Here is a 72,089-nt window from a genome sequence, read left to right on the forward strand (position 1 = left end):
AAGGGCATATATGCAAAACCAATGGCCAACATCATTCTGAATGGCAAGAGGCTGAAAACATTGCCCTTGAGAACAGGAACAAGACAAGGATGCCTTTTATCACCACTCCTATTTAACATTGTGTTGGAAGTCTTAGCTAGAGCAATAAGGCAAGAAACAGAAATAAAGGACATCCAAACTGGTAATGAAGAAGTTAAACTCCCCCTATTTGCGGAGGATATGATATTATACTTAGAAAACCCAAAAGACTCCACAAGAAAACTACCAGAACTAACAGAAAGATTCAGCAGAGCAGCGGGATACAAGAAAAACATATAAAAATCAGTTGGATTCCTATGCACCAATAAAGAGAATGATGAAAAGGAAATCAGGAAAACAATACCATTTATAATAGCCCCTCAAAAAATAAAATACTTTGGAATAAATCTAACCAGGGATGTTAAAAAAAAATAGAATACTTTGGAATAAATCTAACCAGGGATGTAAAAGACATATACAAAGAAAACTACAAAACATTACTGCAAGAAAGCAAAAGAGATCTACATAAATGGAGAAACACACCATGCTAATGGATAGGTAGACTCATTGTGAAAATGACAATTCTACCCAAAGCAATTTACAAATACAATACAATCCTGATCCAAATACCAACAACATTCTTTAAAGAGATGGAAAAAAACTTATCATTAACTTTATATGGAAAGGAAAGAGGCCCCAGATAAGTAAAGCAATACTGAAGAAGAATAAAGTAGGAAGACTCGCACTACATGATCTCATAACCTACTACACAGCTAAGGTAGTCAAAATAGCCTGGTACTGGTACAACAGATGCGCTGACCAATTGAACAGAATTGAGAGCCCAGATGTAAATCCAACCACCTATGGTCACCTGATCTTTGACAAGGCCCCAAAGTCTATCAAATGGGGAAAAGACAATCTTTTTAACAAACAGTCCTGGCAAAGCTGGATGTCCATTCTGCAAAAAAAAAAAAATGAAGCAGGACCCATACTTCACACCATATACAAAAACTAACTCAAAATGGATCAAAGCTCTAAATACCCAGTGCCATTGAGTTGATTCCAACTCATAGAGACCCTATATATAAACCCCAAAACTATAAAGTTCATAAAAGAAAAAATAGGATCAATGCTAGAGGCCCTAATATATGGCATTAACAGGATACAAATCACAACCAACAACACACAAGCTCCACAGGATAAGCTGGATAACGGGATCTTCTAAAAATTAAACACTTATGCTCATCAAAAGACTTCCCCAAAAGAGTAAAAAGAGAACCTAAGACTGGGGAAAAAAAATTTGGTTCTGATCTATCTAACCTCTAAAATCTACAGGAAAATCTAACACCTCCACAACAACAACAACAACAAAAAAACAAATAATCCAATTAAGATATGGGCAAAAGGTATGAATAAACACATCACCAAAGAAGACATTCAGGTGGTTAACAGACATGAGAGGAAATGCTTACGATCGCTAGCCATTAGAGTAATGCAAATCAAAATTACAATGAGACACCATCTCACCCTGACATTACTGGCACAAATCAAAGAAACAGAAAATAAAAATACTGGAGAGACTGTGGGGAGATTGGAACTCTTACGGACTGCTGGTGGAAATGCAAACTGGCATAACTATTTTGAAAAATGATATGCTGATTCCTTGAAAAGCTAGAAATAGAAGTACCATATGATCCAGCTATCTCTCTCCTAAGAATAAAAAATATATATATATATATATATAGCCTAGGGAAATAAGAGCTGTCACACAAATAGACATGTACACCCATGTTCACTGCAGCACTGTTCACAACAGCAAAAAGATGAAGACAACCTAAATGCCCATCAACAGATGAATGAATAAACTATAATGAATAAACTATATAAATTCAAGGTCATATTTTGGCTCTCGTGGACTTGCTCTGATTTTCTTCAGTTTCAGCTTGAACTTGCATATGAGCAACTGACGGTCTGTTCCACAGTCGGCCCCTGGCCTTGTTCTGACTGATGATATTGAGGTTTTCCATCGTCTCTTTCCACAGATGTAGTCAATTTGATTTCTGTGTGTTCCATCTGGCAAGGCTCATCTGTATAGTCGCTGTTTATGGTGGTGAAAGAAGGTATTTGCAACGAAGAAGTCGTTGGTCTTGCAAAATTCTATCATTCGATATCTGGCATTGTTTCTATCACCAAGGCCATATTTTCCAACTACTGATCCTTCTTCTTTGTTTCCAGCTTTCCCATTCCAATCTCCAGTAATTATCAATGAATCTTAATTGCATGTTCGATCAATTTCAGACTGTAGCAGCTGATAAAAATCTTCTATTTCTTCATCTTTGGCCCTAGTGGTTGGTGCATAAGTTTGAATACTAGTCATATTAACTGGTCTTCCTTGCAGGCGTATGGATATTATCCTATCACTGACAGCGTTGTACTTCAGGATAGATCCTGAGACATTCTTTTTGATGATGAATGCAATACCGTTCCTCTTCAAGTTGTCATTCCCAGCATAGTAGACTATATGATTGTCTGATTCAAAATGGCCAATACCAGTCCATTTCAGTTCACTAATGCCTAGGATATCAATGTTTATGCATTCCATTTCATTTTTGATGATTTCCAGTTTTCCTAGATTCATACTTTGTACATTCCAGGTTCTGATTATTAATGGATGCTTGCAGCTGTTTCTTCTCATTTTGAGTCATGCCACATCAGCAGATGAAGGTTCTGAAAGCTTTACTCCAACCATGTCATTAAGGTCGACTCTACTTTGAGGAGGCAGCTCTTCCCCAGTCATCTTTTGAGTGCCTTCCAATCTGGGGGGCTCATCTTCCAGCACTATATCAGACAGTGTTCCACTGCTATTCATAATGTTTTCACTGGCTAATGCTTTTCAGAAGTAGACCGCCGGGTCCATCTTCCTAGTCTGTCTTAGTCTGGAAGCTCAGCTGAAACCTGTCCTCCATGGATGACCCTGCTGGTATCTGAATACTGGTGGCATAGCTTCCAGCATCACAGCAACACTCAAGCCCCCACAGTATGACAAACTGACAGACATGTGAGCCGACTGTGGAACAGACCATCAATTGCTCATATGCAAGTTCAAGCTGAAACTGAAGAAAATCAGAGCAAGTCCATGAGAGCCAAAATATGACCTTGAGTATATCCCACCTGAATTTAGAGACCATCTGAAAAATAGATTTGACACATTGAACACTAGTGATTGAATACCAGACGAGTTGTGGAATGACTTCAAGAACATCATCCATGAAGAAAGTAAACGGTCACTGAAAAGACCGGAAAGAAAGAAAAGACCAAGATGGATGTCAGAGGAGACTCTGAAACTTGCTCTCGAACATCAAGCAGCTAAAGCAAAAGGAAGAATTAATGAAGTAAAAGCACTGAACAGATGATTTCAAAGGGCAGCTCAAGAAGACAAAGTATTATAACGACATGTGCAAAGAGTTGGAGATGGAAAACCAAAAGGGAAGAACATGCTTAGCATTTCTCAAGCCGAAAGAACTGAAGAAAAAATTCAAGCCTCGAGTTGCAATAGTGAACGATTCCATGGGGAAAATATTAAACGAAGCAGGAAGCATCAAAAGATGAAAGGAATATACAGAGTCATTATACCTAAAACAATTAGTCGATGTTCAACCATTTCAAGAGGTGGCATATGATCAGGAACCGATTGTACTGAAGGAAGAAGTCCAAGCTGCTCTGAAGGCATTGGCGAAAAACAAGTCTCCAGGAATTGATGGAATATCAATTGAGATGTTTCAATAGATGCAGTGCTGAGGTGCTCGCTCGTCTATGCCAAGAAATATGGAAGACAGCTTCGTGGCCAACTGACTGGAAGAGATCCGTATTTATGCCTATTCCCAAGAAAGGTGATCCAACTGAATGTGGAAATTATAGAATAATATCATTAATATCACAAGCAAAATTTTGCTGAAGATCATTCAAAAATGGCTGCAGCAGTATGTCAACAGAGAACTGCCAGAAATTCAGGCCGGTTTCAGAAGCGGATGTGGAACCAGGGATATCATTGCTGATGTCAGGTGGATCCTGGCTGAAAGCAGAGAATACCAGAAGGATGTTTACCTGTGTTTTATTGACTATGTAAAGGCATTCGACTGTGTGGATCATAACAAATTATGGATAACGTTTCAAAGAATGAGAATTCCAGAACACTTAATTGTGCTCATGAGAAACCTTTACACAGATCAAGAGGCAGTTGTTTGGACTGAACAAGGGGATATTGATTGGTTTCAAGTCAGGAAAGGCATGCATCAGGGTTGTATTCTTTCACCATACCTATTCAATCTGTGTACTGAGCAAATAATACTAGAAGCTGGACTATATGAAGAAGAACGGGGCATCAGGATTGGAGGAAGACTCATTAACAACTTGCGTTATGCAGATGACACAACCTTGCTTGCTGAAAGTGAAGAAGACTTGAAGCACTTAGTAATGAAGATCAAAGACCACAGCCTTCACTATGGATTATACCTCAACATAAAGAAAACAAAAATCCTCACAAGTGGACCAATGAGCAATATCATGATAAACAGAGAAAAGATTGAAGGTGTCACGGATTTCATTTTACTTGGATCTACAATCAACAGCCATGGAAGCAGCAGTCAAGAAATCAAATGACGCATTGCATTGGGTAAATCTGCTGCAAAGGACCTCTTTAAAGTGTTGAAGAGCAAAGATGTCACCTTGAAGACTAAGGTGCACCTGACCCAAGCCATGGTATTTCCAATCGCATTATATGCATGTGAAACCTGGACAATGAATAAGGAAGACCGAAGAAGAATTGATGCTTTTGAATTGTGGTGTTGGCAAAGAATACTGAATATACCATGGGCTGCCAAGAGAATGAACAAATCTGTCTTAGAAGAAGTATGGCCAGAATGTTCCTTAGAGGCAGGGATGGCGAGGCTGCATCTTACACACTTTGGACAGGTTGTCAGGAGGGATCAGTCCCTGGAGAAGGACATCATGCTTGGTAGAGTACAGGGTCAGAGGAAAAGATGAAGACCCTCAACAAGGTGGACTGACAAAGTGGCTGCAACAATGAGTTCAAGCATAACAATGATTGTAAGGATGGCTCAGGACCGGGCAGTGTTTCATTCTGTTGTGCATAGGGTCACTATGAGTCGGAACAGACTCAACAGCACCTAATAACAACAAGAACAACACACACACAATGGAATACTATGAAACGATAAAGAACAATGACGAATCTGGGAAACATCTCACAACACTGATGCAACTGGAGTGCATTATGCTGAGTGAATTAAGTTAATCACAAAATGACAAAAATTTTATGAGACCACTATTATAAAAACTCTTGAAAAGGTTTACACACAAAGAAACAATCTTTGATGCTTACAAGGGATGGGAGCTGTGGGGAGGGAAAAACACTAACTAGACAATAGATAAGTGGTAATTTTGGTGAAGGGTAAGATAGTAAACAATACTAGGTAAGTCAGCACAACTTGACCAAGGCACGGTCACGGAGGCTTCAGAGACACATCCAAACTCACTGAGAGACCTAATTACTGGGCTGAGGGTTGGAGATCATGGTCTCGGTGAACATCTAGCACAATTAGCATAATAGAGTTTATGAAGAAATTGTTCTACATCCTTCTCTCGTCTAGGGCCTTAAAAGCTTGTGAGTGGCCCTCTAAGATAACTCCACTGGTCTCACCCAATGTGGAGCATGGAAAAATGAAGAAAACGAAAGACACAAAGGAAGATTTGTCCAAAGGACTAATGGACCACAAGTACTACAGCCTCCAGCAGACTGAGTCCAACATAACTAGATGGTGCCTAGCTACCACCACAAACTGCCCTGACAGGGGTCACAATAGAGGGTCCTGGACAGAGCTGGAGAAAAATGTAGAACAAAAAATCCTAATTCACAAGTAAAGACCAGACTTACTTTTGTGACAGAGACTGAGAAACCCCATGAATATGGCCCCAGGACACCCTTTTAACTCAGTACTGAAGTCTCTCCTGGGCGTCATCCTTCATCCAAAGTTTAGACAGGGCCATAAAACAAAATGAGACCAAATGAGCACACTGGCCCAGGGGTAAGGATGAGAAAGCAGGAAGGGATGGGAAAGCTGGTAATGGGGAACTCAAGGTCAAGAAGGGGTGAGTATTGACACATCGTGGGGTTGGCAACTAATGTGACAAAACCATATGTGTACTAATTGTTTAATGAGAAACTAACTTGCTCTGTAAACCTTCATCTAAAGCACAATTACAAAAAAAGTCTCCTCTTCTCATGCCTAATCTCTAAAGTGAAAAGAAAAAGGAGGAAAAAAAATTCTGCAGGCCGCCCAGAAATTTTCAATAAATTTCTTCCCTAAAACAGAACTCAGGATGTGTATTTGACCTAAATATGATAGTAATTTAGTGCCAATTTCTTACATGCTAACCCTAGGGTAAGAGTGAGTCTGACTAAAACAAATTATCTGTCTTGTCATGCTGTTTCAATCTGTGACTTAAATAAAAATTGCATTATTACCATGATTACAGTGGCGTTGTCTCTTTGGAGGGAGTCAGGGTTTAGTCACCTCTTCTATTATCAATCCTGCTGTGCAAGGATCTAATGATCTAATAATATCAAGTTTGCATTTGCATGTAAGTTTGTATTTGTCAATGGGATTTGATTTTTCTCATTCCCTTGTTTCCCCTGGGTGATTGCCATATTTTGCATAGTTTTAGATTATCAACCAAAAGCTCAGAAACAGTGAATTTTGAGCTGTCCCTTGAGCCTCAGACTCATACACAGGTATGTATCCTAAAAGTCTGTTGGGACAATGTCAGACCACATATATCTCTGTGGTCCTATAAGGTGTTTTTTTATTGTTGTTTTAAGGAAAACTGTTCTTCTTTTATTATTTCCCACTAATGGTTTTAAAGACTCCAAGCCCCCAGAGTGAACAAGGTGTGGGGCTCCAGGGTGCATCCCAATTCCCACAGACCCTCCTCCTCCACCTCTTCCTTCCCCGCCTCCTGGCTTCGTTCACCCATCCAGCAGCTGTGTAGACTTTGTTCCCAGTGCAGGGCAGAGCCTGCCTCAGCTCCTCTGCTTCTGCCTGAGTGCTTGCGGGCTCCAGGCAGTAGCAGCAACTGTTGCATGTGATCAGGAAGCAGCTACAGTGAACAGGGAAGCAGCAGTTAGGGCCACCTCTGCCAGCTGCACTCCTGACACCCGCACACCTGGGCCCCCCAGCCACCTCTCTGCGTCCCCCCCCATTCACCCTGCCCCGACCCTGGATGCATATGCAACGTCCTGATCTGGCTGCCAGCGTAGCCTCCGTCCTGTGTAGCTGCACACTCGGCAAGGCCAGCCTCCAGTGTTCAGTGGATACAGCTCTTGGGCTTTGTCCCGCAGGCTCCCGTAAGGTTTTAATATAATCGGCTTTACAGAGATTTAACTATGGAATGTATGAGAACTGCCTATATATAATAATATTGTCTTAGTCATCCAGTGGTGCTATAACAGATATACCACAAGTGGACTGCCTTAACAAAGAGTTTATTTCCTTACAGCAAAGTAGGCTAAAAGTCCAAATTCAGGGTGTCAGCTCCAGAGCAAGGCTTTCTCTCTCTGTCAGCCTTCTCAACAATCTTTCCCTGGACTAAGAAATTCTCCCTGCCCTGCTTTCTTGGATGTATGAAGTCCCCTACTCTCTGTTTGCTTCTCTTTCCTTTTTTATCTCTTGAGAGATAAAAGGTGGTGCAGGTCACACCCCAGGGAAACTCCCTTTACACTGGATCAGGGCTGTGACTTGGATAAGGGTGTTATGATCCCACCCTAATCCTCTTTAATATAAAATTACAATCTCAAATGAAGAACACCAAAGACACAAGGTAATTACGAGCCCAAGAGACAGAAAGGGCCACATAAATCAGAGACGACATCAGCCTGAGACCAGAAGAACTAGATGGTGCCCAGCTACAATCGATGACTGCTCTGACAGGGAACACAACAGAGAACCCCTGAGGGAGCAGGAGAACAGTGGGATGTAGACCTCAAATGCTCATAAAAAGACCAGACTTAATGGTCTGACTGAGACTAGAAGGACCCCAGAGGTCATGGTCCCCAGACCTTCTGTTAGCCCAAGTCTGCAACCATTCCCAAAGCCAACTCTTCAGACAGGGATTGGACTGGACTATAAGATATAAAATGATACTAGGGAGGAGTGAGCTTCTTGGCTCAAGTAGACACATGAGACTATGTGGGCAGCTCCTGTCTGGAAGGGAGAAGAGAAGGCAGAGGGGGCAGAAGCTGGCTGAATGGACACAGGGAATATAGGTTGGAGAGAAGGAGTGTGCTGTCTCAATAGGGGGTGAGCAACTAGGAGTACATAGCAAAATGTATATAAATTTTTGTATGGGAGACTGACTTGATTTCTAAAGTTTCACTTAAAGCACAATTAAAAAAAAAAAAAATTACAATCACAAAATGGAGGACAAACACACAATACTGAGAATCATGGCCTAACCAAGTTGACACATATTTTTGGGGAACACAATTCAATCCATTACAAATATGGTATTTGTACAATGTCCAAATCACATAATGTCCTATTTCACAGAACGTATCCTGGATGTTAAGTGACGAATACCCGTATTTAATTTTTAATAAATGACACACTCACACACACAAAAAAAACCACATTGCTTTCAAGTTGATTCCAACTCATAGCGAGCCTATAGGACAGAGTAGAACTGCCCCCATAGGGTTTCCAAGGCTGTAACCTTTAAAGAAGCAGATTACTGCATTGTTCACCAGTGCATCAGCTAGTGGGTTCAAACTGCTGACCTTTCAGTTAGTAGTCAAGTGCTTAATTGCTGAGACACCAGGGCTCCTTCATGAATGAACAAGGCTCCTCAAAGTCCAATACAGTGTTTTTCCTCTTTTTTCTTTCCCTTCAAAATTATTATTTGTCCTGTGTTTAGGTTTCTGTTTAGTTGCACAGCTATCCCTCTGTATATCTTATTTTGTGGTGCCACCATTCCCGCAGTTACTCAAGCCAGATCTTCCACATCTCCTTAAATTTCCTCAACTCCTCTCCTCTCCATCTTTTCCACAATCGTTTAAGTTCAGGCCCTCAAAATTTTTATATAGACTGTGGCAACATAGGCTCCCAACTCTTCTTACTAGTTCTTGCCTTACCCCCACCTACAACCTATACTCCCCACTGCCAAGACAGTGATCCATATATTCTCCTATGTGGGACACTGTATGTGGGTCTCAATGGCTGTAGACAGTACATGTACCTCTTCACATTCTGCATACTTCTGTAGGACCTAACTCTTCAAATCCCCGTAGGCTCACGTCCTGTGCCACTTTGACCTTCATTCTTTGAATTTACTCCAACACCAAACTTCATATAGCATTCACTGCTCACTGAGCTATTTCATTCCTTCATGTTTTGTAATCCTGATTCTTTCTTCCTATCAAACATGAAGTCCCTGTTAGTTGCTAAACCCATATCCATTTTTCAAAATGTTATGCTGTCGAAGTCTCACTAGACCATTTCCCAGTGCACTGTCTCACATGCCCTCTTCAAACCACTCTGTTCTGTATCTGTATTTATACATAATAATAGCATATATAACATAAATTTATAATATTTTTACAAGTTTTCTTTAACCCAATAGACAGTATGGTCCTTCTAGGCTGAGACCTTGTATTATTCAAACTGATGAGTTTCCAGCAAGTGGTGGTGTAATATCTAGGATATTGTAATGACTTGTGTATTTGAGTTAAGCATATTCTATCTTATGAGATTTTGTAAGATAGGTTAGCAGAAATTACACTTATATTACAGATGAGGGCTAGTTACTAAGACCTGTTCCATATCACACGCGTAAAAAAGTAAAGGCATTAGGAAATAAGCTTAAGGCTGAAATTATAAAACAATATCCCTGACATTTACCCAGGTTAAATTATATTACTTTTGAGATCTTCTAGAGCTTTTGGATGATGACTCAAAGCTAAAATTAAAACACTTATATTGAAGTTATTTTCCATTTTGATTGCTGTGGCAGATAATTCTGCGAAGCAGTATGGTTTAGTGGTTAAGAACATGTACTCAGGTGTAAGGCAGCCTAGTTTAAATTCTGACTTGGGTATTCGCTATTTCTGTGGCCTTATGCAAGCAATTCAGCAACTCTATGCCTCTATTAACTCACTTCTAAGAACTGCTTAATGGGATGTGAGGGTTAAATAAATTAATATTTAATTAATTTATACCTAGCATATATTAAATAATCTATAATATTGTGATTATTAGAACCTAAGATTAAGAATTATCAAGGAATTTTAATGAACACACACACACATATATACACACACGTGTGTGTGTATCTGGTGGCGGGGGGAGACATTACAGAGCTTCTATGACCAATGTTTTGAATCTGTGGAATTAGCTTGTCTTTGTTTTTCAGTTAGTAATGAAGCCATGCTAGTGCAGGGTTTGACTCTGGATACTTGCTTGGGTTTAATGGAGCTCTTTGTTCAGTTACGAAAGATTCATAAAATCTTCAAAGAACTGTGGTTTTATGGTGTTGCTTTCAGCACATTTACCAAAGGAAACACTGCATTTGTAAAGAGGATAAATTATGAAAAGGTATTTTTGGAAGAATTCATTTGATAGCAAATAGTTGTTACCATATGATTGAACATTTCCAGTGTTTAGAAACACATTGCCTTCTGAGCTGACTCATTTTACCTATGGACTTATCTGGAAGTTAGAAAAATGTTCCATGTTAAGAGAAAAATTAATTAGAATTATCAAAAAATTGGACATGGTCAAATGTCGATGTGGAAACTAAATCCAGCATTCATTCTTTGTGTAATATAAGCAAAGTTAACAACGATTTTGAGGTTCAATCTCCACTATAGTAGGCATTCTATAAATATCACAATTTTACTTTATAGAAAATTAAAAATTGGTCTCTTTGTAGCTTTTAGCCATTAAAGCCTTTTGGGATTATTCAATATTAGCACCTTATTCACATAAATCTCTTCATTTAAGAGAAAGACCCAGAGTTTTCCAACTATTTTTTTCTAACATTTTTTAAAAGCCTTATAATTTTATTATTTGAGCAAAATTGTCTGAATGGATTTCCTTAAATATTCTTAAAAAGACAGTTCCTAAAATAAAAGATAATAACCTAGGTGGAGTTTGATGAGAATACACTATAAGAAAATTATCAAGTTATAGATATTTATTTTTAACCAGTGCAGAAAATGATAAAATTTGTTTTATATCTACCTCATAACACTGTCAACCAATACTGAGGAAATATCAGCTGAAACTCTTGAGTAGCTTCATAATTGTCTTCCATACTTTTTGCTGCTAGGCTATATTTTTTTCCAATCGTTTTGTGCAATTTGATTTTTGGACATAAGCTATCCCTTGGGTAACCTTATAATTATTTTGATTAAACCTGTCTTGTTAGATTTGGCCCATCATTTGAGCCTGTCAAGATCTTGGAACATGATTCTGTCATCATGTCTCCCAAATTCATATAACTCACACATTTTCTGAACTTGCCTTAAGCATTTTAATGAAAGTCATTAATGAAATGTAAGATGATAAAGCTTTGAGACTTTCCACCATCATCAAAATTGGTAATGAATCCATAACAACACTGTGTACAGTCAGTTAAGCAGTCATCAATTTACCTAACTGCACAGATATCAACTGAATTTAGAAATGTAGAGGCTAAAACAAAATTCTTTGTGATTATTTAATATTGGGATTTTCAAAAAGGTGAAATACTTTGTATTCAAAATTTCCTCCATTTGTATAAATTCAGACAAAGGCCATACTAATATTGAGCTTAAGTAGTAGATATGTTTTAGCTTCGGTGCACTAATATTGTGTCCTGGTCTGCATAATACAGGCACCAAAAACTACTGCTTTAGAACTCAAAAGGACAATATGGAAGATCAAGTATTTGAACCAATAGTATTTAGACTTCTAGCTTCTGATATTGTGCTTAGAAGGAAACAAGCAAATCCACACCCACCTCCATACTCCACACCCTTCTCTTCCTCTCATTCCAACTTACACACCACACACACACACACACACACACACACACACAAACACCACTAAAGTAATACCCTTACTGAAGAGGGACCAGTAAGTAATCAGTTCTGATTTGACAGAGAGAATTTTGGAGTCACTATAAACTTCTGAGTCCTGGCAAACTTTAAACTGCTGATGTTTACCTTAAAGTCATCCTCAGTAGACTCTGGCACTGGTCATACAGCTGGTCATCAAGGAAGCTCTCAAGACACTGATGTACCTACCAAGTGGCTAATTTGCAATGAGAAATATAAATGGTCCAAATACTTGGAAAAATTGATCCAAATCGTTCTCTCAGCAATTCATCGTCGGCAACTCAAGTTATAATCTGATACTTGTTAAATACACTATATTTTTCTAATATCTGACAAGTAACATTGTTGAAGATCATTCAAAAGCTATTGCAGCAGTACATCCACAGGGAAGCCAAATTCAGAAGACGACGTAGAACAGGGGACATCATTGCTGATGTCAGATGGATCATGGCTGAAAGCAGAGAATACCAGAAAGATGTTTACCTGGTGTTTTATTAACTATGCAAAGGCATTTGACTATGTGGACGATAACAAACAATGGATAGCATAGTGAAGAATGAGAATTCCAGATCTCTTAATTGAGCTCACAAGTAACTTGTACTCAGAGCAAGAGGCAGTCATTCAAACAGAACGAGGGGACACTGCACGGTTTAAAGTCAGGCAAGGTGTGTGTCAGGACTGTAAACTTTCACCACACTTATTCAATCTGTATGCTGAGTAAATAATTCAAGAAGCTGGACTATATGAAGAAGAACGGGCATCAGGATTGGAGGAAGACTCATTAACAACCTGTATCATGCAGATGACACAACCTTGCTTGCTGAAAACTGAAGAGGACTTCAAGCACTTATTGATGAAGATCAAAGACCACAGCCTTCAGTATGGATTACACCTCAAAGAAAATGAAAAATCCTCACACTGAACCAATAAGCAACATCATGATACACAGAGAAAAAACTGAAGTTGTAAAGGATTTCATTTTACTTGGTCCCACAAGCAACATCCATGGAAGCAGCAGTCAAGAAATCAATGTACTGCATCAGCAAATCTGCTGTAAAAGACCTTTTTCAAGTGTTAAAAAGCCAAGATGTCACTATAAGAAATAAGGTGCACCTGACCCAAGCCATGGTGTTTTCAATCATCTCATAGGCATCCAAAAGCTGGACAATGGAGCAAGGAATACCAAAGAAGAATTGATGCATTTAAATTATGCTGTTGGCAAAGAATATTGAGTATACCATTGACTGCCAAAAGAACAAAACATTCTGTCTTGGAAGAAATACAGCTAGAATGCTCCTTAGAAGCAAGGATAGAAAGACTTGGTCTCACATATTTTGGACATGTTATCAGGAGGGATCAGTCTCTGGAAAAGGACATTATACTTGGTAAAGTAGAGGGTCAACAAAAAAGAGGAAGACCCTCAACGAGAAAAAATGAGACAGTGGCTGCAACATGGATTCAAGCAAAACAACAATTGTGAGGATGGTGCATGAGGACACAGTGTTTCCTTCTGTTGTACATAGGGTCACTATGTGTTGGATACAACTCAAAGGCACCTAAAAACAAGCAACGGTGAACAAAAAGAAAACATAGTTTATGAGTTGTTTTCAGAAATCTTATTCTAGCTTTTGATATTCACTACTTTTTATGTTCACAAACTCCCCCTTTAATAAGTTTTCCCCATCTTATTTTCATGCTAAACAGAATGCATTTCTTATCATCCATACCTCCCACCATTTTCATTAAAGTTTCATTTACATTTCTTGCTTCTTTACATGTTTTCCATGATTTTTTTTCAAAGACTACTAGCAGCATTTCAGAGATCTTATTTGAGAGTTGTCTCAGTACCCTGAGCATAATTCATTGTCTCTAAAAATTGAACTCATTTATAACAACTTAGGCACTCTTCCATTTGTTTTTTTCTTTTATAATTTTTATTGTGCTTTAAGTGAAAGTTTACAAGTCGACTTATAAAAAAAAAGAAAAAAAAATTTTTTTCTTTTTTTTTTTTTTACAAGTCGAGTTAGTTTCTCACACAAAAACTTATATACACCCTGCCACATACCCCCAATTACTCTTCCCCCAATGAGACAGCCTGCTCTCTACCTCCACTCTCTCTTTTTGTGTCCATTTCGCCAGCCTTTAATCCTCTCTACCCTCTCACCTGCCTCCAGGCTGGAGATGCCAACATAGTCTCAAGTGTCCACCTGATCCAAGAAGCTCACTCCTCACCAGCATCCCTCTCCAACCGATTGTCCAATCCAATCCATGTCTGAAGAGTTGGCTTCGGGAATGGTTCCTGCCCTGGACCAACAGAAGGTCTGGGGGCCATGACAACTGGGGTCCTTCTAGACTTACTCAGACCATTAAGTCTGGTCTTTTTATGAGAATTTGGGGTCTGCATCCCACTGCTCTCCTGCTTCCTCAGGGGTTCTGTTGTGCTCCCTGTCAGGGCAGTCATTGGTTATAGCCAGGCACCATCTAATTCTTCTGGTCTCAGGATGATATAGTCTCTGGTTCATGTGGCCCTTTCTGTCTCTTGGGCTCAGAATTGCCTTGTGTCCCCTTGGTGTTCTTCATTCTCCTTTGATCCAGGTGGGTTGAGACCAATTGATGCATCTTAGATGGCCACTTGCTAGCATTTAAGACCCCAGATGCCACTCTTCAAAGTGGGATGCAGAATGTTTTCTTAATAGATTTTATTATGCCAATTGACTTAGATATCCCTTGAAACCATGGTCCCCGAACCCCTGCCCCTGCTATACTGGCCTTCGAAGCATTCAGTTTATTCAGGAAACTTCTTTGCTTTTGGTTTAGCCCAGTTGTGCTGACCTCCCCTGTATTGTGTGTTCTTTCCCTTCACCTAAAGTGCTTCTTATCTACTATTTAATTAGTGAATACCCCTCTCCCACCCCCCCCATCTCGTAACCACAAAAGAATGTGTTCTTCTCAGTTTAAACTATTTCTCAAGTTCTTATAATAGTGGTCTTATACAATATTGGTCCTTTTGCAACTGACTAATTTCACTCAGCATAATGCCTTCCAGGTTCCTCCATGTTATGAAATGTTTCACAGATTCATCACTGTTCTTTATCAATGGGTAGTATTCCATTGTGTGAAATTACCATAATTTATTTATCCATTCATCCCTTGATGGACACCTTGGTTGCTTCCAGCTTTTTGCTATTGTAAACAGTGCTGCAGTAAACATGGGTGTAGCTATATCTGTTCGTGTAAAGGCTCTTATTTCTCTAGGATATATTCCAAGAAGTGGGATTGCTGGATCGTATGGTAGTTCTATTTCTAACTTTTTAAGGAAGCTCCAAATCCATTTCCAAAGTGGTTGTACCATTTGACATTGCCACCAGCAGTGTAGAAGTGTTCCAATCTCTTCACAGCCTCTCCAACATTTATTCTTTTGTGTTTTTTGGATTAATGCCAGCTTTGTTGGAGTGAGATGAAATCTCATTGTAGTTTTGATCTGCATTTCTCTAATGGTTAATGATTGTGAACATTTCCCCATGTATCTGTTGGCTGCCTTAATGTCTTCTTTAGTGAAGAGTCTAGTCATACCTTTGCCCATTTTTTAATTTGGTTATTTATCTTTTTGCAGTTGAGTTTCTGCAGTACCATGTAGATTTTAGAGATCAGGCACTGATTGGAAATGTCATAGCTAAAAACTGTTTCCTAGTCTGTAGGTGGTCTTTTTACTCATTTTGTGAAGTCTTTGGATGAGCATAGGTGTTTGATTTTTAGGAGCTTCCAGTTATCTAGTTTCTCTTCTGGTGTTTCTGCATTGTTAGTAATGTTTTGTATACTGTTTATGCCATGTATTAGGGTTCCTAACGTTGTCCCTGTTTTTTCTTCCATGATCTTTGTCGTTTTAGATTTTATATTTAGGTCTTTGATCCATTTTGAGCTCTTTTTTTGCATGGAGTGAGGTATGGGTCTTGTTTCATTTTTTTGCAGATAGATATCCAGTTATGTCAGCACCATTTGTTAAAAAGACTGTCTTTTCCCCATTTAACTGTTTTGGGGCCTTTGTCAAATATCGGCTGCTCATATGTGGATGGATTTATGTCTGGATTCTCAATTCTGTCCCAGTGGTCTATGTATCTGTTGTTGTACCAGTACCAGGCTGTTTTGACTACCGTGGCGGTATAATAGGTTCTAAAATCAGATAAAGTAAGGCCTCCCACTTTGTTCTTCTTTTTCAGTAATGCCTTATTTATCTAGGGCCTCCTTCCCTTCCATATGAAGATGGTGATTTGTTTCCCCATCTCATTAAAGAATGTCATTGGGATTTGGATCGGAATCGCATTAAATGTATAGATTGCTTTTGGTAGAATAGACATTTTTATAACGCTAAGTCTTCCTATCCATGAGCAAGGTATGTTTTTCCACTTATGTAAGTCTCTTTTGGTTTCTTGCAGAAGTGTACTGTAGTTTTCTTTGTATAAGTCTTTTACATCTCTGGTAAGATTTATTCTTAAGTGTTTCATCCTTTTGGGGGTTACTGTAAATGGCATTTATTTGGTGATTTCCTCTTCGATGTTCTTTTTATTAGTGTAGAGAAATCCAACTGATTTTTGTAGGTTTATCCTGTATCCTGATACTCTGCTGAACTCTTCTATTAGTTTCAGTAGTTGTCTGGAGAATTCCTTACGGTTTTCTGTGTATAAGATCACATCATCTGCAAATAGAGATAATTTTACTTCGTCCTTGCCAATCTGGATGTCCTTTATTTCTTTATCCAGCCTAATTGCTCTGGCTAGGACCTCCAACACAATGTTAAATAAGAGCGGTGATAAAGGGCATCCTTGTCTGGTTCCTGATCTCAGTGGGAATGCTTTCAGGCTCTCTCCATTTAGGGTGATGTTGGCTGTTGGCTTTGTATAAATGCTCTTTGTTATGTTGAAGAATTTTCCTTCTATTCCTATTTTGCTGAGAGTTTTTATCATGAATTGGTGTTGAACTTTGCAAATGCCTTTTCTGCATCAATTGATAAAATCATGTGATTCTTGTCTTTTGTTTTATTTATGTGGTGGATTACGTTAATTGTTTTTCTAATGTTGAGCCATCCCTGCATACCTGGTATGAATCCCACTTGGTTACGGTGAATTATTTTTTTGATGTGTTGTTGAATTCTATTGGCTAGAATTTTGTTGAGGATTTTTGCATCTACATTCATGAGGGATGTAAGTCTGTAATTTTCTTTTCTTGTGGTATCTTTACTTGGTTTTGGTATTAGGGATATGGTCACTTCATAAAATGAGTTTGGTAGTATCCTGTCCTTTTCTATGCTCTGAAATACCTTTAGTACTAGTGGTGTTAACTCTTCTCTGAAAGTTTGGTAGAACTCTGCATTGAAGCCATCTGGACCAAGGCTTTTCTTTGTTGGGAGTTTTTTGATTACTTTTTCAATCTCTTCTTTTGTTATGGGTCCATTTAGTTGTTCTACCTCTGTGTTAGTTTAGGTAGGTGGTGTATTTCTAGGAATTCATCCATTTCTTGTAGGTTTTCAAATTTGTTTGAGTACAATTTTTCATACTAGGCTGATATGATTCTTTTAATTTCAGTTGGGTCTGTTGTAATATCGCCCATCTCATTTCTTATTCGGGTTATTTGCTTCCTCTTTTGTTTTTCTTTTGTCAGTTTGGCCAGTGGTTTATCAATTTTGTTGGTTTTTTCAAAAAGCCAGTTCTTGGTCTTAATTCTTTCAACTGTTTTTCTGTTTCATTTAGTTCAGCTCTTATTTTTATTATTTGTTTTCTTCTGGTGCCTGTGGGTATCTTTTGTTGTTTTTTTTTTTCTATTTGTTCAAGTTGTAGGGATAATTCTTTGATTTTGGCCCTTTCTCCTTTTTGTATGTGTGTATTTATTGATATAAATTGGCCTCTATGCACTGCTTTTGCTGTGTCCCACAGGTTCTTATAGGAAGTGTTTTCATTCTCATTGGATTCTCTGAATTTCTTTATTCCATCCTTAATGTCTTCTATAATCCAGTCTTTTTTGAGCAGGGTTTTGTTCAGTTTCCAGGTGCTTGATTTCTTTTCCCTACTTTTCCTGTTATTGATTTCCACTTTTTTAGCCTTATGGTCAGAGAAGATACTTTGTAATATTTCAATGTTTTGGATTCTGCTAAGGCTTGCTTTATGACCTAATATGTGGTCTATTCTAGAGAATGTTCCATGTGCACTAGAAAAGAAAGTATACTTGGCTGTTGTTGGGTGGAGTGTTCCATATATGTGTATGAGGTCATGTTGGTTGATTGTGGAATTTAGATCTTTTGTGTCTTTAATTGAGCTTCTTTCTGGATGTCCTGTCCTTTCCCGAAAGCGGTGTGTTGAAGTCTCCTGCTATTATTGTGGAGCTGTCTATCTCACTTTTCAGTGCTGATAGAGTTTGTTATAAGTATCTTGCAGCACTGTCATCGGGTGCATAAATATTTAATATCGTTATATCTTCTTGGTGTATTGTCCCTTTAATCATTATATAGTGTCCTTCCTTATCCTTTCTGATGGATTTAACTTTAAAGTCTATTTTGTCAGATATTAATATTGCCACTCCTGCTCTTTTTTTTAACTGTTGTTTGCTTGATATACTTTTTTCCATCCTTTGAGTTTTAGTTTATTTGTGTCTCTAAGTCTAAGGTATGTCTCTTTTAGACAGCATATAGATGGATCTTGTTTTTATATCCATTCTGCCACTCTCTGTCTCTTTATTGGTGCATTTAGTCCATTTGCATTCAGGGTATTTTTTTTATGGATTAAGTGCTATTATTTTGATTCTTTTTTTGTGTGTTGTTGACAGATTCTTTTTCCCACTTAATTTTATGTGGTAAGTAGTTTTTCTTTATATATTGTCCTTTCCTCATATTTGTTGTTGTTGATTTTATTTCTGCTGAGACTCTATTTTTTTCTTGTATTTTATTTTGATGAGTAGGATAGTTTTCTCCTTTTGGTTACCTTATTATTTACCCCTATTTTTCTAATTTTAAACCTAACTTTTATTTATTTGTATTGCCGTATCTTCCTCTCCATATGGAAAGTGTATGATTACATTTCTTAATTCCTCTTTATTATTTTTATGTTGTCTTCTTTTATACCCTGTTTGGTGCTTTTTTTTTTTTTTTTTTTTTTAATAATCTTGCTTTGTTTTTTTGGATTTCCCTGTCTGGGTTGACTTCTGGTTGCTCTGCCCAGTGTTCCAGTCTTGGGTTGATACCTGATATTATTGATTTTCTAACCAAAGAACTCCCTTTAGTATTTCTTGTAGGTTTGATTTGGTTTTTATGAATTCCCTAAACTTGTGTTTATGTGGAAATGTCTTAATTTCACCTTCATATTTAAGAGACAGTTTTGCTGGATATAGGACTCTTGGCAGACAATTTTTTTCCTTCAATTTTTTAAATATGTCAACCCATTGCCTTCTCACCTATATGGCTTCTGCGGAGTAGTCTGAGCTTATTCTTATTGGCTTTCCTTTGTAAGTGACTTTTCATTTATTCCTCGCTGCTCATTCTCTCTTTATTTTTGGTTTTGGCAAGTTTGATTATGTCTTGGTGACTTTCTTTTAAGATGTATCTTATATGGAGTTTGATGAGCATCTTGGATAGATACCTTCTCATCTTTCATGATATCAGGGAAGTTTTCTGCCAACAAATCTTCAACAAGTCTCTCTGTATTTTCTGTTAACCCTCCCTGTTCTGGTACTCCAATCACTTACAGGTTATTTCTCTTGATAGAGCCCAACATGATTTTTAAGATTTCTTCATTTTTTTTAAAATTCTTTTCTCTGATTTTTCTTCAAATATATTTATCTTTGATTTCAGAAATTCTAGCTTCTACTTGCTCAATTCTGCTCCTCTTTCTATTGTCTACTTCTGTAATTTTATTGTTAATGTCCTGAATTTCTGATTGCTTTCTATGGATTTTTCCAGCTTATTAAACTTTTCATTATGTTCCTAAATAATCTAATTTCTTGAATTGCTTTATCTGTGTGTTCCTTGGCTTGTTCTGCGTATTGCTTCATTTCCTTCCTGATGTCTTGAAGGGTTCTGTATATTAAACTTTTGTATTCTGGCTCTGATAATTTCAGGAATGTACTTTCATCTAGAAGATCCCTGGATTCTGTTTTGAGAGCCTACTGAGATGATCCTGGTCTGTTTCTTTATGTGACTTGATATTGACTCTTGTCTCCAAGCCATCTATAAGTTATTGTATTCGTTTATGCTTGCTTACTGTCTCGTAGCTTCTTGCTTTGTTTTGGTATACCCCTATGGTTTGCTTGAGTGAGCTAGCTTATTTTCTCCTTTGGAGCTCTGACGTCCTGTCCCCAGCTGTCTAGAGCTGTTATAAGGTATATCAGTCTAGAAGTCCATTCAGTTTTCTTGTATGAATCAGCTCAGGTTTCCAAGTAACTGATCATCAAGTGCGTGGTACAGGTCCTGTCCTACAGTCTTAGAAGGGCAGGGGTGATTTGCATATATACCTGTATCTGATTGTAGCAGGGGGTCCTGCTCTGAACAAGGCAGGGGGTTGAGAACGGACCCCCGAGTGTCTCTGAGGAAAGCGCAACCCTGTTCCCTAGAGCACGCAGGTGGGTGGGTTCTGCAGACGGACCATGGGCACCCAAAGTTTTTGGTTGTAAGGACTGGGAGGTACCAGTTATCTTTGGATCCCTGTCATGGGTGGCTGGGTGACCTGAGTGGAGCTACCAGTCCTTATGTCCCTGATGTGGGTAGGTGAGGACCTTGTTTAATAGGCAAAGTAATGTCAAACATCAAACACCCACCTCTCCACCCCACAGCTGAAATGGTTGGAGTTTGCTAACAAGGGCCTATTCTTCTGAAATAGGCCCACACAGGTCCATGAAGAAGGGAAAGGTGCTCAAAGTCCATGGACAGTTTATGCCTGGACAGGAGCCATTTCTGTCCTGAGCTGCCCTGGTTACTGGAGCTAGCAAATTATCTTTTCCCCCACTTGCAAATTTTTTCCTTCCCCCAGGCTGGTAGGATGGCTCTAGGTGCTCAATAGGGCCTATCTCAGGCCGAGGGATTCAGCTGCTGAAGCCAGCTTGGTGGTGGGGGGGCACGGTAAAATATACGTAAGTACTTAGCTTTTGCCGGGAGCACCATTTCTCTCAGGTTCCGGAGGTGTGAGTGGGCTGTGTGGCTGGCTGCTTCTCTCAGAGGAAATTGCAGCTGACTCCTAGTACCAGCTCGACGATGCCATGGCTCCGGGGTTGGTGCCTGAGGGCTCCCCACAATTCAGGTCCGGTAACTCCTCTCCACTTCTGAGTGGTCTCTTACTCTCCCTGCCCCTCAGTTCATTTTCTAAGCTTGCCTTTGAAGTTCAGGGCTCCCAGCTCGTCACAAATATACTCATTTAACTTGTTTTTTCGGGTCTTTGCTGTAAAGAGGGCTCGCTGCAAGCATCTGTCTATTCTGCCATCTTGGCTCAGCCTCCCTCCATTTGCTTTTATCAGTATTCTTTCCACACATTTCAATCTGAAGAATATTTTCTTAAAGGAAGAAGACAACAGCAAAGTAACAGTTACAGCCCTAAACCTCTCCCTCCCTCTCTCTCCGTCTCATCCTTAGCCCTCCACTCACTGTCATGGATTGAACTGTGTCCCCCCAAAAAGTTTCAAGTTGGCTAGACCATGATTCCTAGTATTGTGTGGTTCTCTTCCATTTTGTGATTTGATGTAATTTTCTCATGTGTTGTAATTCTTAATTTCTGCCTGTGGTTAATGAGGCAAGATTAAAACCGAAAACCAAACCAGTTGCCATCAAGTGGATTCCGACACAAAGCAACCCTATAGGACAGCATAGTAATGCCCCACAGGGTTTCCAATGAGCCGCTTGTGGATGCAAGCTGTGCCACCAGAGCTCCAAGGCAAGACTGGGTTATGTTAAAGAGGATTAGGGTAGGATGCAACACCCTTACTCAGGTCACATCCCTGATCCTGGGGCATTTCCCTGGGGTGTGGCCTGCATCACCTTTTGTAAGAGATAAAAGAAGAGAGAAGCCAGCAAGAGATAGGGACCTCATTCCACCAAGAAAGAAGTGCTGGGAGCAGACCATGTTTTTCAGACCTCGGTTCCTTGTGCTTAGAAGCACCTAGACCAGGTGAAGGGTGATGACAAGGACCTTGCCCAAGAACCAAGAGATTGAGCAATCCTTCCCCAGGAGCTGGCACCTTGAATTTGGACTTCTAGTCTCCTGGACTATGAGAGAATAAATTGGTTTATCAAAACCATCCACTTTTGGTATTTCTGTTCTAGCAGTACTAGGTAACTAAGACATTCACCCTCACCAACACCCCTCCATCTTTTTGGAAACCTAGGTTAATTCTGTGAACTTGTATATTCGTACACAAGTTTCTTGAGAAATCCATGTTACTCATTTATACTGGTACTTATGTAGTTGCCTATTGAAATGTTAAAGGAGGTATGTGTTAATTTATTAGTGGCATCAAGAAAGTCTGACTGCTAAGATATCCCTTGGGTTAGCATTCTTGTTTAATTTTTTAAAGTTCACAGTCTAATATTCACTTATTTGGGTTCATAAAGTTCATTGAGTCACTCATATGTGAGCAATCACACAAAGAAAGATTCCTGTTAGCCTAATTTATGTGTGGCTAATACTCAGAATACCAATTTGTTAAATGTTCAAGGCAGATAATCCCATTCAATGACTGTTCAGTATGCATGAGATCTGCTTTAGTACTGTGGAAAATGAATAAGGAAGCAGGAAGTAGTGCGGGCATTGATTTGGATAAAGAAAGAAATGCATTGACAGTATTGAGGGATATGTTTCCAAAATAATGGTGGAGCCTAATTAATCCTTTTTGCCTTTCAAAAGAGAATACCTGATTGAACACTTTTTGGTTTTAGATTCAGTGTCCCTTGTGTTTGCCCAGTTCCTGACAGAATCTACATGTTCTACCTCTTGGAATACCAAATCTTCTACTTCTAATTACAGATCATTTTTCTTTCTCAAGCACATATTTTCCCTTTACATACACCAATATTAACAACTATGGCTAAATTGCTGCTTTGTTGGGCCAGGGAGTTACCCTTTCTTTCCATCTTGCCAATGTTACTCTCAATTTCTTGGTTTGGACATCTTTATCACACAAAAAGATAATTCACTTCATGTTTCATTCAGGTTCTTTTAAAAATATGTGCTCCTTAGAGAGCTCCCCATAGAGTTACACTGATTTGGTAATTTAAAAAAATAAAATCTTTTGGAAAATTTTGTTTGAATCTGGCTCTGAGGCTTACTTGCTAGTTAACATTTTTGTGTCTAAGTCTACTGGGATAACCAAAAAAAAAAAAAAAAAAAAAACTAAGCCCACTGCTGTTGAGTTGATTCCGACTCATAATGACCCTACAGGACAGAGTAGAACTTCCCCGTAGAGTTTCCAAGGAGTGCCTGTTGGATTCAAACTGCTGACCTTTTGGTTAGCAGCTGTAGCACTTAACCACTATGCCACCAGTGTTTCTGTCTACTGGAATAGCTTGTATTATTTTGTAATTCTAGAAATTTTCAAAGTTTGGTTCTATCTTAAATGTGGAAAAATATAGAAAATTAAAACACAAAAAATGGAAATGTGGAGACCTTTCAGATGGCTAGGTATCACTAAATTATTTAAAGAAGCCATAAACTGGTTCCTGCCACCATCACTATACCAAAAATGCTCTCCTTATCTTCAGTGGTGATCTCCAGTTCCAAAAATTGTATATCTACATTGATTTATTCAGTCACTTGTTCAATTACTGAGAAAAGAAAAAGTAGTGTTAGATTCTCCACCTGTCATATCAATGTGAATGTCTCTATTTTTCCATTTATTTAGATCTTAGTTTTATAGACTTCACAGATCTTTTATTATGTATACACACATTTGAGATTATTCTGCCTTCTTGATGAATTACCCTTCTATCATTATGAAATGTTCCTCTGGTAATACACCTTGCCTAGTGTTAATATAATCTTACCAATTTTCTTATGATTAATATTTAAATGATATACTTTCTGCTATTTTACTTTAAATCTATATATGTTCTTATTCTTGAAGTATTTCATTTTAAGAGTATTTACTGGAGTTGTGTATTTTATCCATTTCAATAATTTTTGTTTTCTAGTGGGGTTTTAGTCCATTTACACTTGATTAGGTAAATCTATCATATTACTAATCATTTACTATTTAATCTGTTCTGCTTGTTTCTCCATTTCTGAATTCTTTGGTAATGTTTAGCATTCCATATGCAGATGACACAACTATGCTTGCAGAAGTGTAGACAACTTCAAGTAGTTACTGAGGAAGTTAGGTATGGATTACACCTGAATATAAAGAAAATGAAAATCCTTACAACTGTACCAATAAACAACATCATGGGATGTGGTAAAAAAAAAAATGAAGTTGCCAAGGATTTTATTCTACTTGAATGAACAATCAATGCCTATGGAAGCAGCAATCAAGAAATCAAATGATGTATTGCATTGGGCAAATCTGAAGCAAAAGACCTTTTTAAGGTGTTAAAAAGCAAAGATGGCACTTCAGTGACTAAGGTGTGTCTGACCCAAAACATGGTATTTTCAGTAGTTTCCCATGCATGTGAAAACAGGACAATGAAAAAGAGGACTGAAAGAGATTTGACACATTTGAATTATAGTGTTGGTGAAGAACGTTAAATATAATGTGGATTTCTAGAAGAACAAACAAATCTATCTCATTGGAAGTACAGCCAGAATGCTCCTTTTTGGTGAGAATGGTGAGACTTTGTCTTGCTTACTTTGGACATGTCATCAGAGGGACCAATCGCTTTAGAAGGATATCATGCCTGGTAAAGCAGAAGGTCAGCAAAAAAGAGGGAAACCCTTGATGAGATGAACTGACACAGTGTCTGCAACAATGGGCTCAAACACAGCAACAAATACGAGGATGGCACAGGACAGAGCAATGTTTTATTTTATTGTTTTTAAGGTCTTTTTTTTTTTTTTATGAGTCAGAGCTGACTCGGTGGCACCTAAAAAAACCATCAATTTATAGTTACATATTTGCTTGTTATCTGTTTTGTGGATTCTCTAAGGATTATAATATGTATTCTTAATTCATCATAGACTAGCGTGAATTGATTTTATACCAGTTCATGTATAAGCAGATGCTTACATGTATAAGCAGATGCTTACAAAAGATAATTTCACTGGCCTCCATCTTACCCTTTGTGCTATTGTTAGCTTATATTTAATTTTTATATATGTTATAAATCCTCATTTCATAGTTACTTTTTTTAACTTTTTTTAAAATTGTGGTAAAGATATACATAACAAAACATTTGCCAGTTCAAGAATTTTTACATGTACAATTCAGTGACATTGATTACATTCAGCATATTGTGCAACTGGTCAATTGATTTTTTTTTTTTTTAATAATTTTTACTGTGCTTTAAGTGAAAGTTTACAAATCAAGTCAGTCTCTCACATATAAACTTATATACACCTTACTACATACTTCCATTTACTCTCCTCCTAATGAGTCTGCCCACTCCCTCCTTCCAGTCTCTCCTCTCATGACCGTTTTGCCAGTTTCTAACCCTCTCTACCCTCCCATCTCCCCCCCCCAGACAGGAGTTGCCAACACAGTCTCAAGTGTCCACCTGATACAAGTAGCTCACTCTTCATCAGCATCTCTCTCCAATCCATTGTCCAGTCCATTCCATGTCTGATGAGTTGTCTTCGGGAATGGTTCTTATCCTGGGCCAACAGAAGGTTTGGGGACCATGACCGCAAGGATTCTTCTAGTCTCAGTCAGACCATTAAGTCTGGTCTTTTAATGAGAATTTGGAGTCTGGACCCCACTATTCTCTTGCTCATTCAGGGGTTCTCTGTTGTGCTGGCAGTGCAGTCATTGGTTGTGGCCGGGCACCATCTAGTTCTTCTGGTCTCAGGATGATGTAAGTCTCTGGTTCATGTGGCCCTTTCTGCCCTTTGGGCTCATAATTATCTTGTGACCTTGGTGTTCTTCATTCTCCTTTGATCCAGGTGGGTTGAGACCAACTGATGCATCTTAGATGGCTCCTCGCTAATGTTTAAGACCCCAGATGCCACTCTTCAAAGTGGGATGCAGATTGTTTTCTTAATAGAATTTATTTTGCCAATTCACTTAGATGTCCCCTGAAGCCATAGCCCCCAAACCCCCACCCTTGCTCCGCTGACTTTCGAAGCGTTCAGTTTATCCAGGAAACTTCCTTGCTTTTGGTCCAGTCCTGTTAAGCTGACCGTGCCTGTACTGAGTATTGTCCTTCCCTTCACCTAAAGTAGTTCTTATCTACTATCTAATCAGTAAATAACGCTCTCCCATCCTCCCTCCCTCCCCACTCTCGTAATCACAAAAGAATGTGTTCTTCTCAAACTGTTTCTCAAGATCTTATAATAGTGGTCTTATACAATATTTGTCCTTTCGCATATGACTAATTTCATTCAGCATAATGCCTTCCAAGTTCCTCCATGTTATGAAATGTTTCACAGATTCATCACTGTTCTTTATTGATATGTAGTATTCCATTGTGTGAATATACCATAATTTATTTATCCATTCATCCACTGATGGACACCTTGGTTGCTTCCAGCTTTTTGCTATTGTAAACAGTGCTGCAATAAACATGGGTGTGCATATATCTGTTCGTGTAAAGGCTCTTATTTCTCTAGGATATATTTCGAGGAGTGGGATTTCTGGGTTGTATGGTAGCTCTATTTCTAACTTTTTAAGGAAACGCCAGATAGATTTCCAAAGTGGTTGTACCATTTGACATTCCCACCAGCAGTGTATAAGAGTTCCAATCTCTCCGCAGCCTCTCCAACATTTATTATTTTGTTTTGTGGATTAATGCCAGCCTCACTGGCATGAGATGGAATCTCATTGAAGTTTTAATTTGCATTTCTCTAATGACTAATGATCGAGAGTATTTTCTCATGTATCTCTTAGCCACCTGAATATCTTCTTTAGAGAAGTGCATGTTCATATGCTTTGCCCAATTTTTAATTGGGTTATTTGCCTTTTTGTGGTTGAGTTTTTACAGAATCATATAGATTTTAGAGATCAGGTGCTGGTTGGAGATGTCATAGCTGAAAATTTTTTCCCAATCTGTAGGTGGTCTTTTTACTCTTTTGGTGAAGTCTTTAGATGAACATAGGTGTTTGATTTTTAGGATCTCCCAGTTATCTGGTTTCTCTTTGTCATTTTTAGTAATGTTTTGTATTCTGTTTATGCCTTGTATTAGGGCTCCTAACATTGTCCCTATTTTTTTCTTCCATGATCTTTATTGTTTTAGTCTTTATGTTTAGATCTTTGATCCACTTGGAGTTAGTTTTTGTGCATGGTGTGAGATATGGGTCCTGTTTCATTTTTTGCAAATGGATATCCAATTATGCCAGCACCATTTGTTAAAAAGACTATCTTTTCCCCCAATTAACTGACACTGGGCCTTTGTCAAATATTGGCTGCTCATAGGTGGATGGATTTATATCTGGGTTCTCAATTCTGTTCCATTGGTCTATGTGCCTGTTGTTGTACCAGTACCAGGCTGTTTTGACTACTGTGGCTGTATAATAGGTTCTGAAATCAGGTAGAGTGAGGCCTCCCACTTTCTTCTTCTTTTTCAGTAATGCTTTACTTATCTGAGGCTTCTTTCCCTTCCATATGAAGTTGGTGATTTGTTTCTCCATCACATTAAAAAATGTCCCTGGAATTTGGATCGGAAGTGCATTCAATTTATAGATGGCTTTTGGTAGAATAAACATTTTTACTATGTTAAGTCTTCCTATCCACGAGCAAGGTATGTTTTTCCACTTACGTAGGTCCCTTTTAGTTTCTTGCACTAGTACTTTGTAGTTTTCTTTGTATAGGTCTTTTACATCTTTGGTAATTTATTCCTAAGTATTTTATCTTCTTGAGGGCTACTGTGAATGGTATTGATTTGGTGATATCCTCTTCGATGTTCTTTTTGTTGGTGTAGAGGAATCCAAGTGATTTTTGTATGTTTATCTTGTAACCTGAAGCTCTGCCAAACTCTTCTATTAGTTTCAGTAGTTTTCTGGAGGATTCCTTAGGGTTTTCTGTGTATAAGATCATGTCATCTGCAAATAGAGATAATTTTACTTCTCCTTGTCAATCCGGATGCCCTTTATTTCTTTGTCCAGCCTAATTGCTCTGGCTAGGACCTCTAGCACAATGTTGAATAAGAGTGGTGATAAAGGGCATCCTTGTCTGGTTCCCTTTCTCAAGGGAAATGCTTTCAGGCTCTCTCCATTTAGAATGATGTTGGCTGTTGGCTTTGTATAGATGCCCTTTATTATGTTGAGGAATTTTCCTTCAATTCCTGTTTTGCTGAGAGTTTTTATTATGAATGGGTGTTGGACTTTGTCAAATGCCTTTTCTGCATCAATTGATAAGATCATGTGGATTTTGTCTTTTGTTTTACTTATATGATGGATTAATGGTTTTTCTAATATTGAACCTACGTTGTATTCCTGGTATAAATCCCACTTGGTTGTGGATTATTTTTTTGATATGTTGTTGAATTCTATTGGCTAGAATTTTGTTGAGGATTTTTGCATCTATGTTCAAGAGGGATATAGGTCTGTAATTTTCTTTTTTAGTGGTGTATTTACCTGGTTTTGGTATCAGGGATATGGTGGCTTCATAGAATCAGTTAGGTAGTATTCCATCATTTTCTATGCTTTGAAATACCTTTAGTAGTAGTGGTGTTAACTCTTTTTTGAAAGTTTGGTAGAACTCTGCAGTGAAGCCATCCGGGCCAGAGCTTTTTTCTTGTTTCAATCTCTTTTTTTGTTATGGTTCTATTTAGTTGTCCTACTTCTGATTGTGTTAGTTTAGGTAGGTAGTGTTTTTCTAGGAATTCACCCATTTCTTCTAGGTTTGCAAATTTGTTAGAGTACAATTTTTTATAATAATCTGATATGATTCTTTTAATATCAGTTGGGTCTGTTGTGATATGGCCCATCTCATTTCTTATTCGGGTTATTTGTTTCCTTTCTTGTATTTCTTTAGTCAGTCTGGCCAATGGTTTATCAATTTTGTTAATTTTTTCAAGGAACCAGCTTTTGGCTTTGTTAATTCTTTCAATTGTTTTTCAGTTGTCTAATTAATTTAATTCAGCTCTAATTTTTATTATTTGTTTTCTTCTGGTGCCTGATGGGTTCTTTTGTTGCTCACTTTCTATTTGTTCAAGTTGTAGGGACAGTTCTCTGATTTTGGCTCTTTCTTCTTTCGGTATATGTGCATTTATCGATATAAATTGACCTCTGAGCCCTGCTTTTGCTGTGTCCCAGAGGTTTTGATAGGAAGTATTTTCATTCTCAGTGCATTCTATGAATTTCTTTATTCCCTCCTTAATGTCTTCTATAACCCAGTCTTTTTTCAGCAGGGTATTGCTCAGTTTCCAAATATTTGATTTCTGTTCTCTGATTTTTCTGTTATTGATTTCTACTTTTATGGCCTTGTGGTCTTAGAAGATGCTTTGTAATATTTTGATGTTTTGGATTCTGCAAAGGTTTGTTTTATGACCTAATATGTGATCTACAGAATGTTCCATGTGCACTAGAAAAAAAAAGTATACTTTGCAGCTGTTGGGTGTAGTGTTCTGTGTAAGTCTATGAGGTCAAGTTGGTTGATTCTAGCAATTAGGTCTTCCGTGTCTCTATGGAACTTCTTACTGGAAGTCCTGTCCTTCTCTGAAAGTGGCGTGTTGAACTCTCCTACTATAATTGTGGAGGTGTCTATCTCACTTTTCAGCTCTGTTAAAGTTTGTTTTATGTATCTTGCAGCCCTGTCATTGGGTGCATAAATATTTAATATGATTATATCTTCCCGGTCAATTGTCCCTTTAATCATTATGTAGTGTCCTTCTTTATCCTTTGTGGTGGATATAACTTTAAAGTCTATTTTGTCAGGAATTAATATTGCTACTCTTGCTCTTTTTTGATTGTTGTTTGCTTGATATATTTTTTTCCATCCTTTGAGTTTTAGTTTGTTTGGCTCTAAGTCTAAGGTGTGTCCCTTGTAGGCAGCATATAGACGGATCGTGTTTCTTTATCTAGTCTGAGGCTCTCTGTCTCTTTATTGGTGCATTTAGCCCATTTACATTCAGCGTAATTATAGATAAGTATGAGTTTAGTGCTGTCATTTTGATTCCTTTTTGTGTGTGTTCTTGACAATTTCATCTTTCCACTTACTTTTTTGTGCTGAGACATTTTTCTTTGCAAATTGTGTGTTCCTCATTTTCATAGCAGTTCATGTTTGCTGAGTCATGTTTTTCTTGGTTTTTATTTTGAATTATGGAATTGTTAGACGTCTTTGTGGTTACCTTAATATTTACCCCTATTTTTCTAAGTAAAAACCTAACTTGTATTGTCCTACATCGCCTTGTTTTCCTCTCCATATGGAAGATCTATGCCTCCTGTATTTAGTCCTTCTTTTTGATTATTGTGATCCTTTACATAATGACTTCAATGATTCCCTGTTTTGAGCATTTTTTTCTTTTTAAAATTAATCTTAATTTGTTTTTGTGTTTTCCCTATTTGAGTTGATATCAGGATGTTCTGTTCTGTGACCTTGTGTTGTGTTGGTATCTGAAATTATTGATTTTCTGACCTATTTCCTTTAGTATTTCTTGTAGCTTTGGTTTGGTTTTTGCAAATTCTCTAAGCTTGTGTTTATCTGTAAATATGTTAATTTCACCTTCATATTTGAGAGAGAGTTTTGCTGGATATATGATCCTTGGCTGGCAGTTTTTCTCCTTCAGTGCTTTCTATATGCCATCCCATTGCCGTCTGGACTGCATGGTTTCTGCTGAGTAGTCTGAACTTATTCTTACTGATTTTCCTTTGTAGGAGACTTTTCTTTTATCTGTGGCTGCTTTTAAAATTTTCTCTTTATTTTTGGTTTTGGCAAGTTCGATGATAATGTGTCTTAGTGATTTTCTTTTTGAATCAATCTTATATGGGATTCAGTGAGCATCTTGGATAGATATCCTTTCATCTTTCATGATATCAGGGAAGTTTTCTGCCAACAGATCTTCAACTATTCTCTCTGTATTTTCTGTTATCCCTCTCTGTTCTGGAACTCCAATCACACGCAAGTTATTCTTCTTGATAGAGTCTCACATGATTCTTAGGGTTTCTTCATTTTTTTAAATTCTTTTATCTGATTTTTCTTCAATCCTCCAACTTCCCCCCTCTGCATTCCAATTGCTCGATTTTGCTCCTCTGACTTCCTACTGAGTTGTCTAATTCTGTAATTTTACTGTTAATCTTTTGGATTTCTGAATGCTGTCTCTCTATGGATTCTTGCAACTTATTAATTTTTCCACTATGTTCTTGAATAATCTTTTTGATTTCTTCAACTTCTTTTTCAGTGTTTTCCTTGGCTTTTTCTGTAGATTGCCTTATTTCATTTCTGAGGTCATCTCTGATGTCTTGAAGCATTCTGTATATTAGTTTTTTATATTCTGCATCTGGCAACTCCAGGACTGTATCCTCTTTTGGGAAAGATTTTGATTCTTTAATTTGGGGAGTTGTAGGAGCAATCATGGTCTTCTTCTTTATGTGGTTTGATATCGACTGCTGTCGCCAAGCCATCTATAAGATATTGTAATGATTTATTTTATATTCGCTCACTGAGTCTTAACTTGTTTTGTTTTCTTTCAATATACGCAGATGGGCTACTAGATTGCGCTGTCTTGATTGTTGTAGCCTTTGAATCACTTATGTCTTATTACCAGCTGGTTTGGGGTGTTACCAAGTATATAAGCCTAAGAGTCCACTCACTATTCTTGAATAGAATCAGCTTAGGTGTTCTCATTTTGGGTCACCAAGTGTGTAGTGTAGACTGTCACTTATTAACTTAGAGGAGTAGTGGTGATAGTTGTGTGCACCAGATTCTAGTTGCAGCAGGGGGTCACACTTCATGGGGGGCAAGATGCTGACAGCTTTCCCCCACGTGCCAGTGAGCTAGGTGTGTCTCTATTCCTAAAGGACTTTTGTGTGTAGGCTCTGCAGCTGTACTCAGGCACCCAATGCATGTACCTCTAAAGATTGGTAGGCGTCAGTATCCTCAGACCCCTCTGACAGGTGGCTAGGAGGTTTGGGTGGAGCTTCAGCGCTCAGTTCCCCATTGTGGATCAGTGAGGGCTCTGTTTAATAGGTAGAGATATCAGACTTGTCTTTCCGGTGATCTGCTAAAACAATTACAGTCAGATCTCTATCAGAATTCCCTTTGCATTATAATAGCCACCTTGTTCCCTGTAGGGATGAAAACCAAAGACTGTGGATCTCATATGCTTGGCTATAGCTAGTTCTGTATTTTTATTCCAATTTAGGGACGTCAGGGAAGTATTTTTGTCCCTGGGTTTTTAGTAGCTGCTTCTCTCAGGCCAGGAGAATGGGTTACGAAAAGAAAACAAAAAACCCACAGAGCACTTCACTCCCTGGCCCAGGAAATTCCAATGTTAAGGAAGCCACCTGGGGCAGGGAGGGGAGGGATCAGATAGATAGGAGAGAGTAGCACCCAGCAATATAGACAGTTACTTATCTTGCTTGGTGATGACTGTTTTATCTGAGATTCCCGAGGGGTGTGTAGCCTTTGTGTGCTGGCTGGGTCCAAACTGCCCCAGAGGGTCAGGCCTGTGTCCTGTGCTTGTGCTGTCTCAGAAGCCATGGTCAGCTCCTCCGCTCCCAGTCCAAAGCCCAGCGCCAATGTTCCCTGGCTGGGACGCCGCATTCCAGGCTCCAAAACCAGTCGCTGCCTCCCAGTGACTTCTCCTCGTTGCACTCCCTGCCTGCGCTGGCTGGGCTTCCCCTGAGGTCACTTCAGGGGGCTAGGGCTGTGTCCTGTGTTTGCCCTGTCTCAGGAAGCCATGCTCAGCTCCCCCTGTGCCCAGTCCAAAGCCTGGTGCCAAGGTTTTCTGACCAGGATGCTGGCTCTGGGCTCCGAAAACAGTCGTTCCTTCCCCGTGGTTGCTCATTCTTTCGTTAGCCGCGTCAGTGTGCAGCCTACTTGTGCTGGGTGAGTCTCTACTGAAGTTACCCCAGGGAGCTAGTGGTTAGTGCTGTGTCCCGTGCCTGCCCTGCCTCAGCAAGCTGCAATCAGCCCTGCTGCTCAGCACCAGGGATCCGCGAGGGCTCTAGGCTGTAGAACTGGACACCGGTTCCAGAGGCTGTCGCTGCTTCAGGGCACAGCTTTTTGCTCCCCTGTCACTCAGGTCAACTCTTTAGATCTGTGTTTGATGGTCAGGATTCGTAGATTGTCATGTATGTGATCGATTCACTTGTTTTTCCGAGTCTTTGTTGCAAGAGGGATCTGAGGTAGCTTCTACCTAGTCAGCCATCTTGGCCCCACCTGGTCAATTCCACAGTTACTTTTTTAGTTTTTAAAAGTCAATAATCTTTCGAGGATATCAGGGAAATACTAGTTTTTATTATCTACTCACATATTTAAGAGATTTGCTGTTCTTCATTCCTTCTCACAGATCTGTATTTCTATCTGAGAACATCTCCCTTGAACATAAAAATTTCCTTTAGTGTGTCTGGTAGTGTAATTCTACTGGAAATAAATTATCTCAACTTGTGATTGTCTGTAAATGCCTTTGTTTTGCCTTAATTTCTGAATGATATTTTTTGCTGGATATAGAACTTCCAGATTGGCAGTTTTCTACTTTTTCAGCACTTCAAGAATGTTATTCTATAATTTTCTGATGAAAATATGCCATCATTCTTACTCTTGTTCACCTGAATATAATGTTTTTTTAGTTTTCAGAAGTGTGACTGTAATATTCCTGAGTGAGGTTTTTACTTAATTCATCTGGTTTAGGGTTTAGAGTTAGAGCTTTAGCTTGATGTCTTTTACAACTTTTGGAAAATTTTCAGGCAGTATCTTTTCAAATATTTCACATGCCTCATTCTTTCTCTCTTGTCCTTTTGGGACTACAAATTATGTATCTGTGTGCTTTAGTGTGGGTATTTTTTATTGATCTGCTTTCAATTTTACTTTTTTTTTTTTTGACTTGGACCAAGCTGCTCGTGAATACATTCATTGAATCATTTATCTCTGACAGTATACTTTTTAGTTCTGGATTATCTTTTTGGTTCTTTCACAGAGCTTCCATTATCTCTAATGAAATTCTTCATTTAATTTTCCATTCTGTATATTTTCTTTGTCTAAATTTTTGAAAGGTTTATTTTAGAGTTCTTACCTGTTAATTTCAATATCAGTGTCTTCTGTGGATCTGCCTCCAATGTAAATTATACCAGACATTTTATATATTAAAATAGTAGAGACTGAACTAGATAATACATTTTTTTTTTTTTTTCATTTTGGTTAGTTTTTCTGAGACAGCTCATGCACTTTAAGCTGCTAGACATCTAGGGTGAGGGATGAATCACTGTGATCCTACTATGAGATAGTACTGAGTCACAGTTAAATAGTTTTGGGTTATTTCTGGCTTCAAATGAGATTATTGAGATTTCCCTTTGTCCTCCAGTCTGAACCTAAATTCTTGTGTCAGTTGGAGGAGGCGATCTCCTTGATCTTATCAGGAATTAAGTTTACCACTGACAGGGACTGGGTTACAGTTTAAGTGGTGTCAGTTCACTCTAGATTAAACCCTAGGAGGTCCCTAGAATTTAGGTCTGAAATTGTGACTGCTGTGAGATCTCTTCTTTGTAGTTCTTTCTCCACCACTGCTTAATCAGAACAATATTCAGGTCAAGGGGTTTGCTTTTGCTTTTAGAACTACTTCAGATTCCAATCCAATATGCTAGTCCACATTGCCATTAAAAGTTTGGTTGCTTTCTCCTAATCCCATTAAAGAGTCTATATCTGTAATAGGCCCATTCTTCTGTTTGCCTGTACCCAGACTAGATAATTGAATCAGGCACCTCCGTTTTCTAACCTACAAGGACATGTCCTTCACTGGAATTTAGCTCTTTTAGACTTCTTTGCAGCCATCCTTCTTCAATTTTTTTAAAAATTATTATTTTAGCGTATCTTTATATATATATATATATATATTTTATATTAGTATAGTGTTTTCTTGGAGCCCTGGTGATGCAGTGGTGAAGAACTTGGTTGCTAACCAAAAGGTTGGCAGTTGGAATCCACCGGCTGCTCCTTGGGACAGTTCTACTCTGCCCTATAGGGTCACTATGAGTTGGAATCAACTTGGTGGCAACGGGTTTGGTTTGGTTTAGTGTTTTCTTGTTTAAGTATGGAATGATGGTCTTTCGTTACCTCTTACTCCTAAACAGATGTGGAATTACCCCTTTATTCTAAATCAAATAAACACTTTTTATTCATCTTACTTGACTTCTCAGAGGCATTTGTACAATTGAACATTCTCAAATTGTTAAAATTCCTATTTCATTGGATGCATATCATGCTATCCTTCCAGTTTTATACACACCTGTCCAGAAATAAATTCAGTCAACAAATATTTGTTACATGGATACAGTGTGCCAAAGTTGGGCAATTTTTTTTTTTTTTAATAGTAACATGACGGAGAACTGGGGAAAACATTGTAGTTTAAAATAAATTTGTAACTTAATATGTGACCCGCTTTTTACCTGTTAGTATTGTGTTGAAAGTTTGTTAATCAACCCATCTTTAGGTTTGTTTGTTCATGTGAATTGACGAAACTTCTGCATAAAAAGAGAGATTACTTGATAAATTACAACAGCAGAAGAGGATTGCTCTCTACAGTGGTCTGTTGCCAATTTCTGGGCTATTAAAGGGCTTTTGCAGTAATATTGAACATACATAAAAAGGAGGATGAGGAATAATCTAAAGCTTAAATAAGAACAAATCCAGTAATTACAACAATAATAACAATATCAATTGATACTGATACTTGGTAAATACCAAGTGCTTATTTAATGCAAAGGATGAACTACTAAAGATACAAGAATTATTTAATCCTCATAGCAACCTATCTTCTTATTTTGTATTTAAAGATCATTTATTTTCTCTCTCTCACACACACATGCACACACACATACATGGATACGTGTACAACATACAAATATATCAACATAGAAAACAATTTTTTTTCTCTCCCTGTTCATCATCTGACAGCCTTTTCCTTCCTTATACATACTTTTCTTGTAAGAGAAGAAACAAGATTTTTAAGAAACTTAAATACCACATTTTTAAACTAAATTATCTCTGGCTCACACTTAGACATTAATGACCAGGGATGCATACAAGAATCAAGAGGTAAATCAATAAAATTATATATCACACTGAAAGTATTGCACTTTTAGAATTTTGATGGTGGGTGACAATGGCTAAGAGGAAAAAGGTCACACTGAAAAAAAAAAAGTTTCTAAATTGACATTTCTACTTCAAATAGGATAACATGGAAAGAATAATACAGTTACTTTATTCTTATGAAAAGATTACAAAAACATACCAGACATATATTGTAGGAAAATTCTTTAAATTACATAGAAACTACTGGTACATTGTTTTAAAAAGAACAATTACTTTAGCACTAAGTAAAGCTAAAGCACCAATTCTATTTAAGAGAGAAAGAAAGAACAGTCAAGTGTTTGTGGGAAGGTGTACCATTAATTATCTTTAAAAAAATTCGAAATAAACTCCGAACTTGTTTTGCCTCATGTAAATCAATATAGAAATGCTCATGAGTACATCCTGTTCATTCACTCAATTTGCTCAGTCAACAAATATTTATTGGGTTCCAATATAACATGTTTGTATATAACATCAAGACTTTAAAGTGTACATCCCCAGATAATTTAAGACCTAGCACAAGTAACCTTTGTGCTGCCCTCCCTCCCCTTGGTCAGCTCTGCCCATCACTTAAAATACTCTGATATGTCTCTACCTAACAATGAAAATGAGCTGAATTAATGTAGTTATCCAATGTAATACAATGCTGATATGTTTATAATTCAATTCCAATATCTGTTATCTTTTAAAAATGTGATATCCCAAGTAAACATTCTTCTTGAACTCACACTTAGAAAGTATATACAGAAAATGGAAAATTAGGGAGTTAAGCTGATGATTGGCATATAAATGATTTTTACCACAAATCACATACTTAGCAAAATAGAAAATTATAATATAGGGACACATTAAAAAATCAACACGTGTCAATCATTTCAAAATTTAAAGAGATTTAAGAATGCTTCTCGTGCTCCATTAATTGAATTTTTTGAGAGTTGTAATAGATTCCATCGTACAACGAAAAATTTACTTCCAGTTAAATTAAGTATATTTCCAACAGTTGGAGCAGAGACAAAGTGAAAAGTCAAGTCCATTTCTATGAAAGAATTCACATAAAGGAATGACTGCCTAAAAATAATCAGTTATGTTCCAAGAAAGAATGTTTTCATGTTGATACTATGCAATGCTAAAGGAAAGACAGTCCTTGGAAAGAAAAACAGTATAAAGAACAGAATGTAATTTAACTGTGATGAATTAACCATAATTTTTCATTAATCAAATAATAACTTAAAGTATAATTAGTATTTCTGTAATTAATCATATTGTAAGTATAACAAGAAATCCCCAAACCACCTGAGTTATTTTGGCAGAAAGTTTCTCAATAAAAATATGCCACAGTAGGCCTTCAAAGTGCTTCTTGATGATGATTACAACACTATGATAGATGATGATGATGATATATTTACTGAACACCTATCATGTGTTAGGCAGTGTACCAAGCATGTTATTACCTCACTTAAAGAGGGTATTATTTTCTCCTCACTTTACCTAGGTGAGGATCAGATAATTCAAATGATACATCTAAAAGCCATGCCCCTAGCAAATTAGAAGCTGTCCCCAGATTCTCTATTCTTAATTACTATTTGCATACTTAATAAAAGTTAAACTATAGATGGTCCCCAAGAGGAATGCAGAAACCAGACACATAAACATGCAAAACAACTGCATATTCAAGTGTGCATATATATATACATATTTACCTCTCTCTCTATATATGTATATATATATACACACCTATACATACAGGCAGACATATATATATGTCTGTATGTATTTAAAAAAAAAGTATGTAAAGGTATATATATACACATATATATGATGCTCTATTTTCAATATTTTTTTTGTAATATGTATTTATTAAAATGGGAAAGATCAAGACTATTTTAATATATATGTATATATATTTATTTATATGTCAAAACCCATTGCCAACAAGTTGATTCTGACTCATAGGGACCCTATAGGACAATGGAGAACTTCCCCATAGGGTGCCCAAGGAGCAGCTGGTGGTTTTAGGCTGCCAAACTTTTGGTTAGGAGCCAAACTCTTTACCACTGCGCCACCAGCATTCCATCTATTATTTTATATAGTATTCTATAACTTTTAATAGTAAAAGTGATATAATTGTATTTAGTCATCTTTCATTTACATAAATACCCTATTTTATACATTGCTATGATACACTTGTGTTTTTAATGTTATTCACTATCATGAAAAGAATTAAAATTCCATCATAATTTTAAGTGGAAATACATAATAGCTATACATGCTTGATAAGGTCTCCAATGTCCCTCCTTAGGAAATGCCATAATTTAGTCATATTTTAGCTTTTAGTCAAAAGTGTTCTTTTAGAACATAATATCATCCTCAAGTTACAAGGACTGGTTTTCCTTTATTTCCATATCCCCTAAATACGTAGGCATAATATTAATGAAATATTAGACAATCTGGGGACAATTTCTAATTTGCTAGTGGCATGGCTTTCAGATGTATCATTTAAATTATCTGATCCTCACCTGTAAAGTGAGGAGAAAATAGTATCATCCTCTCTAAGTGAGGTAATAACGTGCTTGATACACTAGACGGTGAGAAAATAAACTTGTTTGCTGAAGACATCCACTTGTGGAATTTCTGTTACAGCAGCCCTAGATAACTAACACACTTATATTCTCTCAGTTAATCCTCATTAACCCTACGAGATGCATTTTATCATTGTACTTATCCCATGGATGAAAACACAGAGGCATGGTACACAGGCATTATGTAAAAGAGTCGATAGAAGGAAAATTGGGAATTCTAATATACTCAGTTTGGTATGATTTAAGATCCAGAATTTAAGCACTACCCTGAACTGAGTAAATCTTTTGACACCTTTGCTGAGATAGAATTTACATACCATAAAATGACAAAAAAATTTTTTTTTGCATTACATCTTGGGAATGATTATTGCTAGCATAAAGAAGAATAATTGATTTGAATATTTTTATATCATATATGTTCTATAATTTCATTAGAATTGTATTTTCCTTCAATAACTACTCTGCAAAATATATAAAGACATGATCTTTTTAAGTGCCCTTTCTCTTCTTGGATCAGTATTGGCCAACAGGCACCTTTATATTCTCGTTTGGAGGGGAACTTAATATTTTTAATTTTTAATGTTCTCCATGTATTTCTATTTTTAAATAGAAAACCTGTCTTGAATTTTTCTATCATATTGGTAATTGATAAGAGTGAGTTTTTGGCATTATTTCTCAATTCACTTTTCATTTGCTTTTCTTTTACAGGTGTCTGTTTTCTTTACTAATGGTTGAAATTCAACCACCTTGCATTAAAAGAAAAACAATGGTCTGTGACTTTAAATCTGAGTATTGCTTGTCCTCTGAGTATTGCTTTAACCAATCTTCTTAAATTTTAAAATTAAATGTTTAGGAAGGGTAATGCACATCACCATACAAAGCACACTTTTTAGATCCAGACAGATCTAAGTTTATACCTATGCAAACATGGACTGATTGTTTATCTTATTTACACTAACTCTTGGTATCTTCTGCTTTAAAACAGGAATTATAATTTTTGCCTCATAGGGTGGTTGTGAAAAGTAATAAAACAATGACTATAATGCACATAAAAATGTCTGACTCATAGTGATAATTAATTACCCAGAGTTATAATTGCTAATAATTTTAGCAGGATGAAATTTTTAGGGCCATAGTCATTTGTGCTCTTAACCTCTTTCTCCTGACACCAAATGGTATTTTTCAGTATATGTGTATATATACTTTTACCAATATTGGTATTTATATGTGTATGCAATATATATATATGCATGTATGTACAGTATTACATATATACAACATTCCACATATATTATACGTGTATTACATATACATGTATTTTATATACATTATTTATAGATATAGGAATTATATAATTTTTCCACACATCTTCCTTGTTCTCAAATTATTCCTTTTCTTATAAAAGTCTGTACAAACACAGATCTCTGAGAAGAAAAATTATAATTTTTTGTTTGTTATTGTTTTCTTTTCCCTATATTGTTTCCCTTTAGCCATTTCCTGTGATTGCTTGCTTGGTATATTGCCTCTGGTAAGCTAATTTTTCCTAGTTATCTACTTCTTGTTATTATTGTTTGTTTTTTTTGTTTTCTCTCCTTATTTATACATTGAAAGCTAAATAAATCAGTACATTAATGCCAAGGGTTACTTTAGGAACTGTGTATGTCATTTCACATTATATTACTTCAGGCATACCAGGAAGTGGGCTAGGTAGTGTCATCCTTTTAGAAGCACAAGATGGAGTATGAAAGAGGTGTCTCTCATGTTCTCCTGCCTGACCCTCCACCCCACATGAGAATACAGTGGGGGCTGATAGATTTATTAGTCTTCTTGACTTTCCTCTGATGTAACTGAAACAGATTGTCATGAAATTTTGATGATGCTCTTTGAGTGAGCCTCTAAAATCAGCTCTCTTTGGATTGGGGTAAAATAGGTAACTGTGGAGTTTATTGGGCTGGATGGGTTTCTTTCTGGAGAATATTCTAGGACATACTTTCTGTCCAGTGGATAAATGCAGGATATCGAGAGCAAGTAGAGATGCATATTTGCATGGAAACAAGACTTTTAGTAAAGGTTGACTTTTCCCTTAATACCCAGTGTAGAGTTGGTCTCCAGAGAGGGAAATTGCATGGGTTGGCAGCCAGTGTAGTCTCTCCTGCCCAGCAAGGATTTGGTTAGATATCAGGGTCTGCCTTCGTTCAACAGGGAAAAACAGTGAGCTATACGGAGGTTCTTCTCCCCACTCCTTCTTCATCTCTCCTGACTCCATAGAAAATTCTCAAATCCTGAGGAATCTGTATGTAATACGGATAATTTCTAAGGGTAAATAAGTTTTTTCTTTTATAGCCATGGATTTGTTTTATGTAGAATTTGATAGAAAAAGAGTTATTTTGATTCTGTACCTGAATTAAGATTTAATACCAATTCCTAAAATTATGAAGTATAATGATACAAATTTTACTTAATATATTTTTGTATTCATCTTGAGGGGTCAATAGAATAAGATTTTATTACATAAAGATACAATTTAATCCCCCCCCCCCAGGGGACACAATTTGTCATATATATTGAAGTTTGGTAAATATCAATAGTAATAGATATTATGAACAAGAAGAATTAATAGAGGTCAATATTTTTCATATGATTTTACTCTCCCAACTTAATTGCAACTAGCATGAAAAAGAATAAGTAATATTTGAAAGCAGACAAAGGGTAAATCAAAAATAAGTCTTAGCTAAAAGGTCACACTTTAGAGTCAGTATCCTTAAAGGATGAACTCATAGTTGGAAGCAAATAAGACATTTTCACATCTTCAGACAGAACTTCATTAATTCAAGAAATGCTTTTTCTGCAGCCTAGCTTCTCTACACTTACACCATCTGTCTACACTCAGCTTTGGATTCTATGCCACTTCTGAGGTAAAATAAAATGACTCATTAAAGTTTCTGGAGAAACATCATATGCATAAAATAAAAATCAAACGAGTTCCTTCCAGGTTCATTCTGGCTCACGGCGACCCCATGTGCGCAGAGTAGAACTGCATTCTATAGGGTTTTCAAGGCTGTGACCTTTAAGAAACAGAATGCCATGTCTTTCTTCAGAGGTGCTTCTGGGTGGGTTCAAACCACCAACCTCGGTTAGTAGTCAAGGGTTTAACCAGTTGCACCACTCTTGGACTCAATCACATATACAGACACAAAGAAAGCACTCAATAGCTGCAAATTTATATCTGTACGGAAGATTTCCTTTAAAGTACAAGACTGTAGTCCTGTCAAGGAAGGAGAAAAAAGTGTCAGAACATTGTTTTTATCATGGATGCAGATCACACCCCCAAGGAAATGCTTCTTTCAACTGATTGTCTGCTCACATCAGATTACAAAAGGCGAAGCAATTACAGTGTTTGCTGAACCACTGAGAATCGCATCCTAGACAAGTTGACATAACATTCACCATCACAGTGAGTTCTATCGATAGAAATTCAAATTCTTACTTAATTTCTTGTGGATTCTCATGGAGAATAAGAATTATTTAATTTAGAAGTTGAATTTATCTATCTTGATTTTTAAATGGAATCAGACTTTCTCCCCCTTCAATATCGCAGCTTGAAATATTAATAATTTTCTTACAAATTAAATTTATTCTGGTCTCAAAGCACACCCAGAAGTTTGTGAGAAAAAAAAAAAAAAAAGAATTTCCTTGACATTTCAGTGACAAGGTTTTACATTAAAACTTCATTGTCATCTGTCTTGAACTGAATGCAAGAAAACAAAATCCTGAGGAGACTTTCATTTGCATGTTGCTGAACAGCTCAATGCCCTCAACTGGAGCACGGCAAAATACACAACAGGCCACCTGAATTTTCATGGCAGAGACTGAAATGGGAAGATGAAAAGAAGGAAGAATTTCATTCCATTCCGGTAATTGGTTGAAATTCACTTCGAGGAATTGCAAATGTCTCATTCAGCTTAATGGATACAAATAAAGCCTATAGAGGATGATAGAAACGAAATCACAGACTTTCCCAACTGGTGCAGTTTGGCACCAATTTTGAGATGAATATCACAAAATATTGTTTAAGTGGCTGGAGATTATATTAAAGACCTTGACAGATGTAGAGAAGAAGATGTAGAAGGATATAAGTAATGCTTGGTAAGGTAGACGGTCAGAGAAAAAGAGGAAGACCCTCAACAAGATGGACTGACATAGTGGCTGCAATAATTGAGCTCAAACATAGCAATGATTGTGAGGATAGCGCAGGGCTGGGCGGTGTTTCCTTCTGTTGTACTCAGGGCTGCTATGAGTTGGAACTGACTTGATGGCACCTAACAACAACAGCTAAATAATTTAGCTTCCAGAAGCCCTGTGGCCTGAAAACCAGGTAACCGTAGCAGAAGGGGAATGTTGTCTTTGTACCTAATCATTTGAATTACTGCTATACTACCTACTCCTCTTTCTCTTTACATTTTTACTATGTTTTAAATAATAAAATAACAGATGCAAATGTGTTTGAAAATTGTAAGGTGTATACAAGTTTAATTTTTTTCATTAGTATTGGGGTTATTGGAAACCCTGGTGGCGTAGTGGTTAAGTGCTACAGCTGCTAACCAAGAGGTCGGCAGTTCGAATCTGCCAGGCGCTCCTTGGAAACTCTATGGGGCAGTTCTACTCTGTCCTGTAGGGTCTCTAGGAGTCGGAATCGACTCGATGGCAGTGGGTTTGGTTGGTTGGTTTTATTGGGGTTATTACAAGCCTATGTTAAATCTTATCTCCAGGGCACAAGTGTTATATATTTGAGTCATGGGCATTCGTTTATTCACTATTCAGCTTAGTTACTACTTTGTCTTTGTTGTTGTTAAAGTGCTGTCAAATCTTTTCTGACTCATATTGACCCTATGTACAGCAGAATGATAACACTGCCTGCGTCATTCTCAGAATAGTTGCTGTCTGATCCCATTGTTGCAGCCACAATGTTAATCTATTTTGTTGAGGGTCTTCCTCTTTTTTGCTGACCCTCAACCTTACCAAGCACAATGTCCTTCTTCAGGTACTGGTCCCTCCTGATAACACGTCCAAGGAATGTGAGACAAAGTTTCGCCATCCTCACTTTGTCTTTGTGTAATTTATTTATTTAATTAATTCACTTTATTTTTTAGATCCGTTTTAGGTTTACAGAAAATTTTTGCAGAAAGTACAGAAAGATCTCATATACTCCCCTACCCCCTTGCACACAGTTTCTCTTATTATTAATAGTATTTTGCATTAGGTGTGTACATTTGTTACAATTGATAAACCAATACTGATACATTATTATTAATTAAAATTCATAGTTTATACTGGGGTTTACTCTTTGTGTTGTCCAGTTCCAGGGTTTTGACAAATGCAGAACATCATTTGTCCACCATTATAGTATCATGCAGAATAGTTTCACTGTCCTTAAAATGTCCTGTTTAACCTGTTCATCCCTCTCCTTCCCTCTGAGCCTCTGACAAACACTGATCTTTTAACCGTGTCTATAATTTTGTCTTTTTCAGAATGTCACAAATTTGGAATTATACAGTATGTAGCTTTTGCAGACTGGCTTCTTTCACTTAGCTCTGTTCATTTAAGGTTCCTCTATATTTTTTTGAAGCTTAATAGCTCATTTCTTTTTATTGATGACTAGTACCCCATTGCTCGAGTATACCACAGTTTGAGTAAATACCTAAGAGTGTGATTGCTGGATCGTATAGCAAGCTAAAGTGTCTTCCAAAATGGATGTACCCATTCTGCATTCCCAGCAGCAGCAAAGGAGAGTTCCTGTTGTTCCATATCCTCCTCAGCATTTAGTGTTGTCAATGTTTTGGATTTTAGCCATTCTAATAGGTGTGCAGCAGTATCATTGTTATTTTAATTTGCACATCCCTATTTTTTTAATGACACATAAGGAGCCCTGGTGGCAAAGTGGTTACAAGTTCGGCTGCTAACCAAAAGGTTGGCAGTTCGAATCCACCGGCTGCTCCTTGGAAATCTATGGGGCAGTTCTACTCTGTCCTATAGGATCACTATGAGTTGGAATCGACTCGAGGGCAAAGTTTTTTTAATGACACATAAAGGAGCCCTGGTAGTTCAATGGTTAAGCACTCGGCTACTAACCAATGGGTCAGTGGTTTGAACCCACCCAGCAGCTCCGAGGGAGAAAAGACCTGGCGATCTACTCCCGTAAAAATTTACAGCCTAGGAAACCCTACGTGGAAGTTCTGTCCTATAGGGTCACTATGAGTCTATAGATCGCTATGAGTCAGAATTGACTTGACCACGGTGGGTTTGGTTTGGTTTCTATGGGCTTGCTACGAGTGGAATCAACTTGGGGGCACAAAAGAACGACACATGATGTTCAGCACCTTTTCATACGCTTATTTGCCATCTGTATATCTTCTTTGTTGCCACATCTATTTAAATCTTCAGGTCATTTTTTAATTGGGTTGTTTGTTTTAAACAATGTTTTTTTCTTCACTTGTTTGTGGATTCATTGTGCTCTTTGATAAGCTTTAAGCAGCGCAATCTCTGAAGTCTCCATTCTTTAATGCTAAGTTCTTTATAAATTGATCTCCTAAAATTCGGCTAACTTTGAATCTCAGGAAACATTTCGGTACCTTCATTTTTAAAAAAGACACATATTTTTAAATTATTTTAAAGCATGTTTTAACTATGAAAGGAAACTATGCACAGAATTAGAAGGTCACGTAAGTAGAAAAATATTCAAACAACAATTCTATATGCTATATTATTAAGCAAACTACTCGTCCTTATTACTATAGATTCTCGATTGTAGCTCTATTATTTTCTCTTTCTTTCAAAATATGCTTATTCTTCTATTTTACAATTCATCTGTTTTAGACATTATCTGTTAAATTCTTATAGTAGGTCAACATTTAGTTGATATTGTTAATATCACACCTGGTTATTTCCCTTCTCACTCTCACAAAGGTTAGATTAAGTCAACAGTGGATATTTAAATTAGTAAAATTTTATAAATATTATTCATTCCTGAATCAAATGGTTGAAAAAGGTATTACACTTTTTCTTTTATAATGTTTAATTTTCCTGGAGTTAATGGTTGACTTCTTCTGGATTTGTTTATTATGCACATTTTCCTTTATTTGCCCAAATAGTCTATCATACTCATAAAATACTTGCAATACAATTTTAAATTGCTCAAATGTATCACTCTTTTTGGAATGTTATCAGGCTCCATGATTCACTCACTCCTGTATGGACTCTCATCCTCAGATCTTTATGCTCCTCTCCATTGTTGAAGCCGCTTTTCTAGATGTCTTAGCTTCCTAGTGCTGTTGTAACAGAAATACCATATCCAACAAGTAGGTGCTTTAAAGAACAGAAGTTTATTTTCTAACAGCTCAGGATACTAGAAATCCAAATTCAGGACATTTACTATAGCTGCTTCCATAGCTCTTGTGTTCTTTGATTCCTTGGTTATCTTCTAGTGGCAGCTACCACTCTCACTCCCCACCTTCATTTGTGCTTCCTTGTTTCTGTGTCTATGCCGCTACTTATAACTGAGAAGTGATTAGGTTTAGTATGTACCCTATACTGATAGGGCCTCACTAACATAACAAAGAAAACCTCATTTCCAGACAGGATTACACCACAGGTATAAGCGTTAGAGTTCCAACACATTTTTTTTGGGGCGGGGGGAGGGGGCAATGAGCAATCCATAACACCAGGGTCCACCTTATTTTTTCATTTAAAAAAAAAATTACTTTTGTTGGAGCACATTTTCCTTGTGCTTCCTAGTAGGTGGCAGATAGAAAATAAAAATTTTGTGTGTTTTCTTGTCTAAAAACATCTTTAATCTTTACTCTGGGTTTTTTTTTTTTTTTTTTTTCTGGGTTGTCTGTAAAACTTCAGGCTGATACCCTTTATTCTCAGGATTGTAAAAGAATTTCTACACTCTCTTCTAGTCTTTAATATTGCTATTGACAATTGTGATGTCAATTTCATCCTCAATCTTAATATCTCTGACAATTTTTTCTCTCTCTGTTTTTATAATTTTCTCTTTATTCTTGATATTGTAAATATTTTTTATTCCTTTACTATTCTAGTACTTGTGCCCTGGTGCCACACTGGTTAAGTGTTCAGCTGCTAACTGAAAGGTCGAGTTTGAACCCACCGGTCACTCTGTGGGAGAAAGATGTGGCAGTCTGTTCCTGTAAAGACTACAGCCTAGAAAACCCTATGAGGCATTCTATCCTGTCCTATAGGGATAATATAGGAATCAACTCAACAGCAACACTTTTTTTGTTGTTGTTTGTATTTTAATGGGTATTCTAGTATTCTATAAGCTTTTGTGTTTATAGACCACTAGTGATCTTTCATACTGGAACATTTTCTTGTATTATGCTTTTGAAATCATCATCACTCTCATTTCTTCCTGCCCTACTGTTCTCCTATAAACTGACTATTAGACTTACTGGAATAAACTGTACTTTTTATTCATCTTTTCTTCCTTGTTTTCCATTGTTTGGACATTCTATTTTAACTTCTCACTGATTTCATCTACTTGGAACCCTTCTTATGTTCACATGTGAATGCTGTAAAAATATTCCACTCAGGGCTATCTTGAAAACCACTTGGAAACTTATTACTTGGAACTTTTCATTTAACTTTCAGGAGTGAAAGAAGGCACTGAGACTATGTAATTATACTATCTTCTTGGATGCCGGGAGGGAGCTGTGAACAGAATAAAATATCCCTATCTGTGTTGCTTCTGTCAGGAATTCCTTGGTAGGAAGGAGGAGGGTCATGATGTAGGAACATAGCCTTAATCGGTTCAAGACTCCTCTAAAAACTAGGAGAAATGCATCATCTTTACGTAGCATTCCTTCTTTTCACATCATTCTCCTAATGTTATTATTATTTTATAAATGTACCCAACATCGTGGAACTTTAGACCAACAATAGGCATACATCCAACAAACAACCTGAAGTGTTCCATTCTTGATGCCTTTTTTTTTTTTTTACTGTGCTTTAAATGAAAGTTTACAAACCAAGTCAGTCTCTCATACAAAAACCTATATATACCTTGAATACACTCTCAGCTGCTCTCCCTCCAATGAGCCAGCACACTCCTGCCCTCCACTCTCTGTTTTCATGTCCATTCAGTCAGCTTCTAACCCCCTTCGCCCTCTTATCTCCCCTCCAGACAGGAGCTGCCCACATAGTCTCATGTGTCTACTTGAGCCAAGATGCTCACTCAACACCAGTGTCATCTTCTATAGTCCGGTCCAATCCCTATCTGAAGAGTTAGCTTAGGGAATGGTTCCTGTCTTGGGCTAACAGAAGGTCTGGGGACCATGACCTCCAGGGTCCTTCTAGTCTCAGTCAGACCATTAAATCTGGTCTTTTTACAAGAATTTGGGGTCTGCATCCCACTGCTCTCCTTGTGTTCCCTGTCAGGGCAGTCACTGGTTGTAGCTGAGCACCATCTAGTTCTTCTGGTCTCAGACTGATACAGTCTCTGTCTTATGTGGCTGTTTCTGTACCTTGGGCTCATAATTACCTTATGTCTTTGGTGTTCTTCATTTTCCTTCGCTGAAGGTGGGTTGAGACCAATTCGTGCATCTTAGATGGCCACTTGCTAGCATTTAAGACCCCAGACACCACTCTCCAAAGTGGGATGCAAAATGTTTTCTTAATAGATTTTATTATGCCACTTGACTTAGATGTCCCCTGAAACCATGGTCCCCAAACCCCCACCCCTGCTACGCTGGCCTTTGAAGTGTTCAGTTTATTCAGGAAATTGCTTTGCTTTTGGTTTAGTCCAGTTGTGCTGACCTCTCCTGTATTGGGTGTTGTCTTTCTCTTCATCTAAAATAGCTCTTATTTACTGTCTAATTAGTGAAAAACCGCTCCCTCCCTCTCTCCCCGCTCTCTAACCATCTCGATGTTAGCATGGGGACACAGAAAGGGACTAAGGGTACCATATGTGGTATAAAAAATACATGGTCTTGAGTCCTGGCTATAATACTTATAAACAAGAAACTTTTGGCAAATTATGAACTCATTGTAAGTCAACGATTCACAAAATTGACCACATATTAGAATTAGCTAGAAGTTTAAAAATATATTCATGGCTGGTATTCGATGGCAATGGGTTTTTTTAATGGGTTATTCACTCCAGATCAAATAAATTATAATCTTTGGGGTTGAGGCCCCAGGGTCACTGTACTCCCTCCTGATCCTAACATACAGTAAGGGTAGAGAACCACTGCCTCTAAATTTCATTTTCCTTCTCTTTATAATGCCTGTAATAACAATGCCAGCATTGTAGGGTTATTTTGAGAATTAAATGAAGAAAATGCATTAAAGAACACAGCACAATGAATACAACATTATAAATAATTCTTTCCTTTCATTCCCTTGCTCGGCACTAAATACAACTCACATTGCCTCTGAGAAGAGCCTTTGCTGTACTGAATTATGTTTTGCCTAAAAAAAAAAACAAACCCAGTGCTGTCCAGTCGATTCCGACTCAGAGTGACCCTATAAGACAGAGTAGAACTGCCCCACACAGTTTCGAAGGAGCGCCTGGCGGATTTGAACAGCCGACCCTTTGGTTAGCAGCCGTAGCACTTAACCAGTACGCCACCAGGGTTTCCTATATTTTGCCTACAAGTCCCTTATACATGTTTTTTTTAAAAAAAGGGAACCAAAATGGCAGCGTAAGAAGCTTCAGGCTTCCCTCCGCCTTCTCCCAGGGGGAACAACAACAAAAACAAAGCAGACAATGACGTACTAGCCTTGTTGGAACTTTGTGAGCAGTCGGGTCCACGGCAGCCTCAGACAAAGACTTCTCAGAGCGGTAGGAAGACTCAGACTTTTTTGATACTGGCTTCAGCACCACCCCGCCCCCAGTCGGCAGCCGGCTTGAGGCAGCAGAGATTCCGGTTAGGAGCTGGTCTCTGGTTCTGGAGAAAGAAGAGTACACTTTATTAACGAATTATAATGTTTGCGTCTTCGATGAGTCTGGTAACTACCTAAGACTCAAGCAAAGCTCTTGTCTTTGTTTCATCCATCTTGGCGGTCACTGAGGGCAGAAGAGCAGCAGGCATGGTCTGAGACACTATAAGGTGAGCTGATTGAGACACCAGTAGCAAAACCACCAGGAGAAAATTTCCTTGGCAAAATGGGGTATTGGAAGACACCAGGTGTGTATAATTTGGAGACCCACGTGCATGCCAGGGGCAAGAGCATGCCTATAAAGACCTGAGGTAATGCTAAGCTTTCTCTTCGGGTGTAAGCCTGGTTAAGGATACCACAGTATAGAACCATTCTGTAAAGATGACAGAAGGTGTTTTCCAACAGTTTTCTTTCATTTGTTTTTGAAAAAGTAGTTTAGAAAAGTAACTAACAGACTACCACATTCTTCAACAATAGGAAGAGAGAGGAAACGGGAAAGGAAGAGAAGGAAGGAAAAGGAGGGAGGGAGGAAGGAAGGAAAGAAGAAAGAAAAAAAAAGCCTAGTAAACCCTGATTTAAGGGGAGAGCCTGAGTTCTAGAAATATCATATTATAAAAACTAAACCAAACCCGTTGCCATCAAGTCGGTTCCGATAGCAACCCTATAGGACAGAGTAGAACTGCCTTATAGATTTTCCGAGGAGCGCCTGGTGAATTTGAACTGCTGACCTTTTGGTTAGCAGCCATAGCACTTAACCACTATACCGCCAGGGTTTCCGTTATGCTCTATCAAACCCTGAGTAAGGATTATTTATAATGTTGTAGGCACAGTGTTGTGTCCTTTATGTGCATTTTGTCCATTTAATTCTCAAAATTACCCTACAATGCTGGTGCTATTATTATAATGTAAGTGGTAGTAGCTAGTGGTAGTCAACTGAACAGATGCAGAAGCCAAAGTACCTCAGATGAAAGCTCTGCTCTGCCACTTAATTTTGGAGTGACCTTGGACAAATCACTTGAAATACACACACACAAAGACATACAATAAATATATTTTTGTGGCAGTTCAGGGTTTCTCCAACCCCTGTTGTTGTTGTTGTTGTTAGGTGCCATTGAGCTGATTTGGACTCAGAGTGACCCTATGTATAACAGAAAGAAACATCACCTGGTCCTGTGCCGTCCTCAAAATAGTACTTATGTTTGAGCCCATTGTCGCAGCTGCTGTGTCAGTACATCTTGCTGAGGGTCTTCCTCTTTTCTGCTCTCTACCAATACATACCTGCCCCTTTCCTATGGGGTAGATTTTAGTAAGACAGTGCAAAGAGGAAGTTAAGTAAAGCTAAGGAAAATGGATATTCAAATGTGTGGGAGCTGAAGCCAAATCCTTTAGCTCAGCCAAAGAAATAAACAAAACATGAATGAAATGAATGCAAGCAGGTACTCTGGAACTGTGGGCAGGTTAAGGAGTAGAGTGACATGAGAAAGAGGGGAGATGGGTAGACAGACTCCCTGATATTCTTTATTCAGGAAGGGGCTTAATTTGACTTATTAGGTAACGCAATAGAAAATGCCTATGAATTCTTGGAATCATGTTTTACTGCTTCCTAGCTGTGTAACCTTGGGCAGGTTGCTTAACCTCTCTGTGCCTCAGTTTCCCACTCCATTCCTAGATAAATAATAATGTCAAACTCAGATACTGTTAAGATTAAATGAGGTAGTATGAAGTACTTAAGTATTGCTAGCACAAAGTAACACTAATTGTTGTTTAATATTGTTATTATTATCATAAAACATCATCTGAATCTTGTGTGTTGGCACGTTTGTTTAACAGTAAGTTTCTTATAATTCTAATCTTAAACCCCTAAAACGCAGGCCCATATGCAGTGGCTTACTATCTGTGATTGTTAAACTGTGGCATGTTTTCTGCCTTGCTAGAGTCAAAATATACTTTTAACATAGTCATGGAGAGCTTTTAATCTGGTTGGGAATGGTGTCCAGGCGTGGTGGCCTGCCAGCACAATCAGCACTTGTGATAGACATCTTTTCTCTGTGGAAGATGGTAGTGATCTCAAATGGACCCACTAAAGGAGTGTAATAGTGAAAATGAATGTTTCAAGCACAATGCGGAGACTTAAGCTTCATAATGTCAGAAAAGAGTCTTCATGCAGGAATATTGGAGGAGCTGTGCTCGTGGAAGGTTGTTCATATACCCTGTTATCTAACATGAAATGTAAAAGGAATGTTGATTTGCACCCCTCCCCCCTCCCCGGGGAAGAAAAGGATCTTTAAGTGTTATGATGATGACATGGCAAAAAACTCAGATGTTTTCCATGTGTTCTGATATATGCTGGGCAAGGAGAAATTTGGACTACAGACTGAACACCCTGAGGGAACGATAAAAGAATAAAATACCTCAGAGATTGAGATACACAGCTGGATAATGGAGAGCTAGATCCTTCAAACCTGTACATGGGGTGAGCGCCAGGAAGACTTTTGCACCTGTGCTTGACTGATTGCTGAATTTAGAACAAGTTTTCCGCAGGTAGGCATTTCTGTGGAAGTATAAGTTTTTTACTGCCCAGCAGAAAAAGATAAAAGGACTTCTACTTTTATGACATTAGATTTTTTTCTTTCCTTTTTTTTTTTTTTTTCTTTTCTTTAGCATCGTGGCTTACTGGAAATGTGGCACAAAGTCAGAGATCAAAGGAATGCTTACATGAGCTGCTTAGGGCTAGGAAAGTTTAGCTAACTTCAGCACAAAGAAAAGCCTGAAGGATGCAGATCTGGTTAAAATTGAAGAGTAGGAGGAGCAGATTGAGTTAAAAACAACATAAAACAAAATAAAAAATAAGATTGGGCGGCTGGAGTGAGGCCACTGGCCCATGTTCACATCTTCATGCAGAGGGGAGAGTTAGCCATTAAGAGGTGATTTGACATGATTACAGCTCTGGTAAAGGCAGAAGGAATCAGAAAACTATGAGCTTCACCTTGGAGGAGAGTAGGGTGAAGCTCTACAGGACTTAGGAAGTTACTGCTGGTAAAGAACGTTATCTGCTAGTAAAGGAACAATGGGCAAGTGCTCTGGACTCTACCCACCCAAAAAAAAAAAAAAAAAAATCCCTTCCTATCTTTAGAAAAATTGTGAAAGTATGTAGAATAACGATGCTGAGAAATTGGCAAAGGATTCAGACCAAAGCCAGTAGAACACTGGACAGGAGGTGTAAAACTAAGTTCGAGCTGTGTCACAGAAGTTTCAGGTACCTTTAACAAATCTGGTGAAGGCTCAGGAAAAAATATATGATCAAGATAGTGGGAAATTAATGCCAAATGGTATTGGATTGTGAATGCCAAGCTATTATTACTTACAGCTATTGGAGCGATGCTTAATCTGTGTACCTGTACAAGAGCTGACATGGTTATATTGCTGTAAACTGACTAGAAACAAAAATTCCAAAAATCTGGAGTGTAATTTAGTGAACCCGTTTTTTTTCAGAAGATACTGTGAAGGCTACATAATAATGACACTTCTGCAGTGGTGTGTCCAGAATTCAGAGACCCAGTAGAGTAAGTGCTCTATTTGTGATCAACTAAAATTTGTTTTGTGCGCTGGCCCCTATTGTCACCAACAGGATAGGTAATAATGTTTTGTCACATAAGCCAAAAAACCCACTGATTCCGACTCATAGCAACCCTGCAGGACAGAGTAGAACTGCCACAGAGAGCTTCTGAGGCTGTGCATCTTTAAATAAGCAGACTGCCACATCTTTCTTCTATGGAGCGACTAGTGGGTTCAAACCGCTGACCTTCTGGTTAGTAGCCTAGCGCTTAACTACTGAGCCACCAGAAAAAAAAATCAAACTCGTTGCCATCGAGTCGATGCCGACTCATAGCGACCCTAGAGAGCCCTGTAAATCATGCCAGGAGGCCTTGGAAACAGTTTTCTGAGAGAATTACATCAGATTTTATGTCGATGATTTTTGAGCCCTTAAGTATTTAAAAAAGGGTAGTTATAAGTAGGTGTACTTTTCTGTCTGTATAAGTGAGATGTGATCTGCTTAAAATGGAAATAGGGCTTAATAGTATAAAAATAACCCAGAACTTTTGAGGAGTGTTGTAGAGTGATTGCTTTTTCCGAAATTGATTTTTTTTTTTTTGAGAGAGAGCATAATAAAGAACTTTTAATTAACGCTATTAACTTGTAGCCTATTAGGTATTATGGGTCACTGAAAGTAGGCATACATAATAAATCTTATCAAACTATAATGCGTGTACCTAAAAGATGACTAAAGAAACAGACTAAGAATGATCACTCTGTCGTCTGCCTTGTGCAGCATTAACGGTTTCAATTTTAGATTTAAAAAGTAGGTGTAACTATATAGCCATTGTAGAAAAGGGTTCTCTTCAGAATCTCAGACATATATGTAGAACTTAGTGCATCTCAAAATTAACATTTACTGAACTGGATTTTTTCTAGTACTCTCCAGAATTGCACCTGTCATCTATTCTTTTTATTTGTAAATGGTACCTCTGTCCTTTGGGTTCAGGTCAGACCTTTACATTGATCCTTGACACCCTAGTTTTCTTTCTTACACACCATTCCATTACCAAATCCTATTGCCTCTCCCTTCAAAATATATCCAACCTTATACTAAATAGACAATAGATAAGTGGTAACTTTGGTGAACAGTAGGACAGTACAAAATACTGGAGAAGCCAGAACAACTTGTACAAGGAAAGGTCATGGAAGCTCCATAGACACATCCAAACTCCTTGAGAGACCCAAGTGCTGGGCTGAGGGCTGTGAGGACCATGGTCTCAGGGAACATCTAGCTCAATTCATATTAGTTTATTGAGAAAATGTTTTACTTTCTACTTCGTTGAGTAGTGTCTAGGATCTTAAAACCTGTGAGTGGCCAGCTAAGATACTCCACTGGTCTCACCCCTTCGGGAACAAGAATAATGAAGGAAGCTAAATGTACAAGGAAAAGATGAGTCAAAAGGACTAATGGACCACATCTACCATGGCCTCTACCAGACTGAGTCCAGTAGAACTAAATGGTGCCTGGCTACCACCACTGACTGCTGACAAGAATCACAATAGAGGACCTTGGACAGAGCTGGAGAGAAATGTAGAACAAAATGGTAACTAACAAAAAAGACCAGACTTACTGGCCTGACAGAGACTGGAGGAACCCCAAGAGTATGACTCCTGGACACCGTTTTAGCTCAGTAATGAAGTCACTCCTGAGGTTTACCCTTCAGCCGAAGATTAGACAGGCCCATAAAACGAAACAAGACTAAAAGGGTCACAACAGCCCAGGGCAAGTACTAGAAGGCAGCAGAGGACAGGAAAGTTGATAATAGGGAACCCAAGGTCTAGAAGGGAGAGTGTTGACAGGTTGTGGGGTTGTTAACCAGTGTCGTAAACCACTGTTTAATGAGAAACTAGTTTGTTCTATAAAACTTACTGTAAAGTACAGTAAAAGAAAAAAGTGTGGGGCAGAAGAAGCAAAGCTGAGCAAAGTGATTTTTGTTCAGTCTAAATGAGTATTAACTTAAAAATTAATATTTACTAAATTAGAGTAGCTAAGTAAACAAGGGAGCCCTGGTGGCAGAGTGGTTAAGTGTTCAGCTGCTGATCAAAAGGTCGGCAGTTTGAATCCACCAGCTACTCCTTGAAAGCCTCATGGGGCAGTTCTACTCTGTTCTGTAGGGTCATTATGAGTCAAAATGGACTGGATGGCAACAGCTTTGTTTTGTTTTTTAAGTACACAAGTTGAGACTAAAATATTCAACACCAATAACATGGACTATTGGAGAGGGCATAGAAAATCAGAGTTCCCACAATCTTTGTGTTGTGGAGAAGAAAAATATTGGCCAACTTTAAATTTAATTATGTAAAAACGTGCATATTTTGTTCTAAAATAATAGCACGATAACATATAACTCATAAATTAGCATGGGAGAAAAGGAGTATAAACAAAAATTGATGTAAGTATAACACATGGATGCGAAGGCTATATAATGTAAAAATGTAAAACCACTGATCAGAAAGTTTCACCCTAATGTCAGGCGAGTTCCTGCCTCTGTTGATTGTGGAAGAGGAGTGGCCTGTAAAGCAGGGGAGAGAGCATATGGTCTACCTGAAGCACCTTTTGTCCTAAAATTACAAAGTAAATGTGACAAAATGGTAGCATTCGTTAAGTCTAGGTGATAAGTGCATGGGTTTCTATCATTTTATTTTCTATACGATTTTATGTGTTTGATATTTCATAATAAAAATAAAGGCAAAAGAGAAAAAAAAAATCCAACCTTGGACCATTTCTTATCACCTCCACAGGTGCCCCTTAGCCCAAGCCACAACTACCTCATGTCTGGATTATTTCACTAATTTTCTTCATGGTCTCTCTCATTGTGTCATTGTCCTCTGTTACTCCTGGGGGGGACTATAAGAACAAAATGATGATCAGCCAGGTGTTCAAAAAGTCAGGTGTTCAGTCAGGTGCTTTGGGCACATTTTAGTATTGAAATTGGACACATCTTAGTGTTGAAATTCTTTACCAACTTGATTTCAGGCAGGTCCATGTAACCTGGCATTGGCCAATAAAATGTGAGCAAATGTGATAGTGTTACTTAGAGGCAGAAACTTTAAGAGACAGTATATGGTTCGTTGTGCCCTTTTCTTTGCACTCTGATTATGGAAGCAAGTTCAGCATGTAGTGTCCATACCAGTGAGTCCCAGAGTAACTGCAGTAAACAGAGTGTAGGTGTAGAATAAATGAGAAATAAGTTTTATGGTTATGTGGTGCAATGAGTTTTCTTTTACATTGCTTTTCTGGCCCTGGGTTTGTTACCCTCCCAAAACAGTTGGTCCGGCCTCAGTCGGCTAAAGGTTTAGTGAATTTGCTGTCCACATTAGCAGTTTGCAAGGATTGGTCAGTTTGCTGTCTGCATTAGTACCTTGCAAGGGATTTGTCCAGTTTATGGTCCACCTTTACATGGATTGGCTAGGGGGGAGGGCTGCCAGTAGGTGACCTTTACCAGGATGGCTAGAGTGCCCCACCCAGGTGAACTGGACCCTGATCTACTGGAGAGCCCTACCAGTGACTGATAAAATCCTAGAACACAGAGACTTAGATGGTGCTTCCTGATCAACAAGAGCCAGAATGGGAGTGCATCCTTTGGACACAAGGCCCTGCGCATAGAACCTGCTGGAAGGGTTGTAATACTGGTCAAGGGCTGAAGCACTGAACTGGTAACACTCACTGAGCTGATAACACTGAAGATGGAGAGAAATGGCACCAAGCCCAGCAAAGTCAAGTGGGAGAGAAAGGCACCATGTGCAAGTGGCACAAACCATGAGACTGGTGGATAGGGGCAGTGGGCAGACTCAGCCCATGGGATAAGCTGCATTGGTGAGCAGAGTAGGCCAACAGAGAGGAACTAGGTACCTCCAGGCAGCAGGTTGCCAGCAAAGCAGAGACTTGGGTATGTATTGTACAGGGGTTGCTGGTAAATGAGTTTTACTTCAAGTGCTGTCATAATGCTGGCCTGTCTCTGGTACTGGCACAGGGTTGTCCCAAAGCTGCTGGTTGAGAGCTGGACCAGCAAGCACAAGGGGCCAGAGCCAGCCATGAAAAGCTGAGGAGAGAGACAGGGAAGGAACACAGCTATGCCACACCTGAGCTGAGCTGATGACACATCTGCTGAGAGAAAGACAGGGAGAGACATCTAGCGACACCCAGTCCACGGTGTGCCATCTCAGTGACACAGAAATGCACGTGGCTAACTTGGGAAGGGCAAGACATAAGTCTCCTCCCCTACAATGCGAAGTGGGATACTCAAAGCAGTGAAGGAGACCAGTTCACCTTATATCTGTTCCTCTTATTTCCTGATTGCTTTCTGTAAGTAATCTGTTCTTATTGTTTACTGTTTACTTTCTAAAAAAAATAGTGATAACGGTTTTCAATTGCCAGCATTGTTTAAGTGTCTGTGTATACAGACCCATGAGATTGGACAGGAGAGTCCTCATCCCAGTAGTCTTACCACTGCTTGTAATTTTGAGGGCAACAGTTCTGGTTGTAGATCACTAAGATTTTTAAGTTGTTTAACACTTCAGCATGATTTAGCCTATAAGGGGCCATGGTGGTGCAGTGGTTAAGAGTTTGGCAGGTGACAAAATGTCAACAGTTCGAGTCTACCAGCTACTCCTTGGAAACCCTATGGAGCAGTTCTTCTTTGTCCAACTTAGTTGTAAAGCTTTGCTTTCAAAATGTATAAAATAGCAGCAATTCCTGATCTTTCCTATCCATCTTAATCTGCTTCACTTTCCTTTATAACACATAAAGCCTACTGTCACAGTCCATGTTTACTGATATGCCACTCTTCTTACCCTCTACATACTCTTACAACACAACTAGAATATAAGTCCAGGCACATTGTGGGAACGATAGCAGGGATTGTTTTAACTATTATGCCCCCAAGGCCTATAACTCTGTCTCACTTATAGCAGTCACTCAAAAATAATATTGAATGTATGAACCTAAAACAAAGAGAGATGGTAGAATTATGGTTTTATTTTTGGAGGTGCTGGTGCACTTGGATAATGTAAATTTGTTTGGAAAGATCTGGGAGCTTTGAAAAAGCACAAGAAGAACCTCATTAAATTACAGGTCATCTAAATTATAGGAATGACATTGATACTTGACATTAAAACATATGGGTATTTGTGTTTACCTACTTTGGGTAAACACAAAAACATATATTTCTTCCTTCTTCCTTTATTCACTGCCACTTGGGAGAGTTAAGAGAGTGAATACCCCTAAACCCATTGCCATCGAGCCAATTCTGACTCATAGCAACCCTGAACGACAGAGTAGAACTGCCCCATAAGGTTTCCAAGGAGCAGCTGGTGGATTCAAACTGTCATCTTTTTGGTTAGCAGCCAAACTCTTAACCACTGTACCACCAGGGCTCCAAGAATAGACATTCCAAATGATAGTGGATGAGTTAATGTGCCATTGTATACTTCTTCTGATTCCTCAGAAAACTTTACACACCAAAGTGCCAAATTGAAAGACTTAAAAGAGGTGTTATACCTTAAGCATTTAGGAGAGAATAAGACCATGACATTCATTGACTGACAGGGTAATGTGGAACGTATACATTAACTCTAGTTTTTGTACTGAGGGGCTTTTTCATGGATATATGTGTATATACACACACACACACACGCACATACATTCTACATATTATATATCTGTGTATATATATACATATATATACATTAAGACCTCAGCTGTAAACCAAAAGATCAGCGGTTCAAATCCACCAGCTGCTTCTTAGAAACCCTGTGGGGCCATTCTACTCTGTCCTGTAGGATCACAATGAGTCAAAATTGACTTGATGGCAACAGGTATGTACAGTATGTGCATGAGGTACCTTTCCTGAGTGAATTGATAATAAATCTCTCCAGCATATAATTTCCAACGGTAATTTGAATCCTAAGAGGCTACAGTGTATGTACAGTGTGCCTCTTTAGTGAACTAAAATGTTAAAGTCGTCATTTGTGAGTTGAGATGTATGGATGTTGATCCTCTGTCTCCCAGGTTCCTCAGATCATTGACTCCTCATCTGATAAATGAGTATGAACTACTGTGGATGGCGGAATCACAGTCTCTACCAAAAGGATGGATGAGACTCAGGTCCACTCCTGACATTTCTGTACCTCAGGGCAAGAGTTCAAATGGACACCTGAATAATTAGTCTCAATATTTAAAAGTTGTAAATGTAGCAGATGCACTGTTAAATATATTTTATATCCTCCAATGTTGACAGATATGCTTTTTTTAAGTGACCTGGAAGGCCAGGTTTGAATTTAGAATTCTTAGACTATCTAAGAATCTTAGACTATCTAAACCCGCACCGGAATATAGTCCTGACCTACATAATGCCTCTTCTCTTCCAATACGTGGTTCCATCTTGCATAGGAGAAGTAGAAAATTTAATTCATTAATAGGGTGTTTTTTTAAGTAATTTGGAACCTCATAAATGTGCAGTGAAAGCAATTGGAGCTATCCAGAGAATAGCCCTTAGATCCTTGGGGAGGGATTGAAGGCCATCATTAAATAGGGTGTTGTTTTTCCAGGATATGATGGCAGCAGATAGTCAGAAAATCGTGTTAGTTGCACAGAAACCATTCACTGCAAAATACTGTGTACCATAGTATTCCATGAACAGATGACAAAAGAAAAGACCTGACTTTTAAGCCTCTGCAATTATTATATGTCAACTTTTGTTCATTAAAACCAGACCTCCTGATACTAGATAATTTACTGGTGATAACAAATCATTTCATTTGCTGGGTTTCAGGCATCGAGGTCAGAAATCCTCCAGGGTGGCATGGCTCTTATGGGAAAAGTGCTTTTATAAAGATACAGCCTGACTCAAGAGGAGGTATTGATTATTAATTGCTATGGGAAACATTTAAAAATGTTTTGGACCATTCCCATTCTTACCCAATGATATCCAACACAAAAGAATTACGGAACTTTGTTAAACATGGAGGGAATCCTTTTCTCAAAATAAAATAGTGGAATTAATGGGTTTCCTAGTCCAGCCATTCTCAATTTTCAGTCTCAGAACCCCTTTATACTCTTGAAAAAAGTTGAGAACCCAGGGAACTTTTGTTAATATGAGTTATAGGTACTGATATTTGCCATTTTAGAAATAACCACTGAGAATTTAAAAGATATATTTATTTAATATTTGTTTTAAAATAATAAAATTTTAACAAACATTTTTATAAAATGTGACTACAAGTTTCAAAAAGTTAAAATACTGGCATTATTTTGTATTTTTTCAAACGTCTTTAATTTGGCTTAGGAAAAGACAGCTGTATTTTAAAATCTCTTGCATTATTGATTCTGTTGTACATCATGCATCATGTGTCCTCTGAGAGCTTTGTAGAAGTGAAAAAAAATCAAATAACTTTTTGTACTATTATGAAAAGTAATTTTGACTTTGTGCCCTCCTGAAAGGTTCTTAGGGAGCCTTAGAGGTCCCTAGAGCATGCTTTGAGAACCACTGTCTTTATCTAATGCCCATTATGGTAGCTACTAGCCATGTGTTGTTGTTGTTGCTGTTAGGTGCCGTGGAGTCAGTTCTGACATAGTGGCCTGATGTACAACGGAAACTAAGACCGCCCAGTCCTGCACCAACCTCACAATCGTTGCTATGTTTGAGCCCATTATTGCAACCACTGTGTCAGTCTATCTCCTTGAGGGTCTTCCTCTTTTACCTGATCCTTTGCTTTAGCAAGCATGATGTCCCTCTCCAGGGACAGGTCTCTTCTGATAACATGTCCAAAGTCTTCTCATCATCCTCACTTCTAATGAGCATTCTGGCTGTACTTCTTCCAAGACAGATTCGTTCGTTCTTTTGGCAGTGCGTGGTATATTCACCATTTTTTACCAACACCATAGTTCAGAGGCATCGATTCTTCTTTAGTCTTCCTTATTTGTTGTTCAGCATTTGCTTTCATGTGAGGCGATTGAAAACACCATAGCTTGGGTCAGGCACACCTTAGTCTTGAAGGTGACCTCTTTGCTTTTTAAGAGTTTAAAGCAGTCTTTTGCAACAGATTTGCCCAGTGCAATATGTCATTTGTTTTTCTAACTGCTGCTTTCATAAGCATTGATTGCAGATCCAAGTCAAATGAAATCCTTGACAACTTTAGTCTTTTCTCTGTTTATCGTGACGTTGCTTATTTGTCCACTTGTGAGGATTTTTTGTTTTCTTTATGTTAAGGTGTAATCCGTATTGAAGGCTCTGGTTTTTGATCTTCATCAGTAAGTGCTTCAAGTCCTCTTCACTCTCAGCAAGCAACATTGTGTCATTTGTGTATAGTAGGTTATTAATGAGTCTTCCTCCAGTCTGCTGCCTCGTTCTTCTTCATATAGTCCAGCTTCTTGGATTAGCTATGTATACTTAAATATAAATTTATTAAATTAAATAAATTTAAAACTTCAGCTCTTAGTCTCCTTAGCTACCTTTCAAGTGTCAAATAACCATGTGTGATTACTGGCTATCTTTTATAGCACAGAGATAGAATTTATCTGTCAAAACAGAAAATTCTGTTGGACAGCACTGTTCTACTATTACTTTTACCTTTTAATTTTGTTTTAGCATTAATAACAGTCTTATCTCTTGACTGTTCTTGCTTTGAAGTAAACAGCAAAGTTTCAGATGTGAAATTCTCTTTCACTGTGCATCTGCCCTGAGAAGAAACTTCCACACAGTTTATGGGCAGGAGCATGCACTGCACGGCCAGAAATACAACTTCCCAGGAATGATCCTAAGAGCTACCAAGTGTTGTGGACTGCTTGCCACACTCTTACAGGTCTGAACTAGCAGACGCCTATGCGGATCCATGTTGAGTGGTGATCAATTCATTAGGTCCCTTTCTGGTTATACCAAAATTTCCTATGGATTATATACTTTAAAATGTGGAATGTCTAGGAGAATGATTGCCTGTAAGGTTGAACTTTTTCTTATGTTAAAGTGAAAAACAGACATCCATTACTTTATTCAGCAGTGCTTAAAACATATCAGTACTCTTCATAATATATTTGGTACTCTTTTCCCGCATGAAGGAGCACTGGTTGCACAGTGGTTAAGAGTGGCCAAAAGAGGCCAAGGTACCTATAACTTGATCAGACAAAGCAGACATGTGAAAGTCGGTGATGATCTGCATGGAGAACATTTTCCAGACACACTGTTGCTAGGTAGACAGAATAGGGAATATCCTGGCAGTTGAACAGCTTGGAAGTGTGGCCCTTCCCAGCTGCCTTACCTACCAAGACGGTCCTCCTGCAACCCAGGGTCAGCCATTTCCTGGCAGGTGCACTTTGGCTTGAAAATACCTTGGAATAACCCTGTTAATACCTTCCCCTGGCTGTCAGGAATGCTTAAAAGGATTGTACGAGACTTAACACAGAGAGATGAAGCATGTGAAGTGCAGTGTCTGGTTTAGGTAATACATTGGTAGCAACTATTTTATTTCAAAAGAAAATCCATCAATTAACAAGTGAACATGACAGATAGAGTGACAGTGCTTCTCCTGTTGAAAGGAGTTAGCTAAAGAAAAGGGAACACTGAGATCTGAAGAGGAAAAATCACCCCTGGGGAAGGAAAAAAGAGCCCCCTGAGAATGCAAAAGGCCCACAAAATAGATCTGTCAGATCCTTTCAGGCTTTGATGAAAGACACAGTGCTCGATATTAGGAAGACTGTGGGCCAAAACAATTCTTCACCTTAGATGAATTCTAAGCCCAGCTAAAGAGAGAGATTACTGTGAAAAGAAAAATGAACCAAGATTTTGAGGGGTTCTGTACAATGAAAAATCTTTTTGCCAACTCCATAATTTGTCCAGGATAAGACTTACCTACCTCCACATCAGTGTTGAAAATTCAGGATTGAGACATTTTTATATTATTCAGCCATGTACGTATGTTATTGAATGCCAATATATATTAGCAAGACAAGTATGAATTTTAATGCATTTGTTCTCTCACATTTGTCCCCAACATTTGAGTAATATGGTTTAACTGTGATGCAATGAATCACCTTTATATGGCCTTTCTAGCCATGGTCTTGTAACTCCCACCAAAAGATTGGGTGAGACTATGCAAATAAGGTGCTTATGGCCTATGAAGGGGATTGAACAGCTTGCTAATAATGCAAATAAGGCGAATGGCACCTTTGTGGGGATGGGACCATGCAAATAAGGTATATGGAACCCTAAAGAGGGGATTGGTCAATTTTGCCATCCTGCTAGGTTTAAAATGAGCTATCGCAGAGGCAGAAAGGTAGCTCACTACCACCGAGAAAGAAGAGCTAGGAGTGGAGCACATCCTTTGGACCTGGGATCACTGTGCTGAGAACCTCCTAGACCCAGGAGACAGAGAATTGTAATCACAGAAGGTGAGAGACACCAAGAAGCAGCGGCAGAAAAATGGTGGCAGCAGAGGCAACAGAACTGGTGTGAGATGGCACACTGGGCTTTCTGGCCCACATAGCAAGGCAAGTACAGTGGACGTGCTGACCCACAGGGCAAAAGATCTGAGTGTGTTCAGGTAGGAGGTTTGCTGGCAGAGTAGGGTTCCTCTGGACACTTGTCGGCAGAGCTAGGCTTGCTGACCCAAAGAGCGAGAGAGAGCTTACTGGCTTTGGACTGAGGCTTACCAGTGGAGTGGGGTGCCTATGGACACTTTTCAGTAGAGCTGAAGAATTTTGTAATACTTGCTTAGGCAGGGCAAAGACTGGGCCAAGCTGGCCCAAGAGGCCCAGGGGCCAAGGGGTTGAGAGCCGAGAGGCTGAGAGACCAGAGAGAGTCCTGCCTTTGGGCATGGCTGAGAAGAAACTGTCTTGATCAAAGAACTGTATCCTGAGTCAGTTCGGATCCTGTTACTTCCTTAACCCCACAACTGTATGGTCTATGAGTCCTGTGTGGCCATTTCATGAATAATTGAACCCAGCAAAGAAGTAGAGTGGGATGGGTAGCTTATGTCAGAATTGGTAGAAAGGTTGGGGAGAGGAGGTCTGACCTCTACATCACAGGAATCAGCCTTGGGCTGATGCTGATGGTGACTCTCTCTCCTTACCCTTGTAAAGTTAGACAAGGAGGTCAGACACCCTCTCCACACAACAATTTTTACAGTTGGAGTCAGAAATGGGATTTGTTGCAATGGCTCCGGACTTCTCCTGGAAGCATCGGACTTTGTAAGAGAAAGAACCAAGAGGCATGGGAAGGGAAATGATTCTTAGATGTTTACTTTGGTTGTTGTTACTTGTAATGGCTGAAAGGAAAGTAGACATTATGGTGCAGCTGAGGGAAGAAAACCGCATCTGGAGTGGCTTGAGGTAAAAGCCAGGCCAGTTAAGAAAGATGATTGATAGGGAGCCAAGGTCTTCTGATTCCACCCAGCCAGATGCCCATAGCCTTATGTATATGAATGGGAAGATAGTCAAGGTGTGAAGAAGAAAAGATGAAACTGGAATGTTTTAAAAAAGTGTAATATGTTTATATGAATGTACTATGGATATTAAATGTTTTCCTGCCTAGTGTTGTAAAACAGACATGTATGATGGAAATGAGTATTGGATATTATAGGTAACAGAGAACTTGTAACTCTGCCTTCAGCCAGTACTTGAGTGGATATAACAAAAGGGGAACTAAAATTTGTCGGAAGAAACAGGCTGTTTGTTTCAACTTAGTAACCCCGTGTATAGAATATGGGGGTTTCGATCAAAACCCTGAGTTCCACCCAGAACCTTCAGAGACAGGAAATTTCCATTTGAAAAGACATACAGACCCACACAGAACTGCTGAGAGAGCAGGAAATTTGGGTTTGAATGAAGGACCTGCTGCAAAAAAAAAAAAAAAAAGTGTTTAGGTTTTCGAATTTCCAACAAGCAGTTTGCCCTTGGATGCTTGGAGGCAGGAAAAGTCAGTGCCCATCAGAAGAATCCCCTTCCAGGACTGGAAGTTAAAGAAAGCTGGCGAGTAGACAGCCCAGTATGCTTGCTTGTGGTGATGACCTGAGTCTATTGGATGAGTGGAAGTGGGAGAGGCATACCAATGGATAGGCTGAGTTTGGACATGTTCCATTGGCATCTGTTGACGAAGCCCATGAGGGCCAGGGATGAGAGAGAGAAGTGGGGGGTGGTGCTGGGTGGTCTGAAGTGCGAAGTACAGGCCTCCCAAGCTTACAGCTAGACCCCATTCACCTATCCCACAGGGGGTAGGGATGAACTGACCACAATCTGACTGAAAAGGTGTTTGACAACATGAGCTGGTGTAGATTCCTGTAATTTGGTGGCTTGCTCTGGAGTGAACTTTGATTATGGATGTTTTTGTTGGTAGATGCCGTTGAGTCAGTTCTGACTCATAGTGACCGTCTGTACAACAGAACAAAACACTTGACCGGTCCATTGACATCCTCACAATCATTGTTATGCTTGAGCCCACCGTAGCAACCACTGTGTTACCCCATCTCGTTGAGGGTCTTTGTCAGTTTTGCTGACCCTCTCCTTTACCAAGCATGATGTCCTTCTCCAGGGACTGAACCCTCCTGATAACATGCCCAAAGTATGTGAGATGTAGTCTTGCCATTCTTGCTTCTATGGAGCATTCTGTCTGTACTTCTTCCAAGACAGAACTGTTTTTTTTTTTTTTTTGGCAGTCCATATTCTTCCCCTACACAATAGTTCAAAGGTGTCAATTCTTCTTTGGTGTTTCTTACCCACTGTCCCCCTTTTGCATGCATTTGAGGTGATTGAAAAAACCATGCCTTGAATCAGGTGCACCTAAGTCTTCAAGATGACAAATTTGATTTTTAACACTTAAAAGTGATCTTTTACAGAATGTTTTCCAAATGCAGTAAAAACCTGTACCTGTTGCTGTCGAGTCAATTCTGACTCATAGCAACCCTATAGGATACAGTAGAACTGCCCCATAGGGTTTTCAAGGAGTGCCTGGTGGATTTGAACTGCCGACCTTTTGGTTAGCAGCCGTAGCTCTTAACCACTATGCCACCGAGTGCAGTGCATCCTTTGATTTCTTGACTGCTGCTTCCATGGGCATTGATTGTGGATCCAAGTAAAATGAAATCCTTCACAACTTCAATCTTTTCTCCATTTACCATGATGTTGCTTATTAGTCCAATTCTGAGGATTTTTATTTTGTTTATGTTGAGATGTAATCCATACTGAAGGCTGTGGTTGTTGATCTCTATCAGTAAGTGCTTCAAGCCCTCTTCACTTTCAACAAGCAAGGTTGTGTCATCTGCATAATGCAGGTTGTTAATGAGCCTCCCTCCAATCTTGATGCCCCATTCTTCATATAGTCCAGCTTCTCAGAATATTTGCAGAGCATACAGATTGTATAAGTATGGTGAAAGGATACAACCCTGACACTCATCTTTTCTGACTTTAAAACATACAGTATCCACTTGTTCTGTTAGCATGACTGCATCTTGATCTGTGTACAGGTCTGTGTAAGTAGCTGAAGGCCTGTGTAAGTGAATAAAAGGTGAAATAGTTAAAATAAGAGTTAAAGGAAAGAGTTAAAATGAATAAAGAATTAAGAAAAGAGTCATGAAAATAGTAAAATCATAGAAAGCAGTAAAGTGGACTACAAATCTAAGGATAATTTAAAATTAAATGATTTAATAAAATATGAAAATCAGGACTCAGATTCTGCCTCAGGAAATAAAATTTTAAAAATGTCTAAGATATAAAATTAAAGGCTAATAAGATTTACTTTGCTACAACAGCTTCAGATTGTTTATAACATTAAACTCAGAATGACCATGAGCAGTATGAGTACTAGAGACGAAACAAGAATCATAGAAATAAGAGATAATAAATTTAAAAAACTTTTTAAGATGTATTTTCCCATTCTGTTATGCCAAAGTACAGACATATTTTAAGTTTTCTTGTTGATTCATGCACATCTTTAAAGGAATATGTCCATGCACTGAGACTCAGGGTACCAGATTATTCTGTTAAATGTGCCTTTTATATAAATTTCTATATCTTGACACCTTGGTCAGACAACAGAAATAAGAAAACATCTTTAAACACCTGAATGGCCAGAAGCAGACACCTAAAATTGACAGCTGATCCCAAGATTGTGGAACAAGACCCCATTGAGCCTGCTGAAATTTTTGGACTTTTCTTTCTAATAATCGATATTTTTATGTTATTAGCTATGCTTCATTATTATGGATTTCTTCACAATAGATGATTGTTTAAGTTTTATACTTCTCTTTTTAATAATTCTTTCTAATGTTTATAGAAAAACAATGCATTTGTTAAACTAGCCCAGTAAGTGGCCAGTGTGGGAGATCTGTCTAAATGTTGTATCTGTCATCCCTCTCCATAATCTGAGAGTGAGAGTTTAGATCCATTAGCCCCCTCCTGTATTAAATTATAGTCATATACCCAATGCAACTATTAATCTCAACCTCACCTTCAAATGAATCATGCATATGAGACTATCACATCCCCCCCCGGGTTAAATGTTTTATGAAATGTACGTCAAATGCTCGTCCTCATCATGGGGTGATGTTACTTACTATGCTGCTTACTATGCAAAAGATCATATATTTTGCCTTAAAAATCAGGTCAGTTCTTCACCTTGATTAGCAGCCCTCTCTGCCAAGTATTCTTACTAATTTGGCTCTGTACTTACATGCTCTTGCCTAAAAAGATCACAAAAGTAGAGGCCCAAGCTACGGCATGACAAATATAAAACAGATCACGCCTGGCTACTGTTCATGGATAGTGTCTGGGGTCTTAAAAGCCTATCTCCAAAATACACAGCCATCTAGAAGACATAAGGAAAGTAAATCCATTCAGAAGAAGCCAACCTTATAACAGTGATCGGTGAATACCAATATAAATTCTTGATCCAAAGGGGGGATTGTGAAAGAGCCCACCCAAATCTAGGTGCTTGGGATAGAAGAAGCTTCTACCTAAAGTACAAGTCAAACTCCATTTTTTTCAGACCTGAAAAATAAGAGGCATTCGAGCCAAGCTCCCAGTAATGGGTTAATTTACACTAACTCAATGGGGAAGGGGAGGAGGGAAGGCAGAATTACAGCTGCTCTCAAAAATACTGTTTTTGTACAAGCTGCCCTTATCTTTGAAAGATAGGTAAAAGCATTTTTGCAAAATGCTTACACAAGCTAGCTTCAAGACAGAATGTCTACAGATTAACTAATGCACGACTTATAGTTACTAATGTATAACAAATGGTTATTGTTTCCCTAAACTTTTCCTATATTAAAAGCCCTTCTCATTTTTTGTACTTTGGAGCATGCTACATTCTTGCTTTGTGTTCCGCAGCTCAAGTTCCTCACTCAAGTTGCTATTCCTTCAGTAAATCTCTTTTAACAGAGACTCGAGTTTTACTCTTTGATAGGGGGAGGCACTGCTGGACTGGAGTACAGTGGCCAAACTTAAAATTCCTTAAAGGTTTTTCTATGTTGATGCCTTGTGAGGCTTAGAGCAAGGGAATAGTCTTCTCTCAGTTAAATTTTATCAGACATCAGAAAAGGTGAAGCCTGGATGACTTTTGGAGAACCTGACCAGATCAGATGGATACCTGAAGCAGACCTGAATGGCTGGTACCTGAGCAACTTCACCCTAAGGATTCTTTGCCCTACTGAACAACTAATTGTTAATGACTGTCTTGGACTGGTAAAATGATTGACAGGGGGAAGTTATCTTCTAAGTATGAAAGAACCATGGCTAGAAAAGCCAGGGAGTGGCCTGTGGTGCGATGGATTTATGGCCTTTTATTTTGCCTTTCCAGCCATAGTCATGTGACTCCCACCAAAAGATTAGATGGGACTATGCAAATAATGTGATTATGGCTCAGTAAGGGGATTGAAAATCTTGCTAATAATGCATATAAGGTTCATGACACCCTTATGGGGGTGGAACCATGCAAATAAGGTGTATGGTATCTTAACAAAGGAATTAGCTTTGCCCTCCCACTAGGGTTAAAATGAGCCATTCCAGAGGCAGAAAGGCAAGAAAGGACAGCTAAGAGTGGAGCACGTCCTTAGGACCAGGAACCCCTGTGCTGATAATCTCCTAGACCAAGGAGACAGAGAGAGAGCTGTAACCTTGGAGACAGCAAGAGATGGCAAGAAGGAGTGGCAGAGAAACAGCAGCAGCAGGCAGCAGAGGCAGCAAAACCAGGAGACTGGCATGAGATGGCATGGTAGGTTTCGTGGCCCACTGAGCAAGGTGGGCACAGTGGGTGTGCTGACTCACAGAGAGAGAGAGAGCTGAGTGCTTTTGGCCAAGAGGCTTGCTGGTGGAGTGGAGTGCCTCTGGGCACTTACTGGCAGAGCTAGTCTTGCTGACCCATGGAGCGAGAGAGCTGAGCACCTTTGGGCCAAGGCTTATTGGTGGAGTGGGATGCTTCTGGGCACTTACTGGTAGAGCTAAAGAGTTTTGTTACACTTGCCTGAGCAGGACAGAGGCTGGGCTAGGTCAAGGAGACCTGAGGGCCTGAGAGGCTGAGGGCCAAGAGGCTGAGTAGCAGAGAGGCCGAGATGCCAGAGAGCGGCCTGCCTGCAGACATGGCTGAGAAGAAGCTGTCTTGATCGAACAACTGTATCCTGAGTCACTTCTGATCCTGATTTGTAACTGGTTACTTCCTTAATAAACCCCATAACTGTGAATATGATCTGTGAGTTCTGTATGGCCATTGCAACAAATTATTGAACCCAGCAGAGAAGAAGACAGTGCTGTGGGAGGGACAGCTGGTGTCAGAATTGGGAAAAAGGTTGGAGAGAGGATGTGTGTCTGACCTCTTCCTCATAGGAATCAGTCTTGGGCTGATGCTGATGGTGATTCTCTCTCCTTCTCTTTATGAAGTTCGATGAGGGCAGACCCCTTCCACCTGCTACATTGTCATTCGTACATTAACAAACATTTAATGAGCACCTTCTGTGTACAGCAATATGTAGGTGATAAGTGACAAAGAACTTGTCTTCATAGAAGTCTAGTCTAATAGGGCAGCTGTAATGTAGAAACAATATGCATATATTTAAGGGAACAAAATTGTTATTAAAGCTGTATGTATTTATAATCAGTAGATTCCCAAACATACAATTAATTGGGATAGATATCTTGCAAATTTATTTAGTCTCTCTTATCATCTTTTTTAATATTCCAGAAGACATACCATATTGTAAACCACTGTATGATTTTCTACTTTTAATTAAAACAGTGATAAAAAGTGTAATTTTTGCCTTTTTTAATATCTTTTTTTCTATGAGGAATCAAAGCATTTTATAATAGTTATTTCTTGAAGACCCAACCTTTAGTTACCAGTCTCAAAGGTACTCCAAGGATTCCTTTCTCCTGGTATTCACACCATTGTGTAGTTAGTTCCACCTGCACTGAATAGTGCTGACCTCTGTAACTAAAGGCATAGTACAGAAACGAAGGAGTGTGACTTCCGAGACAAGGTCAAAATAGACATTGTGGCTTCTGCCTTGCTGTCTTGTGGGTCACTGGCTCTAGAAGAAGCCAGCTGCCATGTTATGAGAACATTCAAGCAGCAGAAAATAAGGTCTCCTGACAACAACATGCATCAATTTACCAGCCATATGAGTGAGCCGTCTTGAAAGTGAATAGTGTAGCCCAGTCAAGCCTTCAAATGACTGTAATCTAGGTTGATAGCTTGGCTACAACTTCATGAGATAACCTGTGCCAGGACTATCCAGTGAAGCTTTTCCTGAACTCCTGTCCTAGAGAAAGTGTGTGCTAATAAAAGATTTAGGCACCTAATTTTAGGAGAAAGTTTTATGTAGTGGTAGATAACTAATAAACAGCTCTTAACCATTCTTTCTACATTTAAAAACTGATACACACTTTGGTTTCTACTTTAAATAAAATACTTAGAATATCAACTAGTTTCTCCATTCACTCAACTTGGTTGTCTCTAATCATACAGATATATGATGCTCCAAATATTCTGTCTTTGCTTTTTGTTCAGCATTGCAAAGTGGGAACTTCCTGACATTTATTTTTAACCTCTCTAAATAGTTGGTAAAAGTGCCACTTTCAGCTGTGATTTTTTTTTTCCCAGATGATTTTTTTTTAAAGGGCTGCCAGTTACGTACATTGTAAACAAAATGCTTATTTCTTACACAGTTAAGCTTCTCAGACTCAATGAAATAGATTTTCCTTTCATTATTCTTTGCTTAAAATATGATGTGCCATACAGTTACACACATCCTTGATTACTATAATATAAAAGTAATGGAAGAGTATATCTGACCATAATAAAAGCATCAAGAATAATTTAGCCACACACAAATGTAATTTTAACATGACAAAATATCTTGGGTTTGGAGAAAATATTTGAACATATTTTATTTCAAAGGGTCAGTGTTGCCTTTTAAAGGAATGTTTTCTATATTCGAAATGTAGTAATATAATAGAA

This window comes from Loxodonta africana, chromosome 10, assembly GCF_030014295.1.
Source record: "Loxodonta africana isolate mLoxAfr1 chromosome 10, mLoxAfr1.hap2, whole genome shotgun sequence".
In the NCBI taxonomy this organism is placed as follows: Eukaryota; Metazoa; Chordata; class Mammalia; order Proboscidea; family Elephantidae; genus Loxodonta; species Loxodonta africana.